Here is a 70,215-nt window from a genome sequence, read left to right on the forward strand (position 1 = left end):
TGTCATTCATCCAACGCTGATAGTGTATGTACACTATCACTGTCAGTCAGTGTAGGAAAGATTTACTCATTGAAATTATACTACAATGTTTATTATGTTGAGGAAAATGAATGATAACACTACAGAATCATTAGAAACTGAAACGGGCAATGAGTGAAAAGAAATTATTTCAGGCATGTCTTAGAAGCAATGGGACTTAATTACGCTAACCCAAGGGCCATGGATAAAATAACAGACAACATCGGAAAATTGATGGTCACGTGTTTTTAATTACTAGGACCAATGGTTTTGCCCATTAAAACAGATTAGTCTTTCCAAGGAAAAATAAAAAAATGTTTTTGCTTGGGGAAGGAAAGTAAGAACTCCAACTAATGCTGCTGGCTAAGCACATTTGGCGACTGGCGAGGGACGGATTGTAGCAGCAGCTGGTAATGGTACCAGTGCCAAATACATCTTGACCCAACTGTCCTCGAAGGCGGTAATTTTGGACTTCTGGAACGGACTAAAGGGCCGAAAGCAAGAACCAATACCTTGTTTAATAAGCAAAAGTCTTGACAGTTTCGGTAAAAAAGAACCAATACCTTGTTTAGACAATTTAAAAATTATATTTTTACCACCTAAACTAAAATTTTCCCTGCTTTTTATAGCCGTCTAAATTAAAACAATTGCACTCAAAAGTCCCAGATCAAACAAAGGAGCAGCAGGAACGGAAAGTATGTTAGAGAGCCAACTCCGCAGCAGTTCATTAGAAATAACAAAGCTTATTTTGTGGTCCGTTACCAGCCAAACTTTTACAGGCTGTACATTTAGGCATCATGAGATTTGCACTCAAGTAGAACATCCAAGCAAAACTGTTCAATTTGGCTAGGCAAAACAACATAGCTGTTCTCTACCAAGTTCATTTACTAGTTTACATTCATGCGTTTACAAATGTACATAGCGAGTACCATAAACTTATCTATGCAAAGCCAATGTAAAATGTTGAAAGCCTAATTTCTATCCTTCACTGAAAATCCAAACCCCAACGAGTATACATACCTTCCACACGCCTCTTCGAAACTTATCTACAAGGTGCTGCGGTCGCAAAGCAACAAGACAATCAAGTATCTCAATCCAGTCAATATGCCAGAGAACTGATGATGCGGCACGTCCAGTGTTGTCTCCCCTTATGCCAGATTTAAGACGTTGCCACGGCTCAAATCGTGCACAAGCGAGAGCTTGAGGGTTGCTTAGTCTGCAAATGTTATTATTTACCCTAAAAGCAATATAGTTTTTTATCTTCTTCTGCTGTAATGCATCCCTCCACCAGAATGATGTATATAATGATGCCGACCACGTGATCCAGTAGTCCTACCGTGCCCTTCCCATGCATGGCCCCTGTTACCCACTCTGCTTCCTGCACTTTGGGTCCAGCTCAGGGGTTGCATACCCAGCCCATTAAGCTCCTCTTCTTCTCTATCATTGTATTCTAAAACAAGCCGTTTGATGTCTTGTTTCTCTTCAAGCTCAGCAGCTTCCTTCTGTTTTGTGCTCTGCACAAGGGTGCAATCTCGAGGAATCGACATCTGTTTTGTTTGTTGCTTGTTACCCCGCTTCACAAGAACCTTTACTTGAACCTCCTTGTTTCCTCCTGCTGCTTCATCTATTGCCTCATCACCACTTTCTCCTTCAGTACTCTTTCCTAAGTGGTCTTTGGTAGGCCCCTCAAAAACATTCATAGGTATCATCATGTTGAGAGTAGGTCGAGCCCGCAACTCAAGTTTTCTTGAATCCAAGCTCTCCTGCATCCGGTAGCAGGTGTTATCTCGCCAGTATATTAGGCACTCAAATCAAACAGAAAGATCGATAGTCATGAAGCAACTAAATCATCTGCCAAAGCAGAGATGCATGAAAATGGGGAAATATAAAGTCGGAAAAAATCGAAAGGGCTGCAGGTGGACAAAAACCAACCACAAAAAATCTATTTCTATTGTATGCTTTGCTGGATTTTAATAACCATGGACAAGACAAATCATACTATTGAGAGTTCAGAAAGACCAAGATAGTAGGAATGTGAACAAGCTCCAAGAACTTGCCTGCATTATAGCACGGAGTTCTCTGTCAAATTCAGCTGCTTCCTGAGGATCCACTTGTGCAGCAATCTGCCTAACATGCACCTCATCTTCTTCATCAGAAGCAGGACCAACTAAGTCATCATAATCCTCATCAGTCTCGCTCTCCTCATCATGATTCCCTTCATCTGAATCTTCTTCATCATGATGACCCATCCGCTCAGGGGTTCCACTACCAGAATCACTGTCTGTCTCTCCAACAATGTCATCATGCAGTTCACCATTTTCCTCAGTACCATTCGCAATGCTTTGTCCATTTAGAGAAATAACACCAGAACTAGTCCTGCTAGGAGATTTTCCAGTCTCTGAATGCTTGTCAATATTTGCCTTCTCGGTTGCAACAACACGCTCATGCTCCTCAAGTTCAACCAAAGCTGCATTAACTTCCTCGACTGACGAATATCGAGTCATGTTCGGGCGTAATTCAGCAAATAGATCCTGGAGATGCAGCAACTTTTAAGCTCACATTTCATGACACATTAAGACAATAAGGAAATTAAGAATAATTTCCAAAACTGAAGCTAAACCTTTCAAAGGAAATGAATTCAAATTAATAATTTATTTGACAAAAAAGGCAGCATGGAAGAAAACTGATAATAATCAGGTGCAGTTTTCTCATCAAAATCTTCAAATATTCCAAAGCATATAGTTAATTAATGTCGATAATTCCAAATGATACACTCTTTTTCCCCCTGTATATACAATTACTTAATAGTACACTAAATAAGGGTTCAGGTTGCACTGTCTCCTTAATTAACCTTTTCCTTTTAGCAACCAAATGTGATTAACATCCACAGGCACAACCCCCCTTTTCTGAATATTACTTATTTTGGGAAGTTGTAATGCCCCTTTCTGTTTCCTTTCCCTTTGTTGTATATGATTTTCTCTCTCAGTGGGCATATACTTTATTTTGGTGCAGTAAGGGAGTCAGTGTGGAGAACTGAGTTCTGGACAAAACATGGTACGTTTAAAAGAAGGTTCCATAAATATCCATTCCGCTTATGACTGCAGATTGCACATTAAACCACAAGGGATTCATCATTTCAATCTCTAGAACATATTCACTTCAAAGGAAGAAGAGGAAGAAAAAAAATAATTTGGTCATAGTATGCACGGTTCTGTCAGATTATCCTGAAACCCTACATTAAAAGCGAGAGAAAACCATTTGCTCTTACTAACTCTTGATTTATTGCATTCCTCCTAAATCGTGCACCTGCTAAATTCTGGACAGGATAAAGCAATACCTCTTCACTTGAAGTTTTGTTGCGCACCTATTTTGAAACAGAAGGCAAGCAATACCGCATACAATCTTCACATCAGAAAAATTACATCACTTCATAAATCAGTATGTTCATTGCCCATTTTACTAAAATGGACTAGATAATTTCTTCTTGAACGTAAAAAAGAGCCAGACAAATGGTTTGTAGTTAATTACTTGGTTAGGGATTTTTATTAATTAAATTTGTAGAGTAGGAAAATTGCTCAACGTATGCAATAGACTTTATATTCTTTGCTGCAATGCAATAAAGTCTAAAGTAAGTTAGAGAAAAAGATCAGAAGAGGATTCCTGCATCTAAATTGAAAAGCTAACCTAATTAATAAATGAGAATACATATCTGCAATACTAACCTGCAAGTCAAATTCAATATCCAGTGGTAATGCACCTTTGCACAGAATGTATCTCTGGAAATGGATTAAGAATCGATCAAGTTTTCTCTTTGATGAACCTCGATCAAAATAATGCCCACAAGTTTCAAGAAGTGTGATGACCATCCTGATGCGAAAGCAGTCCTCTGGTGGATCCAATGTATCTTGCTGTTTGCATAGAGCAAAGGTTGTTAACCAGATTGAAACCTCTAAAAAGGTCTCAACAAAATGGTAAAGCAAGCAGCAAATTGTCTAAACTCCAAAGAAAACCAAAAAATTCATATCCTAGATCATTACCCTTATTTTTCCATGGATGGTATGCCAGCACTTAATGAAATACTCTAAATCTACTGCATTCTGCTTTTAGGCATGCACAAATAAACATATAAAATTAATCCTACCAACTGAAAATTCTGTTCAGTTTAATATCCAAGCAGACAACAAATGCGTTCCCAAACCATAATTTCCACTCCATGACTCATGCAACTAACTATTGGTTTCAATTTGCCCAAAGTTTTGAGAGAGAGAGGTGTGATTACATAAACCTTCCAGAGATCCCCAAGCACAGTCATAACATCAAGGTGCTTAGCGAGCGGGAACAGGACAGAAGACATTGAGGCATAAAAGAACACAATGATATAGGGCAAAGGGACCTAACATTTGGCAACTGAAATAAAATTGCCTTAGCAGCTTCTAGACAAGGTACTAGATGTCACATCATGGTAAGAAAAGTTGCATTTCTGAACACAGGGCATAGCATGGAGTCATTGACGTGGTCAACAATGTGCTAATTCACTCCAAGCAAGCATCTGCCATATATGATTAAATTTTCCGAAACAGATAGTCACCAAACTAGTAACAATCTTACCTCTGCTGTCCCATGACCAAAAACCAGTATCAGGTATAGAGTATCAAAAATAACAGATGAATCCACAAGTTCATAGTTGTACAATTCTCCCAGAAAACGCATGTCGGCAATACGCCTTTGCTGCATCCCATAATCGTTCAACTCTAACCCAAGTCTGATTTCCTCCAAAACCTAGAAGGAAACAAGGTTCCCAGAATCATATCCTCGGACAAACAATAGAACTTTTGGACACATAAACTTCCATCCAGTATTTTATACAGCTATGAACTCAATTGGACAAGCTGACAAAAGTCATTAGCGAATTTTCTCACATAGCACAGAAGTGCAATTTCTTCAAGGTTGTTAAACCAATGTAGTGCCTCCTTTCAAAAATTTAAAGAAGAGTTGCACATAACAAATACTCTAGGGCTGAGAATTTTGTGGGTTCTCTGTTTACTATCTAAGGTGATATTTCAAATTAATATTATCCAGCAAAATCTTTTAATTGCAACCCTTCCCTAAACTCCCAATCCTGTTCCTCTTCCAACCTTCAAAGCCAACACCAGTCTAGCATCTTTTTTAATCCTCCCCAGAAGAATTGTGATAAGAGTTGTATATGTGATTTGGTCTGTGTTTCATTTCTTAATGGGCTTATGTTGGTGGGTTGATTTAGATTTTCTAGTTTGTTTGGTTTGCTGTATTCTATGTTGATGGTTATGAGCTTAGTCTGGCTGTTTGGTTCATTGTGGTCTTTGATAATGGCACCATAGCAGTATTGGACGGTGGTGGTGTTGGTGGTTGAAATTTGTAAAAATCAACATAAACTTTGCAGGGTTATCTATCACCAATGTTCAGCCTACCAAATTATGAGAATTCACTGATGTGCTAATAGTTCTAGCTGGAGCAATATAGTGCAACAATTCATAATTTGAGGTGCAAGTCACAAATCTATAATAGGTCAAGATGTATTTTGCAATTAACCATCAAAATTTACAGTTAGAAGAACAAACCACAACAAACCTCATCAACAACAGCAACAGCAAAGTCATCATGATAACGACTCAAGCCAGCAGTAAGTGATGCAATCAGGTGAATCTGACCAAATTTTCCCTTGTGAACCTTCATAAAACACTTCAAAAGGTAAGGATCACATTCACTCCAAGGTAGTTTCCGAAGTTGTCTCAGCACGCGCTCAATTGAAGATTTATCAAGATCTGAGAAAAGCAATTTCCTGATATACTGCACAGTCCAGTGGAATTCAGATCAGTAAAGGTTATCTACTCTGATAATAAGAAAATAACAATAAACAAATCTGATCAGATAACAAAACATAACAATCAACACATCTAATCAGATATAAGACAATAACAACACACAAGAGAACTTAGATGGCACCTGATGCAGGGGTGGACGAACTTTAGAAACTCGAGCAGATCTTTCTGGTGGCTTACACAAATAATATGCATTCTCCACCAAGGTGCTATGGCGAGGATCCAAATTTTTTACATTCTTCAAACGCATTAATATCTCCAACATGTTAGCCATGCGCAGGGTAGTCTCAGGAGAACGATAAAGGAAACGACCACACGTCTCAAGAAGATTGCACGCAACATCAATGTTGTGATGACTGAAATCATCTAAACAAGCCTGGCCAACACAGAGGTAAAAGCAGCTGTGATAAGAATCAAGTAAGTCCCTTCAATCTAGAGAAATAGTTAGTTGTCAACCTCCAAACTAATTGACACTTCAAACCATGGCAAACATGTCGAGCAAAAAATTGACCATTTCCTTAGAAAACAGGTGGGAAATGAAGCAATGGATAGCATTTTTAGTACATTTGAATAAGAAATGTCAGCAAATAACACAGGCACTCACAAGTGAAAAGCCAGGTTAGGTGCAGTTGACTACTGCAGAAGTGGCTCAGATTTATATCTGTATGGAAGGAATATATAACATTATACACCCTTTTTACCTTTAAGCAGCTGAAAACAAGCCCAGCTGGCGCAATTTTGAATTTGCAGAGTTCTCCAATAAAACGGATATTCCGGATTTTAGTTTCAATGTTCATTTGATCCTGCAAAATAAGAATGGTGCAGAGTATGAATAACATGCACCGTGGCAATCTACAGAGAAGCAAATTCTTAGCTGCTACACCATGCCCCTAAACTACAAAAAGGTTCAATTCCTCAAAGCAGTAAATGTTACTCTGCTAGACCTTCTTATTGATCAAAAAGTTGAATTCTTCCTCCAACAACTGTAAAAGCATAGAAGACACATCCTTCATACATGTTGACAGGGTGGCAACCATGCGAGAATAATATGGCAACAACTCTAGTGATGTCCTGGGCACATTGAACAAAGCCCTGACAAGCTTTTTCCTATTAGACTTCGAATTTAAATAGCAAAATTCCACCTGAAATCAAGCATCAGACACTAATCAAAATGAATCTTTAGTTGCAAAATAAGTTTCATAAACGAGAAGTGATTAACAAGAAAGAAAAATCAAGTGAATGATATTTACAGTCAACTGGTCAATCAAGTCACGGCTCACACAACCAGGGAGTCTCTGCAGCAGCGCATCCAGACTTGTCCCTTCAAGACCTTTAACTTTCTCCTTGTCGCTTTCTCCTTTTCTCTCAGCATCCTTTTCTTTTCCTTTATCTTTTTCAATTTCTTTACTCTTTTCTTTATCCCTTTCATCTTTATCCTTCACTTTCTCACCTTTGTCTTCCTGGGAAGATCCAGAATCCAAAGAAACATCTGCCAGTTCTCGCGTTATCTGACATTGGTCAGCTTCAGCAGCCAAATCCTGAAATATCTTCATGTGAGTAGATAAACCAATATACGAAGTATGCCAATTTTACAAAGCAGATGGATAAATTGCCAAAGTTTTAACCAAGAAAGATCATCACAAACATTGCCCAAGTCTGAAACTAAATAATGGAAATTCACTCGTCATAGATCAATGAGAAAAATTACGGTACAGTGTCCTATGTTCCCTCCTATGCATCTCCATGTAGATACTGCCAAATTATAAAACCTTTGTGCCACCCCATGTTGTCCACATTATCCAAAGTCCATGCTTAAGCAATCTGTATGTCCAGTTTCAAACTAAAATTTGTACCAAAGCAAAAGCGGATTTTGCTTAAAATTTGTACCAAGAGCAAGACATTTTGTCCGCAACAAGAAATCCATTATCTGACACTATCATGCAAGCCTGATGGACAAACTAAAAGGTCAAAAGCCTTCTTACAGTTGATTGGTCTTGCGTCTTAGGAGATTGCTCATTCAATTTTGGTTCTGCTTCTCCCAACAATACAGCTGGAACAAATGCTCTGGAAAAAAATATAAAAATATCCAGATCACTATAGGTTTCAGTTCTAACTTCTCCGTTGGGCAACAATCACAAGAAATCCTGTGTAAATGGTCAACAAATCACCTGAGATCTGGTAAGCACTCATAGAAAGCCTTTGTATCTTCATCGTCCCAGAGAGCTTCAAGGACAGGACTATCTTTACCAGCACTTTGAGATGACAAATCCTCCCCTGAACTCATCCTAGTTGTATGACCATCCTCAGGCATCACAGGAGGTTGCATATCCAATGATTCTGCTAAACTGTTGCCCAAAGTACAACAAGAAAGGCTTACAAAAAAAAAAAAGTACACAATGTAGAACATATCCACAAAGCACAAACCTTGAGAACGCCATGCACAGTATATAATATATGTAAAGAGGCAAGAAATGAAACAATATGCAGGAAACACCATTCATGCTAAATAAATGAATTCAGACCATGAACCAAAAGAGGAAAAAGTTCCTGCTGACTTAAATATTAACAAATCCATAACCTGGGTAAAACTAAACCTTAATGGTAAAAATGAGAGTTTTACGTGAATGTCACAACAAATGAGTAGTTGAGATTGAACTCTATATGCAGATGAGGAAATACTGCTTGGTTGAACTGATCCTTACAAGAGCAGAATAAAGTTAGGATTGGATGCGTATTCTAAAACACCATTGTCATGCTTCACTTCTACATTTATCCACAACTCCAAATCTTTCCAACCATAGAAGCATTAAAAACACAGACAAACAAGTGAACTGGGGACCCACCCAGTTCAAACCAATGGGCTTTGATGTCAGCTATGAATGTCAATAAATTGAATCATTTAAATTTCATTGTCTCTTTTCCATATCCCCCTCAGAAGCTTTCATAGGGCATAAAAATATAAGGGATCACATTGATGGTTGACTGAAATTTGTTTTGCAAACAAGTCCTTGTTTTAAATGTCTTACGTCGTAACTTCTCATAGTAACATCAAGGGATAAAGACAGAAAAGGGAAAAAATACAAGAAGGTTAGGTGATGGATATTTAGTTTTCCTTGATCAAATCAGATACTAAGTTTGTTACTAATATCAGCCAAGATGCAACAATCGGAAATGGTTCATCTCCTAAGCAATTGAAGATATCACAAATGTTCAATATAGGAAGGTTCAATTGAGTTCACAATTGTAACACCTCTATCTTTCATACTGTGGAGGTCTCTGTCATGACAATTCCGAAACATCCAGCTTAGAACTCATTTAGTTCTAGATACATATATACTAAGAAAAAGAACTTGATCCTTTGTCAAGTAAGAAGATCAGTTAGATACTGAATTGTCGGAGGGACTCAGCAGTGTTTATCATTTCGCTTAAGCAAATTAATCATGAGAAAGATCTCTTAACAACTTGAGGAAGATTGGGGATTTTCCACGCTTAGAAAGGTATAGGTTTGACATCAATTTGACATATACAACTCTTGAAATACTATAAGGACAACAAAACTACAAAAAAATTCTCTCCTAATTCCTTGTAGTTTATTCCAATATCTGTTTACCCCTATACATGAACACAAAAATCAAATATAAAATTTCAAAAACATTTCTGGAAAGATAAATCAAGAGTCAAACTTACGCAGAGATGCCACGGTATAGATTGTCATATGATTTTCGCAGTTTTTCGTATGAAGAGGCATTTTCGTCACTAAGTTCACCTTTAGCATTTATGATCTTTGCATTCTCATGCTCCATTTGGCGAAGTGACTACAAATTTGAGGTGAATTCCATCAGTGACAACAAATCATCTGAACTAAAACAACCAGATGCTTCACCCAAGGAAACAGGAAAGCGAAGGCCCTAATGTTCCCCTATATAATTTATATACTGGAGAATGAGGTCCAAGCACAATTGTCAAAATCTGCATTTTAAAGGTAAAGAGTTATTACCACATGCTCTGATTGAAGTAGTTCAACAGCAGCATCATAATATGTTTGAAATGCCTTCCTAAAGAACCTTTTCTGTTCTGCCATCACATTGAGGCTCTTAAAAAACTGCACAAAAGATCAGAAATATCATATAAGGATAGACTTATATACTCAGAATCAAAATAAATGGAAATTGAACCAAATGATAGCGTCCAGATTGCATAACTTGAACAATCATGAGAGAATATTTTCCTATAATTGAATTGCTATTTTAGTTTAAAAATACCAACATCATATGAACACCAGTAACTGAAAACCCCATCTGACAAAACTTATAATCATGTAACAGATTCCATGTATGTATGTCCATGTAAGGAGCACAAGATACCTATTTCCACATTATTCATCACGCTGCAAAAATGGATCACCAACCCCTGTTAAAGAATCCTAACACATATTACTTGACCCTCCCATAAGAATATAGTCTTCATTGCAAATGTAATACAAATAGTAAAATGAATTAAACTAGGTGTCTGTCCAACTTATAATGCAGTAGACAACAGACACAGATTAGAAAAGTCTAATTACCAGCAAACTCTTTAAGTTCTTGATCATCTGAAGCTCATGCAAATCATTTCAAAAGCCATAAAATCTAATGATTATTTTTTACTGAAGTGTCGGTGTAAAGGCATTTTACACTAATAGGCTTGGATGCATGCTACATGTGCAAAAACAGAATCTCAAATTTGAATAAAGGTAGCGTGTCATACATCCAGACCAGGTAAGCGTTAAAAAGGTCCTTACATTGACAGAGTAGAAAAAATAAATCCAAAAGCCAATATGCAAAACTCTGATTACATTAACTTCAAGAGAGGAAAATATGACAGGAAAGTAGCCAAAACTTGCATAGAAACAGGAAAAAAAAAACTGCATGGACAGTAAAATTTGCAAAGACTGATATCCTACGAGTATAAAGAAACAAGCAGATGTTAATTTGGATGTACACATTTAAAAGAAGCAAAAGAGGGCTTTCATTTGTTGAACAGTGAGATAAATATCCATGAGATTGTTGGTGAAACCTTCCATTTGATAGTTAAGAAGAATAAAGAACTGATGCACAATTAATGAAGCACAAGGTCACAGATATATAGTGTCAAAGCAGTCATACCTCTTCAAGAACATCTTGTCCAGTCTGCGGAAGCCCAAGGAGATACCTTCCTTGTCGAGCAAAACTAGCAAGAAGGGACAGATTTGTCTGTGTTGCATCACGGTCCTTCAAATGCTCTAGGCTAGTGAGATCCTTAATAATGTTAACAAAGATGCCACTATCATCTATGACTCCGACAAAGTAAAGCTCCAGTAGAAGTTTTAAAGTACTACGTTTCTTCATGGCCTTCAAATTCCTGTCTGCCTCTGGGTCTTCACCAGATTTACCAGGAAAAAAGGTTTTCATGAGACCTTGAACCAGACTTGGTGAGAAGTCTTTGTATCTCTGATGAAGCAAAGAACAGATCTGTGCAACAAATTGGATCTCAGAGGGGAGGGAAAAGAAGGGGAAAGAACATCTACAGAAGTGCGTATTAGTAACAAGTATTTTTGTCATAGCAAAAAGATAACTCATGGTCCACAACCGGTTGTGTTACTGTAAATAACAAGTCATCAAATAAAAAGCTGTAGCAGAAACCACATAAGAAAACAAGCCAATCTACTAGAAATTCAGAACCAGTGTAACAAAAGGAGAGAAAAAGAATAAGAAGCAAATGATTCCAAAGGCTGCATCTCAGACAGGTCAATAATCAACAAAAAGCAACCAATGCACAATCCAGATATGCCACATATTAACATCATAATAGTGCAAGACTGAAGAACCACTGAACTGTATTACAACCTCAGCAAATACAAGACTACATTGTCTCTCAAACGAATCCTTGCCCTTGGCATAAATGAGTAAAACTACCATATAACTAACATAACCTTGCATCTGCAATTTAAAGCAGTGAAATCTACAAAATTGTAGAACTTCAAGAAGCCAATAAGACTGATAATTTCATTAAAATTAAGTTAGCAAAATATTCAATATTGCAATAGAGTATCTTTAGTATTTCTCAGAAACTCATAACTAAAGGAATGATACACCAACAAACACAATTGCCAGAGAAGGAAAACAGAAAACAGTACAAAGAGCAATTCAATTGAGTTTGTGCCAATGCACATTGGGGATAAGAGAAGGTATTAAACAGGAAATGCACTATGTTAATAACAAGACTAGCGACAGAACTTTTTGATTGTATAGAAGAAGCTATTGTGCTATCCTTCCATCTCAGAACATCTATGCTGATACATGATAGGCCAGCACTGAAGTGTAACGGTAGCCCATTATGAAGCTTAACTTATCAGGATGCATAATTTTAATACAAAAGACACAAGCTCAAAACAAAGTTGGCCAATTTATTGTATGCACAGTCAATTAGATAGGAAGGATAGTCACCTGAACAGCAGCTTGAATGTCTGCAGATCTAAGTTTTGCATCACAAATAGCTGCCACTGCTTCACTGACAAATTTGCTTAAGTTAACACTCCGCAAATCTTCCATCAATCCTTCTCGCTGCTCTTCATTAATTTGCTTAAGTTTTTTAATAACAGCTGTGTTGCGTTTAATGCTGGAATCCAATGTTCTAAGAAAACCTGAGTCTGCAATAAAAAGTCATTCACCCAAAACCCAGGCAAGAGAAATTATATCTTAATTTCAAACATGCTTTGTAAATCATAAATGCTACACCTATAAAAGCATCAGAGAGAAACTACTCACCAGGTCTTTCAGGGTTCATGTTACTCTGACGAAGTGCCATTTTAGCTTCTACAGACTTCTTAAATTCCTCAGAACGAGCAACGGATTCCTGAACCAGATACTGTATGTTAGAAAATAAAAGGAAAGGTTCTTCAATCTTAAAATTGTAGAAATTATCAAGTTTAACATCATTTCTGCCTCTAATAATAGAATGATCCTTGTCATACACTTTAAAAAGAAAAATCCAAGAATTGTTAATTGACTATATCAAGAAATTAGAAGTAAGAAAAGGCTTTAGCACAGTGCCTGCAACTAAAATCAAAATGCATAGAAAGAATAAAGAAACAAAAGACTATCAGATCACCTCATCATCATGTTTTTCATGGTGTTCACCTCCAGAACGAGGTTCATCCTCAGGGTGTTCCATGCTGCTGTTTATAGTTGTACGTAAAAACCTACTAAAAGGAAAAAAAAAACTAACACTTCTTATACTCAAGAGATGATAGAAACAATGAAAAGAAAAGGAGAAAAGGAAAATACAGCAATAAAAGTGAAAACCTCACTTTCATGGTAAACAACAATTTAGATGAAATGATAGTTGAGGAGATAGTTTATCAGTGTACTTTTTTTCTTTTTGCTCCACCCAGAAAAACATATCACGTTGTCCCTTCAACGAAGAGATGTCCCCAACATGCATTGGGACATCAAATACAGCTTATTACAAGTTAAAAAGCGCTCATGATACAAGTTATTCAGCAAGAGTATGAAAGAGAACATATTTCTTTCATTTTCCTTCACCTGCCTCTAAACGTGAACAAAAACATTTCATTCACCTTCATATATTGAAAAAAAGTGACATTTATTATCGAGAATTTTCCAACTTGTACATAGCACTAAATTGCCACTCCACAAAAACTAAATTCCTATCGTTTCCGGAAAAAAAAAAAGAGAAAGCTAATACTAAAACCCTAACCCTCAATGATTTTATGTAGCAGAAAATTTCAACAAAAAACAAAAAGAAAACAGTGCGAAAATTAATCTAAGAAGGAGGAAATTTGGTAACAAACTCAAGGACGAAGAAATGGAGGATGGTACGGTAGGGTTTAGCGATTACCTTCGTTAATCGATCGGAAAATTTCAACAGGGAAATGTGGATTGTCTGAATTTGGCCTAGTGCCAGTGAATTTGTAGGAGTACGATGAAGAAATCGTTGGATTTTGTAGCGAGGAAAAGTGAAAGAAACAAACCCAGAAGTAAGGAGAAAGTCGGAGCGAGTGATCACGAGTTTTGTCAAAACAAGGAAAAGAGAAAAAGCGAGAAATTGCCAGTTGCCACGTTGGCCGTGTACTCTAATGTGCTTAGACAGTAGACACGTTAATTTTTGCACATTCTTCCCTGAAAATTGCAATTTTCAATTTTTTTTTTCCATTTTTAGGTGTGGAGTTAAACTTTTTTTTTTTGGTGAATAGTTGAATTTTTTTTCGGATAAATGTCAGAACCTCCTATTTACTATCGCTTTCATCTTACCAGCCAATCTAATCCAACCCTCTTATGTGGTAAGAATCTAAATTGCTCATGTAATTTTTTTTTTGGGTAAGATTTGAAGATAAATTGTACGAAAAGAGAATATTTTTTTCTTTTTTCTTTCTAATAAGAAAAAGAACACTTGTGATAAAAATCTCTTATAGTCTCTGAACTTTATATATTTTAGATGATATTTGGTTGAATTGGTATGCAAAATTCTTTATAGTTTAAACTAATGAAAAATAGAGAAAATGGAAGATACTTCTTCTTTTGTTACGTATATTTTGTTAAAAAGCAAAATAAATGCAGTGTATAAAAATAGGTGAAGTGTATTGTACATTCTAATTCTATTTTCTAGATTACTTTTAAACAAGCTGAATTTCGCTTATTGGTTAAACTCTCAAGAATTTACATGAAAAAAATAAGAGTAAATTTTATATACATTGATAGTATATACACGGTTGGATGTACGATACATATGTAAAATTTGAGTTTCAAATTCAAATTCGAATTATGTGTCATATATTCAATGGTGAAAGTGTATACACTGTCAGTACGTAGAAAATTAATCCAAAAAATAAACTCCTAAGAATGAGTGAAATGTGGATAAAATACAAAAGGGATGATTTCACAAACCTCCCATGAGGTTTCTAATAATTACATAGAGCTCTCATTAGGTTTTAAAAATTACATATACCTCATCTACTTTTATTGTTTAGGGATAATTTCCGAAACCTCCCTTGAGATTTCTGATAATTTCATTGAACTCCCCTAAGATTTGGAAAATTATACTTACCTCCCTTGATTTGATAGTTTTAGTTACAAAATTTTAAAATAATATTGATTTAGACCATTTTTTAGATGAATACCAAAAAATGCCCTTGTGGAATGAGTTTTAATTTAGAGAAAATGCAATTTTGGTACCCAAACTTTAACACATGAGCAGTTTTAATTCCCAAATTTTGGACAAAAACAAATCTAGTACCCAAATTTTCAACTATTGAGCACATTTAGTACCCTTGACGGATTTGTCCCAAATTACTACCTAAAAAAATTATGTCATAGTCATATGTCTGGCAACTATTGTATAAAAAATGCCAAAAAAATGTAAAATTTTCTTCTGACACTAAGTTATCACGTAAAATATCCTTTTGATACTAGGTACTAAGTTTAAGGACTAATAATTTTATCAATTAAAATATTCTTCTGACACTAAGTACTAAGTTTAAGAACTAATAATTTTATCAAAAGGATATTTTACATTTTTTGGCAATTTTTTATTAATAGTTGCTAGACATGTGACTATCACGTGACTCTTTCACGTAGGAATTTGGAAAAAAACCATCAAGAGTACTAAATGTGCTCAAAAGTTGAAAGTTTGGGTATCAAATTATTTTCGTCCAAAGTTTGAGAACTAAAAATGCTCATCTGTCAAAGTTTGGGTATTAAAACTGCATCTTTTTCTTTAATTTATTTCCCTATACAGTTATAAGATTATTTAGTATAATTATAAGGAAAAAGTGCCAAATTTTTCATGTCCATATTTACTATTTGATAAATAATTATAATAATAAATTTATTACTATGATATGATATTTTTGATGGTATTTTATTATGGATTTAGATTTATAAAATAGAAAAAAATGTTGAAATAATTCATTTAAAGTTTATAAATTTTTGGAGTAGTGGGATTATCATAAATTAGTAGTGCTTTTGGGCCATTTCTTTTTTAGTTATTGTTAATTTTAATACCAAAAAAATAGAAAACAAAGATCAGCAAAAACATTGGATTACATATAAAATTAACTCATCAAAAAATCACTAGTTCAATATTTGGTTATAATTGAAACCTAGAGGCAATAGTAGTAGTTCTACAGTTTTATTGGCGAAAATTTTTTAAAAAGGAATAAGAAGGAAAAAATGAAAAAATAATTTTAAAACTCATTCTAAATATAAGCATACCAAATAAGAGAATTTTATTAAAATATTTAAGGGTAAAATTAGTATTTTAAATGACAAGGGAGGTATATGTAATTTTTCAAATCTCAGGGAAGCTCAGTGAAATTGTTAAAAACCTCAAGGGAGGTTTCTGAAATTATCCCTAAATGTAAAGGTGTTTAAGTGCGACTAATTCCAAAGTAAATTGGTAATTCAGACAACAATTTCGCCTACCGGATCTTGGACTCTTAGTTGAAGTAGGGAAATTAAAGTGGCTATCAAGAAGAAATTGAGGGAAGAAAGGTTAGGCTTGTTTAATAACTCAATTCGACACTTAAATTTAATGAATTTAGATTTTAACACGCACAGATGCATTTAATAACAAAAAATAGAACATTGGCATTAATTAAGTGACACTGAATTTTCTAAACAAATACCATAAAAAGTGATAAATTATTCACTTATTACTTAATGCAATATACACTCAAATGTATCATACTTTTAGTACTTAATAATTCAGTAATTTAACGGATTCAGATTTCGAATTTTAGTTTTTAGATTTCAGTTTTATTGAATGCATTAGTGTTTATGCGATCCACCATATAATTATTGGTTTACGAATGTATATAGGACTTATATACAGTAATTAAGTACTCCTGTCTTTTTGCAGTATTGGCCTTGGATAGATTCATAGGCATATGTCCCTGAAAAGAAAAGAAAAAATACCAGAGAAACATGAAGGAACCTCGAATTGAACGTCACTTCATTTTTAAGCGCTTTCATCAATATTTTTTTTGAGACTTCTCGTGCCATTTCTCCGATTGGCTTGCTTCGAACATTTCCTGGCTATTGATTCAGAGTCACTTTCACCGATAAAATCGACCATTCATTCAATTAGTAGGGTTCTTGATGGTGTCTCTTTTGACATTCATTACTGGGGCAAATATGATTACCACAAGAACAACAGGGAGCATATATGGTACTTTGCAGCACTCTAGCTATATGGCCTAACATTCATCTTTCGTTGTTCCGGCCGGCGGAGTTATTCCCGACTAGGGTTAGATCAACATGCCATGCATGCATGCACTAAAATGCTGCATCTGGGAAGTGGGGTGATGATCCGTGCATTTGCAGTGGATGCAAAGGTACATGCAAGATGTCAAGTTTGACAAAACTGAGAGAGCTATACGTGATAATTTTGGCCTTGACAGCTACATATGCATGGGAGATCAGATCACTAGAAGAAATATGATGAGGCAGAGATGTTGGCCAAAATCATGAGATTCAAAAGATTGATGAACCCTCCATAACTCGCCGGCCGGAAGCCAGATGGGAGTGAGACAGCTGGTTCATCAGCAAATAGCCACAAAAAGTTTAGTCAGTAAGACTATCAATTGGATATCGTTTGATACATTAGTCCATGATCCATCTTACTGTAAAATGTAAACTAGAGATCTTGCTCCAACCAGGGAGATGGTGAATAGGAAGTCTTCACACCGCCGTCCAACTTTCCTTGGATGGATCGACTCCCGTCCAACTTTCCACTGTTCCCGGTACATCTACACAAGTTTCGCGCTACAGCACTGATAGGCATGAAGCACTTGAAAGCCAGCAATATTTCGCGCTAAAACCAAGCAAACATTATATATAGACGGTGGCAGCTCAAGCAAAATCCTTCTCCTTTTCCGCAGCAAAGGACCATTATCTACCTGAGAGAGCTTCTCACTCCATATATACCTGCCTCTAGACGGACCCCCGGAGCATGAACTAAGATTTTCATTCAAGTTGCAACTGAAAAATTAAGTACACCGAGTCCAATTACTCACCGCTCACTGATTTCAAAAATACATGAAACACAGTAGTGTGATAGGTTCAGTGATACAAAAATTAAGTAAATATTGGATATCAGATCCCATTGCTTATCTAGATTTTCTCAAAAAAGATTGATGTTACTTATTTGAGGGCAGCATTTTTTTTTCATTACATATCAATTTGAAGAATTTGATGCTAAAGAGAAATTTGGATCATTACGTTTTATATGGAGAAAAGGGATTTGAAGCATACTTCCTGGTAAGTTAGAATTTCGACAGCCCCGAGCCAAAAAGTTATGGGAACCACAGTTTGATGCAGCCATGCAGGTGGCTTTAACCAAGAAAAAACTTGGGGACAATTCCTGGAAAGCTCCTAAATAACAAAATAAAGAAAGGTGGAGGCATCCATTGAAATATTACGTTGTGTCGTCCAAAAGTCTACTCCCTAAAGTAACAATAAACCCGAATTGTTGAGATCAGCAGAAGTTGTCGGTCCAAGTCATCCATAGATGTTTCCAAGGCCAAGAACAATATGCAAACAGTTTGGAGTAATATTATAATTAAACTTGGAATTTAGTTAGCCGGAAAAGGACATGCAATTTTGGCATAAACGTCTGTTTCTGTTGATTGAGAAGAAAAAAGATGGTCCAATGTTAAAAAAATTAAACATTTTACACTTGGGCATTAATAACCTCCAGCTAGATTTACTTGTAAATTTTGATCTCCTCTAGAAAATTTTCTAGCTTTTGTGCGCAAAGAAAGTTTGCCTGGGTACTTTCTTCTTGTTTTGCAACATAATTCGTGATCCTAGGAGCGTACTTTCTTCTTGTTTTTGCCTGCGTACTATAAGGAAGAAGTGAAGCTCGAATAACATCAATGTGCTATAAAAAGTGAAACCCTTTTTTAATTTATTTTCATAACAAAGAAAAAGGGTTAGAAATCACAGCATTTCTTAATTACTTGATAATCTTGTTGACACAAGATGCTATAAGTTGCGCTTTAGAAATGAAAGATGAGTTTAAGATGCAGGAAGTACAATCATGTCGTGTGTACATCACAATGAAGGTACATTTTTGATAAGTTATGAACTTAATATATTCGTTAATTTACTTAAGTCCTTTTTTTCCGTCAATATACTCTACTTTAGAATGTTATGGACTCGGATTAGGGTTCTAATGAAATTTACGGACTCACAAATATGTTTTAGAAGACTTTTCGCAAAAAAAAGGCCAAAATTTAGCGTTCAACTAGCTCAAATTTAGATCAAGGTTTGATTTTGTTTTGGTTCTTGGGTAAGTAAGAATATGTTAATACTCAAAGGAAAGTAGAACTTACACGGGCAAGTCCAGTAAATCACTATAGTAACACAAAATGCTAATAATAATAAAACCCAAGACCTGCTACACTCCTCCACTGTAGTAGCTACGTAGGAGGCATAGCAAGAGAACAGCTACAGAGACAGTAGCAAACTTTACCTCTATGCTCGGCGACCAGAATGACAGAGTTTACATTGTTGTATCTGCAATAATACTACTAATATTTTAAGGGTAAAAAATAAAAAAGCCCCCTGTGGTAAACCTAATATACAGAAAAGCCCTCCGTGGTTTCAAAATATACAACACGACTCCTCATACTTTGAACTAAATTGTAAAGGTGACGGAATCCGTTAAACTTAACGGAAATGGTCAAAATGACCAAAATACCCTGATATAATTAAGCAAAAGACAGCTCAAAAAAATCATTTGTTTTATTTTCTAAATAGAGGGAATTGAGGGTTAAGGGGTAGAATTGGTAAATTTGATAAAAAATAGGTATAAAAAAATTTTTTTAGGTTCCAATAAGTCATTTCCGTTAAGTTTAACGGATTCCGTCACTTTTACAATTTAGTTCAAAGCATGAGATGTCGTATTGTATATTTTGAAACTATAGGGGGCTTTTCTGTGTATTAGGCTTAACACAGGGGGCTTTTTTGTTTTTAACCCATATTTTAAAGAAGCCAAATATTGTACTACGATGACATTGGCCTTGTGATATGTCACAGTTGTTCAATTTTATAGTATTGTTTTTTTGTTATCTGGGAAAAATTTTCTAGTGTAGTATATCTTTACCTATCTATGTTAGACATATAATATCCTAGGGAAGCATAAAGCATATCCCTGAGACAAACAAAGCGAAAGCGAAACAACCAAGAATTGGACTGTCAAAAGAAATTGTTTGGAAGCCCGCCCCGTACTACTGCATGACATGCATAAACAAGCCCTTTGTCCATTTCTTGTTCCTAGTCTTTAACGTCCTTGGCTTTAGTTACATTTCTTGATGTCAAATTTCATTATTCCAATGTACATTTCACTATATATAGTGTGCGAAACTGCTGGACAGAAGACACCAAGTATACCTCAAAAGAGTTAACCAGGAAAAAGGCCACCCATTGCCAAAGATGTCCTCAAACAACCTGGCGGTGCTCAGTGCTCTCGATGGTGCACGTACCCAGTTGTACCATTTCAAGGCGATCGTGATCGCCGGGATGGGGTTTTTCACCGATGCATATGACCTCTTTTGCATCTCCACCATCTCCAAACTCTTAGGCCGTATATATTACACTGATCTGTCCAGTCCTAAGCCTGGAAAGCTTCCTCATGTAGTGAACAATTGGGTTACTGGAGTGGCCTTAGTTGGTACCCTAACCGGCCAGTTAGTCTTCGGATGGCTGGGAGATAAGCTAGGGCGCAAGAAAGTTTATGGCCTCACTCTCCTTCTCATGGTCGTTTGTGCTATTTGCTCAGGTTTGTCTTTCGGAAGCAGCCATAGAGCTGTCATGGGAACCCTATGTTTCTTCCGCTTCTGGCTGGGTTTTGGCATTGGCGGAGACTACCCTCTTTCAGCTACTATCATGTCTGAATATGCAAACAAGAGAACTCGTGGGGCATTCATTGCTGCAGTGTTTGCTATGCAAGGAGTTGGTATCATTTTCGCAGGCCTCGTTTCAATGATTCTTTCCAAAATTTTCCTCAAATCGTACGGCGGTCCATCATACAAAGCGGACCACAAATTCTCCACTGAACCAGAGGCAGATTACGTATGGCGAATTGTTTTGATGCTAGGGGCTCTTCCCGCAGTTCTCACATTCTACTGGAGAATGAAGATGCCAGAAACAGCTCGTTATACTGCCATCATAGAGGGAAATGCTAAACAAGCTGCTGCAGACATGGGTGGAGTTTTAGACGTTGAGATTCAAGCTGATCAAGACAAGTTAACACAATTCAGGTCTGCCAACGAGTACAAATTGTGGTCAATGGAGTTTTTCCAGCGCCATGGACGTCACCTGATTGGCACGATGACTACGTGGTTCCTTCTAGATATTGCATTTTACAGCCAAAACCTAACACAAAAAGACATTTTTCCTACCATGGGACTTACAAGCGCTGCAGCTGATGTGAGTGCTTTGAAGGAAATGTTTGAGACTTCACGCGCCATGTTCTTAATTGCCCTGCTTGGGACCTTCCCTGGTTATTGGGTCACGGTCGTCTTCATTGACAAAATTGGTCGGTTCTACATCCAGCTCGTAGGGTTCTTAATGATGTCTATTTTCATGCTTATAATTGGACTCAAATATGATTACCTCAACACCAAGGAGCACAAGTGGTACTTTGCAGCTCTGTATGGATTAACATTCTTCTTTGCAAACTTTGGCCCTAATAGCACCACCTTTGTTCTCCCAGCCGAGCTCTTTCCAACCAGGGTGAGATCCACCTGCCATGCCCTCAGTGCAGCATCTGGCAAGGCTGGGGCTATGATCAGTGCTTTTGGAATACAAAACTACACGCAAGATGGCAACGTGCACAAAATTAAGAAAGCCATGATGATTTTGGCCTTCACAAATATGCTTGGATTCTGCTGTACCTTTTTGGTGCCAGAAACAAAAGGTAGGTCACTTGAGGAAATATCAGGTGAGGATGCAGGCGAAAGTGAGGCACAGATGACCGACAAACCACCTAAAAATCGACCAGATGCCTCCTGGGAGTGATCGTTCAATGATGTGAGTTTAGTGGCTGAAACTTCATTCATGATTCAACTGGTGTGCCACTATGAGTAAAATAAATATAGTAATATATAGAGTAGTTGTGAATAATTGGCAAAAGGCGATGTCATCTCAGGTACTGCTTTCCACAGCTCCCACAAATAAGAACCCATAGCGCCCTGATCTTCATGTATGATTATCAATGCAAGCAAGCGTCTTTTTTTTTTTAAGTTTCTTTTCATGAAATTATGAGTCATGAAAGCAAACACATAGATATATAAGCCATAAAAGTCTCTTTTGGCCATAGCTCTGTATAAGTTTCTGTTGTTCAATGTAATCGTTCTTTTACAACAATTGCCTTGTTTCCTCCTTTCTTTCCCCGACCCAAAAAACAGCATAGAACCAAAACAATGATAGAAACATTATTTATCATAATACTGACAATAATAAGATGGGGAAAAAAAAAATCTACAGTCCAGGACAAGGATTCAATGCTTTAAGTCGTAATAAATGATTAAATTCTGTCAATCAGAGGTGAAACGGTCAAAAAATTGTCAAGATTTTAGAACTCATTTTTAATGATGTTTGAGACTTGTGAAGTTCGCATGAAGAGTAATGAGTTAAACACAAACATCGTCATCAACGTCAAGCAGCAAATATCCAGTCATGTAAAGCGATGCTTGAAACATCATAGACGCCACCTAGTAATTTGCACGCATATAATTGTTCTAGAGTTCAGGATCATAAAGCCTATCGCCTGTCATAAATTATGTACCAGATGATGATACAACTAAATTTTTTATGCTGGAGTAAAAGTCGATCATTGGTGGAGAATGATTCAGCTGACAAAGGCAAACAAATAGCTAAACTCAAGATTTATGATAGCACTTGCCATATTTGCTGCAAAACACATTTTCTTAGATTACGCAGCTATTCATCTTATCAGACTGACAAAGTATTGCATTATTCATCTAATGAGCTTCACTGATGAATTCATTGCATTATCATCTCCAAGTGCAATAGTGCTAGAGGTATGGTAGTTTGTACATCTGACAAGCTTTTAAGTCTAGTGGCACGGCTAGATTTGACACATTCATGGCTTGATATGCAATTGAATTTCTGATGCCAGTTGCCTCCAGGCATAAGGATTGGCTCCATGGTTCTGCGATTTAAATGGTAAAATACAGGTAGCTTTGTAAATTATATGTCTAGTTAAAGCATCTCTTTAGCTGTGAGGTTTTGCACAAACCTGAATCAGATGTTGTTTTTGAATTAAAATTCCACAGAACTCACAAATGATTCATTAGAATAAAACCAGAAATGGAACAAAATATATGCAAATACACCAGTAAAACCATTCAACTTCTTAACTAGTTGATAGGTTGCAATTTGATAGTTAATTTTATTATTAATTTTTCCTATTACTTAACCCAATGTGAATTAATTATTAGATTCTACTCACTTTTCGTAATTTACATTTATTTTAGGGAGTAGAACAAAAATGTCACAATAAAGGCCAATTTGACAGTTATCGAGAAAGAGTTCACATAGCAGGCAATCGAGGGCATTTCTGGAATAAGGAGATACAAGTCTTTTTTGGTAATTCGCAGATGGCAGCATTAAAAGGAGGAACGCAGGGCTGAAGTGGGGAGCTTCTTATTCCTCCGGAGTCCTCTCCGCAAGGGAGGGCGCCGCACAAAGCCGCCGCACAGAGGGAGCTGGCTTCCTTCTTAGTTTCTTCCATTTTTATAGTTTAGCTTTTCCTTTGACCGTTGGGTCTCCTTCGTCTTGTAGTGGAGAGCTTTTGACTTTTCTTGGAATATTTTGTGGCTACCTCTACGTGAGTCAGGAGCACTGAAGACTAAATCATCCATTGTTACTTTACTTTGCTTTATTCCTTCGGGTGAATTGCATTGCCCAATTTTCTAATCAATGGCCGCAGCTCCTACTTCAATTTCCTGTGGGTTTAGTTCATCAACTATGAACTAATTTTCCAAATCTAGTCAAGGAGCAACGAAGGCTCTGGTTCGCCTAAAAATTGTGAGATCGATTTAATTTAATTTCTCCCTTTTATTTATTGGTATTCGTGTATTCTCTAATTACTATGCTTATGGTTATTTAATTCGTTGATTGTCTTGGATCCGGATAATTAATTGATTGGGTAATCTATTGTCAATTGGGGCGTTAAATCCGTAATTGTTTAATTACCTCAAAATAGTGACAACTGACACGATTAGATTCGTGTCAGGGGGATACGCAGGCTAATCTAAAATAACCCTGGTAGTGTGTTATTTGGTTAGAATAGGGCTCCTCTAATACGTAAGGCAATTGGGGAATTAAATTCTACGGGCGTACCTAGGATTATTTCTCAATTAGAGCAGTGATTAACGGGCGTACCTTAATCATCGACACAGTAAGGAGGGGTTGACTGTCATCGCTTGTTTGGCAGTTATAACCTATTTATTAGTAAATAATTGGAATTGCCTTTGCTTATCGATGATCAATTGGGTGAACCGTTGCTGAAGTTATTTCTTGGCTAGATCCTTAATTATCACTCATTTGATTTCAGTAATTTGTTATTTAATTTTTAGTAGCTTTTTAGATTTTAGTTGAATTTCTTTGATTGTCACATCCTGCATAAAAACACCCCCTTGTCACTGTGAATTTGAAAAGAAACAATTACTCCCAGTCCCTGTGGATTCGACCCTGCTTACCACTATCTACAGAAATTACTTTTAGTTTGAGCAGGTTTTATTATTGCACAGGCTTCGACAACCTGTCAATTTTTGGCGCCGTTGCCGGGGACTGGTGTCAGATTAATTTGTTTCTTTTTGAGTTCACCTTGTTTTCATTTTTAATTCATTTTTTTTCTCTTATTTTTTTTATGGCTTCTAACACTTCGTATTTTGGTGAAATACTGGATTTTCTTTCCGGAAAATGCGATGTGACTAGTTTTATTGCTGAGTCTGCATATGCAGAGGCAGTAAACTCTATTAAAAAAAGAATGGCTGCTGCAACCTGTAAAATTTGTTATGCCAGGGATCATTCAACAGGTATGTGCCCCGAATATCAAGATAATCAGAGTGTCCCATTCAATAATTACGGAGATTTTTCACCCTGGTCTCAAACGTGGTATGACCCTAATCCATACGGGTATGATCAAGGATGGTGGGAAAACTCCAATTATAATTATTCAACGGGGCCAATGAATTTTCAGCAGTATGAGTCTCAAGAATCGTCATCTATGTCAGGTATGTATCCTGAAGAAATAGTTGAACCAATAGCTACTAACACATACCAATTCCAACAGGAGACACAAATGGAGGATGAGATGATGAAGGATGCAATGAATTATCTGGCAGATCAACTATGTCTATTGACATCCAGAGTGAATCGATTGGCTTCTCAAAGGGAAGAATTGCCCTCGAAAACCATTGTTGATCTAGAAGAAGATGAGAGTGCAATTGTCCGGCCAAATGACATGGAACTGCAAGAGTTTCAAGAAAACGGATTTAAAGATGCAGTTGAAAAGGAAGCTGAAGTGCAAGAAATGAGACTCCAGGATCAACTCATTCAAGTGAACGATTCCAGTGAACAATCTCCAAATGCGGTGACATCTTCTCCACTCCTTAATCAATATTTTCCTGACTCCTATTCTTCAACTCCTGTTACTGAAATTGATTTTATTATACCAGAAAATTTAAAATTTCATGACAGGAATAAGTTAAGAGTGGAGATGGCAAAATATCTTGAACCAATGAATGCGTGTGATGGAGGAGTGAGTGGAGAATGCAGATCATTGTTGACTTGTTTAGCGCCATTTATTAGTCCATGGAAGCCCGTAACTCGTGTGCCCAAGAATTACTCCATCTACGAGGGTTATCAGGACTATATAGAGGATGAAGCATTAAGACGAGCTACAAGATTTTATCCGCCATGAGCAAAACATGATAATGTCTAGCCAAAGACATTAAAGAAAGGCGCTCATTGGGAGGCAACCCAATTATTTCTTTTAATTGTTTGTTTGTTTGATTTCGTGTGATAGTTTAAATGTGTTCTCCTTGAATTCGACTGATTTTGGGTTTCAGTTTTCGTTTTTGCTGATTTATAGGTACCCTTCAGTCATGACGCGCTCGCGTGGTGATGTGTAGGACGCTCACGATCAGAAACTTCTGAAACTTCTGGGAGCTCTCTTGCCCTCATGACGTGCCCGCGTGGTGATGTGTAGGACGCTCACGATCAGAAATTTCTGAAACTTCTGGGAGCTCTCCTGCCCTCTTGACGTGCCCGCGTGGGGACGTGCAGGAAGCTCACGATCAGAAATTCTGAAACTTCTGAGAGCTCTCTTGCCCTTATGACGTGCCCGCGTCACGTTCGCGGGAAAGGTAAGGATTCAAAAAAAAAAAAAAAAGAACAAAGAACAAAGAAAATTTTTCTTATCAACGTAGCTTTAGTTTCCAAAATTCAAAAAAAAAAAAAAAAATTTTAAAAAAATTGATTTCCGTAGAAAAAAAAATTTTCTTTTCCTTCTTTTCTTTCTTTCTTTCTTCTTCTTCTTTCTTCTTTCTTCTTTCTTCCTCCCCTGCTCCCTCTCTGTTGCCCGCCGCCCACTTGCGCCGCAACTCCCATCACGCAGCAGCCTACCGCCGCAGCTCTCCCATCTCTCTTCTCTCTGGTCCACCGCCGCCACTCAGCGGACCTCCACCAGCCCGCATCGCCGCCCGCCAGACAGTGCCGTCCACCACATCGCCTCCACTGTCCGCAACCAGCCGCCGCCCGCGACCCCAGCGCTCCACCAGAGCGCGGCTCTCCGTCGCCAGTCGCGGCCCACCTTGCGCGCTCTACCGCCATCTTCACCTCCATAGCGCGCCGCTCGCTCCTGCTCCACCGTTGACCGCCGCTGTTTTCATCGACACCGCCGCAACCCCTCACGCGATTCCGGCACAACTGACACCCACTACTGTCCCATTTCGTCTGGCTACTACCTACGGTGGAGGTAATTGGAAGTTGCCCCCCCTAATTTCTTCATTTCGTTCGGTTGGCCACCTGGTTAACTGCTGAGGTTTTGTGATTGGGTTGTAATTGTTCAATTTCTGAAATGCTGTCACTGGTATGCCATATTATTGGGGCCCTTGTTACGATTTGACTACATTGGGTGGGCTGGTGTTGTGAAATTTTCTTTTGCTAATTAGGACGGCAGCTCTGCCTGTGTTTTGATTGTTGAAATTCTCAATTGTTGGCATTGATAGTTGTTATTTTGGTTTATCGGTGGCCGGCTAGTGGTAGTGTGTGATTTCTTTTCCACAGTTTACTACACCAGTGGTACTGGTGAGGTAATTGGACCTCAATTGCATACTTCTATTTAGTTGACCAAGTGATCATTGTCCAATCCCTGAGCTGTTATCATTGAAATTAATAATTTTGAGTTGCGACTTTTATTGGCCAACTGGAGCCATTTGTTGGGATTTTGGGTGAGCTGAAATACTGCAACTGTCTAGTGACATTTGGGCGATTTGATTCTGCTTTTGCATGTTGAATTGGAATATCTGGCCGCTTGTTTTACTTGTGAGATTGGTAGCATTTATTAATTATGGAAGACATCCTGGTGATTGGTTAATATTGCTATTTTGGGACCATTGTTTGTGACCTCAGCGGCCGGGGTTCCCAACTGGTGGATTAGTACATACTTGGGGCTATTGCTTTACTACTGCTTTGATCTGCTATAGCATTTGTTGAAATTTCTGGAGATATTTGTTGAAATTTTAGAATGCATTTGTTGAGAGTATGGATGGCCCGAGTTTGCTTGTTGACTGACTGATTTGGGTAGCCCCTGTGCTTATTGACGTGACCTTGCTAGTTTCTAGTTGTTGATAATAATTGCTGGTTGTTAGTTTTGGAGTGCAACTGTTGCTTTGTTGACCATATTTGGGCTTGGGTGGCCCGTGTTTGCTTTTAATTGTTGAGTTGGGGAACACCGGTGACTATGAATGTGCGTTGGTGATTGCTATCTTTGTTGGATATTCTGTCTTTTGTTGTTTGGGGTGATAATTGGCGTCAATGGTGAGTGGCGCCACTTACAAGCACAGGTTCACAACGTAGATGAACGAATGCCGAACATCACCCGCCAAGTGGCAAGGATGTCTCAGAGCTCGGCTTCCTTCCACTGTTCCCTCCTATCCTTTGGCCACTCGTGAGGGAAGTTTCGTTGCCCTCTTCGCTTTAATTGCTTTAATCCCTCCATTGAGGACAATGTAGGATCTAGGTGTGGGGGGGACAGCTATACTAGTTCTTTATTTTTAGTTTGTTATTTGTCCACCTCTCATTCATTTTTTTTTTCTTTTTAGTGATTGGCTCTTAAGTGCATGCCAAGGTTTGATGTTGGATTATTGTCTCTGTTTCTACTATTGCCAATTTTAATAATAAAAGGGTATCAAGTTAATGTGGTTGAATTCAAGAACATCTCTTTGGTGAATATCAATAATTGTTTTACTCTTATAATTTTTGGTTAACTTTCTTAGGCATAGGGAATGATTGTTGGCATTTTTAGTGAATTGGTCCGGTTATTAACTTTAGTTCTCCATGTTTGAAAATGAGGCTAGCTGATGCAAGTTTTCTTTTGGTTCTTGTGTTATATTGACTTTTTGTGATTTTTAGCTATGCATAAACTTGACTGTACTCCGCTATTAGTTACTACTGAGTAACCGGGGATCTGCACCTAAAAGTGTCGATTCTCGCGTCAAAAGGTAGTAATTCCTATGAGTACGTGGTCACGTGGCGATAGAAGCTGAGTAACCGGGCTCCTTCATCTGGCCAATGTTGGAGTTCGCGTCAAAAGGCTCAAATGGCTAGCGACTAAGTCTTTTGTTACTATTGAAAAACAAAAAAAGAATCGCAAAAAAAAAAAAAAAAAAAAGTAGAAAAAACAAGTGAAGGTTGTGTTAGTGTGTAATAAAAGTCAGCTTGCCGAATTATGGATTTAATGTTGAAGATTTTGGTTAATAGTTGGACCATTTACTGATAAATGTTATGCGTCATTCCTTTTTCTTAGATTAGTTAACCTAAAATTAGAGGAGTTTGTGGTTTAGAAGCTAACCGGAGTGATGTTTCTTGGACTTGACCATTGATTCTTGATTATTATTTTTCTTGGTACCTTGGCAATTTGTTGGATAGAGCAATGACCATTATCAAATATTGGTGCTTGTTTACTTTTCTTATGCTTGAGGACAAGCATGGTTTAGGTGTGGGGGAAATTGATAGGTTGCAATTTGATAGTTAATTTTATTATTAATTTTTCCTATTACTTAACCCAATGTGAATTAATTATTAGATTCTACTCACTTTTCGTAATTTACATTTATTTCAGGGAGTAGAACAAAAATGTCACAATAAAGGCCAATTTGACAGTTATCGAGAAAGAGTTCACATAGCAGGCAATCGAGGGCATTTCTGGAATAAGGAGATACAAGTCTTTTTTGGTAATTCGCAGATGGCAGCATTAAAAGGAGGAACGCAGGGCTGAAGTGGGGAGCTTCTTATTCCTCCGGAGTCCTCTCCGCAAGGGAGGGCGCCGCACAAAGCCGCCGCACAGAGGGAGCTGGCTTCCTTCTTAGTTTCTTCCATTTTTATAGTTTAGCTTTTCCTTTGACCGTTGGGTCTCCTTCGTCTTGTAGTGGAGAGCTTTTGACTTTTCTTGGAATATTTTGTGGCTACCTCTACGTGAGTCAGGAGCACTGAAGACTAAATCATCCATTGTTACTTTACTTTGCTTTATTCCTTCGGGTGAATTGCATTGCCCAATTTTCTAATCAATGGCCGCAGCTCCTACTTCAATTTCCTGTGGGTTTAGTTCATCAACTATGAACTAATTTTCCAAATCTAGTCAAGGAGCAACGAAGGCTCTGGTTCGCCTAAAAATTGTGAGATCGATTTAATTTAATTTCTCCCTTTTATTTATTGGTATTCGTGTATTCTCTAATTACTATGCTTATGGTTATTTAATTCGTTGATTGTCTTGGATCCGGATAATTAATTGATTGGGTAATCTATTGTCAATTGGGGCGTTAAATCCGTAATTGTTTAATTACCTCAAAATAGTGACAACTGACACGATTAGATTCGTGTCAGGGGGATACGCAGGCTAATCTAAAATAACCCTGGTAGTGTGTTATTTGGTTAGAATAGGGCTCCTCTAATACGTAAGGCAATTGGGGAATTAAATTCTACGGGCGTACCTAGGATTATTTCTCAATTAGAGCAGTGATTAACGGGCGTACCTTAATCATCGACACAGTAAGGAGGGGTTGACTGTCATCGCTTGTTTGGCAGTTATAACCTATTTATTAGTAAATAATTGGAATTGCCTTTGCTTATCGATGATCAATTGGGTGAACCGTTGCTGAAGTTATTTCTTGGCTAGATCCTTAATTATCACTCATTTGATTTCAGTAATTTGTTATTTAATTTTTAGTAGCTTTTTAGATTTTAGTTGAATTTCTTTGATTGTCACATCCTGCATAAAAACACCCCCTTGTCACTGTGAATTTGAAAAGAAACAATTACTCCCAGTCCCTGTGGATTCGACCCTGCTTACCACTATCTACAGAAATTACTTTTAGTTTGAGCAGGTTTTATTATTGCACAGGCTTCGACAACCTGTCAATTTTTGGCGCCGTTGCCGGGGACTGGTGTCAGATTAATTTGTTTCTTTTTGAGTTCACCTTGTTTTCATTTTTAATTCATTTTTTTTCTCTTATTTTTTTTATGGCTTCTAACACTTCGTATTTTGGTGAAATACTGGATTTTCTTTCCGGAAAATGCGATGTGACTAGTTTTATTGCTGAGTCTGCATATGCAGAGGCAGTAAACTCTATTAAAAAAAGAATGGCTGCTGCAACCTGTAAAATTTGTTATGCCAGGGATCATTCAACAGGTATGTGCCCCGAATATCAAGATAATCAGAGTGTCCCATTCAATAATTACGGAGATTTTTCACCCTGGTCTCAAACGTGGTATGACCCTAATCCATACGGGTATGATCAAGGATGGTGGGAAAACTCCAATTATAATTATTCAACGGGGCCAATGAATTTTCAGCAGTATGAGTCTCAAGAATCGTCATCTATGTCAGGTATGTATCCTGAAGAAATAGTTGAACCAATAGCTACTAACACATACCAATTCCAACAGGAGACACAAATGGAGGATGAGATGATGAAGGATGCAATGAATTATCTGGCAGATCAACTATGTCTATTGACATCCAGAGTGAATCGATTGGCTTCTCAAAGGGAAGAATTGCCCTCGAAAACCATTGTTGATCTAGAAGAAGATGAGAGTGCAATTGTCCGGCCAAATGACATGGAACTGCAAGAGTTTCAAGAAAACGGATTTAAAGATGCAGTTGAAAAGGAAGCTGAAGTGCAAGAAATGAGACTCCAGGATCAACTCATTCAAGTGAACGATTCCAGTGAACAATCTCCAAATGCGGTGACATCTTCTCCACTCCTTAATCAATATTTTCCTGACTCCTATTCTTCAACTCCTGTTACTGAAATTGATTTTATTATACCAGAAAATTTAAAATTTCATGACAGGAATAAGTTAAGAGTGGAGATGGCAAAATATCTTGAACCAATGAATGCGTGTGATGGAGGAGTGAGTGGAGAATGCAGATCATTGTTGACTTGTTTAGCGCCATTTATTAGTCCATGGAAGCCCGTAACTCGTGTGCCCAAGAATTACTCCATCTACGAGGGTTATCAGGACTATATAGAGGATGAAGCATTAAGACGAGCTACAAGATTTTATCCGCCATGAGCAAAACATGATAATGTCTAGCCAAAGACATTAAAGAAAGGCGCTCATTGGGAGGCAACCCAATTATTTCTTTTAATTGTTTGTTTGTTTGATTTCGTGTGATAGTTTAAATGTGTTCTCCTTGAATTCGACTGATTTTGGGTTTCAGTTTTCGTTTTTGCTGATTTATAGGTACCCTTCAGTCATGACGCGCTCGCGTGGTGATGTGTAGGACGCTCACGATCAGAAACTTCTGAAACTTCTGGGAGCTCTCTTGCCCTCATGACGTGCCCGCGTGGTGATGTGTAGGACGCTCACGATCAGAAATTTCTGAAACTTCTGGGAGCTCTCCTGCCCTCTTGACGTGCCCGCGTGGGGACGTGCAGGAAGCTCACGATCAGAAATTCTGAAACTTCTGAGAGCTCTCTTGCCCTTATGACGTGCCCGCGTCACGTTCGCGGGAAAGGTAAGGATTCAAAAAAAAAAAAAAAAGAACAAAGAACAAAGAAAATTTTTCTTATCAACGTAGCTTTAGTTTCCAAAATTCAAAAAAAAAAAAAAAAATTTTAAAAAAATTGATTTCCGTAGAAAAAAAAATTTTCTTTTCCTTCTTTTCTTTCTTTCTTTCTTCTTCTTCTTTCTTCTTTCTTCTTTCTTCCTCCCCTGCTCCCTCTCTGTTGCCCGCCGCCCACTTGCGCCGCAACTCCCATCACGCAGCAGCCTACCGCCGCAGCTCTCCCATCTCTCTTCTCTCTGGTCCACCGCCGCCACTCAGCGGACCTCCACCAGCCCGCATCGCCGCCCGCCAGACAGTGCCGTCCACCACATCGCCTCCACTGTCCGCAACCAGCCGCCGCCCGCGACCCCAGCGCTCCACCAGAGCGCGGCTCTCCGTCGCCAGTCGCGGCCCACCTTGCGCGCTCTACCGCCATCTTCACCTCCATAGCGCGCCGCTCGCTCCTGCTCCACCGTTGACCGCCGCTGTTTTCATCGACACCGCCGCAACCCCTCACGCGATTCCGGCACAACTGACACCCACTACTGTCCCATTTCGTCTGGCTACTACCTACGGTGGAGGTAATTGGAAGTTGCCCCCCCTAATTTCTTCATTTCGTTCGGTTGGCCACCTGGTTAACTGCTGAGGTTTTGTGATTGGGTTGTAATTGTTCAATTTCTGAAATGCTGTCACTGGTATGCCATATTATTGGGGCCCTTGTTACGATTTGACTACATTGGGTGGGCTGGTGTTGTGAAATTTTCTTTTGCTAATTAGGACGGCAGCTCTGCCTGTGTTTTGATTGTTGAAATTCTCAATTGTTGGCATTGATAGTTGTTATTTTGGTTTATCGGTGGCCGGCTAGTGGTAGTGTGTGATTTCTTTTCCACAGTTTACTACACCAGTGGTACTGGTGAGGTAATTGGACCTCAATTGCATACTTCTATTTAGTTGACCAAGTGATCATTGTCCAATCCCTGAGCTGTTATCATTGAAATTAATAATTTTGAGTTGCGACTTTTATTGGCCAACTGGAGCCATTTGTTGGGATTTTGGGTGAGCTGAAATACTGCAACTGTCTAGTGACATTTGGGCGATTTGATTCTGCTTTTGCATGTTGAATTGGAATATCTGGCCGCTTGTTTTACTTGTGAGATTGGTAGCATTTATTAATTATGGAAGACATCCTGGTGATTGGTTAATATTGCTATTTTGGGACCATTGTTTGTGACCTCAGCGGCCGGGGTTCCCAACTGGTGGATTAGTACATACTTGGGGCTATTGCTTTACTACTGCTTTGATCTGCTATAGCATTTGTTGAAATTTCTGGAGATATTTGTTGAAATTTTAGAATGCATTTGTTGAGAGTATGGATGGCCCGAGTTTGCTTGTTGACTGACTGATTTGGGTAGCCCCTGTGCTTATTGACGTGACCTTGCTAGTTTCTAGTTGTTGATAATAATTGCTGGTTGTTAGTTTTGGAGTGCAACTGTTGCTTTGTTGACCATATTTGGGCTTGGGTGGCCCGTGTTTGCTTTTAATTGTTGAGTTGGGGAACACCGGTGACTATGAATGTGCGTTGGTGATTGCTATCTTTGTTGGATATTCTGTCTTTTGTTGTTTGGGGTGATAATTGGCGTCAATGGTGAGTGGCGCCACTTACAAGCACAGGTTCACAACGTAGATGAACGAATGCCGAACATCACCCGCCAAGTGGCAAGGATGTCTCAGAGCTCGGCTTCCTTCCACTGTTCCCTCCTATCCTTTGGCCACTCGTGAGGGAAGTTTCGTTGCCCTCTTCGCTTTAATTGCTTTAATCCCTCCATTGAGGACAATGTAGGATCTAGGTGTGGGGGGGACAGCTATACTAGTTCTTTATTTTTAGTTTGTTATTTGTCCACCTCTCATTCATTTTTTTTTTCTTTTTAGTGATTGGCTCTTAAGTGCATGCCAAGGTTTGATGTTGGATTATTGTCTCTGTTTCTACTATTGCCAATTTTAATAATAAAAGGGTATCAAGTTAATGTGGTTGAATTCAAGAACATCTCTTTGGTGAATATCAATAATTGTTTTACTCTTATAATTTTTGGTTAACTTTCTTAGGCATAGGGAATGATTGTTGGCATTTTTAGTGAATTGGTCCGGTTATTAACTTTAGTTCTCCATGTTTGAAAATGAGGCTAGCTGATGCAAGTTTTCTTTTGGTTCTTGTGTTATATTGACTTTTTGTGATTTTTAGCTATGCATAAACTTGACTGTACTCCGCTATTAGTTACTACTGAGTAACCGGGGATCTGCACCTAAAAGTGTCGATTCTCGCGTCAAAAGGTAGTAATTCCTATGAGTACGTGGTCACGTGGCGATAGAAGCTGAGTAACCGGGCTCCTTCATCTGGCCAATGTTGGAGTTCGCGTCAAAAGGCTCAAATGGCTAGCGACTAAGTCTTTTGTTACTATTGAAAAACAAAAAAAGAATCGCAAAAAAAAAAAAAAAAAAAAGTAGAAAAAACAAGTGAAGGTTGTGTTAGTGTGTAATAAAAGTCAGCTTGCCGAATTATGGATTTAATGTTGAAGATTTTGGTTAATAGTTGGACCATTTACTGATAAATGTTATGCGTCATTCCTTTTTCTTAGATTAGTTAACCTAAAATTAGAGGAGTTTGTGGTTTAGAAGCTAACCGGAGTGATGTTTCTTGGACTTGACCATTGATTCTTGATTATTATTTTTCTTGGTACCTTGGCAATTTGTTGGATAGAGCAATGACCATTATCAAATATTGGTGCTTGTTTACTTTTCTTATGCTTGAGGACAAGCATGGTTTAGGTGTGGGGGAAATTGATAGGTTGCAATTTGATAGTTAATTTTATTATTAATTTTTCCTATTACTTAACCCAATGTGAATTAATTATTAGATTCTACTCACTTTTCGTAATTTACATTTATTTCAGGGAGTAGAACAAAAATGTCACAATAAAGGCCAATTTGACAGTTATCGAAAAAGAGTTCACATAGCAGGCAATCGAGGGCATTTCTGGAATAAGGAGATACAAGTCTTTTTTGGTAATTCGCAGATGGCAGCATTAAAAGGAGGAACGCAGGGCTGAAGTGGGGAGCTTCTTATTCCTCCGGAGTCCTCTCCGCAAGGGAGGGCGCCGCACAAAGCCGCCGCACAGAGGGAGCTGGCTTCCTTCTTAGTTTCTTCCATTTTTATAGTTTAGCTTTTCCTTTGACCGTTGGGTCTCCTTCGTCTTGTAGTGGAGAGCTTTTGACTTTTCTTGGAATATTTTGTGGCTACCTCTACGTGAGTCAGGAGCACTGAAGACTAAATCATCCATTGTTACTTTACTTTGCTTTATTCCTTCGGGTGAATTGCATTGCCCAATTTTCTAATCAATGGCCGCAGCTCCTACTTCAATTTCCTGTGGGTTTAGTTCATCAACTATGAACTAATTTTCCAAATCTAGTCAAGGAGCAACGAAGGCTCTGGTTCGCCTAAAAATTGTGAGATCGATTTAATTTAATTTCTCCCTTTTATTTATTGGTATTCGTGTATTCTCTAATTACTATGCTTATGGTTATTTAATTCGTTGATTGTCTTGGATCCGGATAATTAATTGATTGGGTAATCTATTGTCAATTGGGGCGTTAAATCCGTAATTGTTTAATTACCTCAAAATAGTGACAACTGACACGATTAGATTCGTGTCAGGGGGATACGCAGGCTAATCTAAAATAACCCTGGTAGTGTGTTATTTGGTTAGAATAGGGCTCCTCTAATACGTAAGGCAATTGGGGAATTAAATTCTACGGGCGTACCTAGGATTATTTCTCAATTAGAGCAGTGATTAACGGGCGTACCTTAATCATCGACACAGTAAGGAGGGGTTGACTGTCATCGCTTGTTTGGCAGTTATAACCTATTTATTAGTAAATAATTGGAATTGCCTTTGCTTATCGATGATCAATTGGGTGAACCGTTGCTGAAGTTATTTCTTGGCTAGATCCTTAATTATCACTCATTTGATTTCAGTAATTTGTTATTTAATTTTTAGTAGCTTTTTAGATTTTAGTTGAATTTCTTTGATTGTCACATCCTGCATAAAAACACCCCCTTGTCACTGTGAATTTGAAAAGAAACAATTACTCCCAGTCCCTGTGGATTCGACCCTGCTTACCACTATCTACAGAAATTACTTTTAGTTTGAGCAGGTTTTATTATTGCACAGGCTTCGACAACCTGTCACTAGTCATTTGACAGGTCCCATAATAATTTGCTTTCAGTATAGGAACTAACGATGATGAACAAATAATACACGTACAAGGCAAAGTGGGTTGCTACTTTTTATAAAGGATTGGCATACAGGGGAACTTTCAAAAATAAAAAATAAGGTCTACATGTATCTGTGTCTTTCTCATCTTCTCCATTCGATTGACAAACTCCTGGTGCATAGAGCAAGGAAACGGCAGTCTGCAGAGGCTGTTGGGTTTTAAGGATAAAGCTGCACCAACACCGTCTCCATGAAAGCTGCTAGCAGCACTTTTCATCAGGTTCAATGTCTTAGGGTAATGATCCTTCTTGTTCATCAAACATAATTCTGAAGGGTTTTGGACTGCTTGATCATGTCCATCATTGTGTGCTCTCTTTCTCATTATCTAACAAATCAAAAAAACAGAGAGATTTCGGTAACAGCCAAAAACATAAAGGAATACAGAGACACAGAAAGAACAGGAATAAGGACTTAGAAATGTCAAAGCATGCCACTGTATGTTGCACAGCATTTATTTCATTCAGCAACCGCATGTAAAGAAGAAAGAATATCAGGCTTTATATGGATCCTGGATCTAATGAAGGAAAAGAAAAGTTAAAGAATATTTGCAAAAACAATTTCTAGCAAATTTCTTCTCATCTTAATACAGATCTTAATCTAAAATGGTTTTAATTCATGATAAATAACTAAGATACTTGACTGTAATTGATGTATAAACTTGAATATTCATTTCGTAGTTTTGCTCATAATTTTTTTCTTCTTTTCTTTCCTTGAAAATGTAGAACACAAGAAAATGATTTTCTTTTCCCCTTAGCGTTTACTGTCCTCTTGTCGCCAAATTCTCAGTTTCAAATCAAACTTCAGTGAATCAAAGGAGTTCAGAAAATCACCATTTCTAAGAATTTCTTTTACTTTGCCACGGTGACCTGGATTACCACTCACAATCATCAATTTAAATACCTTGTAGACATGGTAAGGTCAAAACTCTAAGACGAAAACTAGCAGAATGACTTCTTCAAGTATGTATGAACATAACATAAACCAGTTCTTGCAAATCAGAGTGTATTGCAGTACATTCAAAATACTTAAACAGCATATGTTCATATCTATAAAAGCATGTATGGATTGTCAATGTGATACGTGCTTATATATTTATATGTATAGCTGTAGTATCTACAAACATGACTGAAGCAGGTACCTTGAGTTACAATCCTCTGGAGTCTGGACCAAGAATTCACACTTTGCCTAAACACAAAAGTCCTTTGTTGCTATAGCAACTAGAATTGCGTATCTGAGCAAATGAAGATCTAATCCCACAAAAGTATAAGAAACACCTCTGTTGTGTTTCAAGCATTGCTACCTGCACACGTGATGGGAGGAATACATCATTAACTTTGAATGTGTGAACACCGACCTTAGCTGGATATATGCAATCAAATACAGATCCATTCTACTGAATACTTAGGAAAGAAATAGATGGAGGACAATAGGGAAGAAAGCTTACACTGACTTGGATTATGCGTCAACAAATCTTAAGAAATCTAATAACTCATATGAGATGCAGGTGGAAATGTGGAATGAACTGCTCTCTGGACCAAGTAGTCACACTTTGCCTAAACAAAAATGTCCTTTGTTGCTATTGCAACTAAAATTATTTAGCGGAGCGAATGAAGATCTAATCCCACAAAAGTATAAGAAACACCTCTGTGTGTTTCAAGCATTGCTATCTGCACATGTAATAGGAGGAATATATCATTCATTTTGAATGTGTGGCCATTCACGTTAGCTGGATATATACAATCAAATACAGATCCATTCTACTGAATACTAAGGAAAGAAATAAATGGAGGACAATAGGGAAGAAAGCTTACATTCACTTGGATTATGTGTCAACAAATCTTAAGAAATCTAATAATTCATACAAGATGCAGGTGGAAATGTGGAATGAACTGCTGTTTTGCTCCATTAAGACCTCAGTTCCCAGCTGTCAAAGGACCACCAAATTTTCAAACAGTATTTCAAAAAGAACCAGAAAGACATAAAATAGAATCTGCTTAACATAATACCACAGATGGTCAGTAGTTCCCAATTCAGAAACTTAGAAATTACAATTTTTAAAATACTACACAAATATTGCATGTTCAAATAGTCAACCGAATTGCAGAAAATAGAATATCAGCAATAAAGTCTACACTTAAGTTTAATCAATCCAACCACATCATACACCTTGGAAATAACCATGTGCTACATCATGACAAGCTATTACCTTAATCGTGATAAACTCTTCCTGACTGAATAATCTGTGGAATGCCAGGCATCAACTCAACCATTACCAGTAGTCTCCACAAGAACAAGAGCCACCACGAAAATGATGAAATCGGTTAGTATCTCTCAAAATGATTTCTCTGCCCACCAGCTGTGACACAAACTTGAATGCTGTATGGCAATCACCACATACTCTAATGTTTTTCTTGATGCGAATGGTGGACCCATGACGTGTATTGAGGAGAGCAAATGCTAGAGCAAGCTTTTCACTATGGCACTGCAACCTCACTTCCCTCTCCTGTTGGTCCACGTACCAAAGCACATGACTAGTGTCCGGGACATACCCAATTTCTCTAATTTTATCAGCAATCTTCTCCCACATCCTACGAACCTCATTTCTCTGTGGGTGGGAATCATCATTTGCCACAAACATATGGACATTATTCTCAATCTCTAACCAACTACATGCAGGTTCCTTTTTTATGCCACTGTCATTCATCATTTTTCTCACATTCGCAGCATCCCTCAATCTACCAGCAGAGGCATAGATGTTAGACAGCAATATGTGAGGTCCAGAATCATATGGATCAAGTTCAAAAACTCGCTCTGCAGCATAAGCACCCAAATCTATGTTCTTATGCATTCTGCAAGCTCCAAGCAGCGCTTTCCAGATTGCTGCTGTGGGTTTGATTGGCATTTCCTTTATGAACTTTTCAGCATGGCCAAGTTGACCAGCACGACCAAGCAAATCAACCATTGTCACGTAATGTGAGATATCCGGTTCTAATTTCAATTTCTTCATCAATTCAAAGTAGTATAGTCCTTCCTCTAAAAGCCCAGAATGGCTGCAAGCAGTTAGAACACAGAGGAAGGTTACTTCGTTGGGTAAAATTCCCCTGCTACGCATTTCCTCAAAGCATTCTACAGTTTCCCTTCCAAGTCCATGTTGCGCACAAGCAGTAAGCATTGAGTTCCATGAAACTACATCGCGTTTCACCAGCCTATCAAAAACCTTGTGGGCATCCTCAATGCTACCGGCCTTCCCATACATGTCAAGAAGAGTATTCCCAACAAAAGCTATAAGCTTTAACCCTGATTTCACCAAATGCCCGTGTACCCATTTTCCCTGCTCCAAAGCTCCAATACTTGCACAAGCTGCAAAAACACTAGAATACGTGAAATGCGTGGCCTCAAAACCTGCCTTCTTCATCTCCGAAAACAGCCTCACTGCAATCTCAGCCTCACTCTTCCTAGCGTGGCCTGCAATCAAAGCATTCCAACAAACCTCATTCTTGCTCGTCAACCCGTCAAACACCACTTCTGCCTCTTCCATTTGGCCACACTTCGCGTACATATCAACAAGAGCACTCCCAACATACACATCATCACCATGACCGCTTTTTAAGCAAACCGCATGAACTTGCCTGCCCTCCATCTCCCCAACAGCAGTCGCCGCCTTCAACACACTCCCCAAAGTAAATTGATTCGGCACGAATCCATCCCTCAACATCTCCACAAACAAACCCAACGCTTCCTGGGCTCTATCGTTCTGCGAAAACCCAGTAATCACGGCAGTCCAAGAAACCATATCCCTCTCAGCCATTTCATCAAACACCTTGCGCGCCTCAACTGGCGACCCACATTTCGCATACATATTAATTATCGAGTTTTGCACAGCAACATAGTTACGATAACTGGAATTTAGGACATGGGCATGGACGAGCCTTCCTTCCTTCAGCCTCCCCAGCTGGGTACAGCGTTTAAGGAGTTGGTTGTAGAGAGTGGCGTTTGGGTCCGTTGCACCATTATCGATGAGGTCCAGCACGTAGAGACCGCCATTGGGGGTTTTCCAGAGAAGGTCTTTGTCTTGGATTATGCCGCCAAAAGATGCTCCGGTGAATCCTCCGATGTCCTCTTCTAAGTCTAAGGGGGCAGTGGCGGCGGAGCTGGCGAAATGGCGTGAAGAGAAGAGGACTGTTTTGAGTATTGAATCGGAGAAGGGCGGATTTGTTATATACCTTTTCATCTATACCGATGCCGAGTTACGCTGCTATTGTACACTCGGTTTTTCAAGCAGCGGCGTTCTGACAGTTGAAATTTAACGACCAGAAGGGGTATTTTCGCAAAATTCAATTATGAATAATTCGTTTTTTGGCCCAAGCAATGAATAATTCTATTTACTACTATCCAGTATCCACTCCACGAATTAGCTTAAGAGCTATTTTTGTGTCACCTAATCATCCAAGATTGGGCTTAGGAAATTTGTTCACGTAACTACTAGTGGAATATTAATTTTATTACAATCAAGCAAAAAATTTCTATTTAAAATTGAAATTAATTCTTTATTTATTGATAATAAACTGACAAAAAGGAAAAAAAAAATACTTGTTAATTCTTTTGTTATTCATGATTGGCCAATTTCAATGTTGCACGATATGTTAATTGTAAAGTGTAAACTACACAATAGCTCAATTAGTCCTTCATTTTCTTTTTATTTTGGTTGAGCTAAGTAATTTAACATCCTTTTCTACTGTAAATGAGGTATAAAATCTCTTCTATTAAGATGAACTAGAAACTACCCAATATTTCCCTTCCACCTTGAATCATGGATAACCATTTTTACAGCATACATAACAATTAGAATTCAATTTAATATCCTACATATAATTCACATATAATATATCCGTCGAGGAAACGTTTATCTAGTGACTAAAATTGAAATTCAAGAATTTAGAAGTCTTAAATTCGAACCCTCATTCCCCCCTCCCTTCTTAAATCCTACCGCTTTTCCGTTAGAGGGGAAAGAATCCACACACGTCCAGCCTTGTTTTTTTTTTTTTTTTTTTAATTGGAAATCGCGTCCAACCTTGTTTGATTATCTCTAATTTTTCATTGTCAAAATGAGAATAAATTGTAAGTTTGAGGTGCCATTCTGCATGAATCAGAATCAAGAGAATCCCCTTACAAAAGATCAAATGGTGGGGTGGGCTGGACTTGGACCCTATGAAATCGCCATCATTCACACAAAGTTAGTGAACAACAGCCGAGGTAGTCACCGTTCATTAGTAACAACAGCATCCAAAAAGTTCTCATTGGTGCAAATCAAAGAAACTTTTCTCTTCAACTCACAAACTTAAAGCAGTCACAATTAATCAAGTTACACATCCAAGGGACAAGGGGCACGGACGGTTGCACCTGTAACCCCCAACGGTTTTGGTCATTTTCAATAGCGCGTAACTTTGGTTACACACGACGTAACTTTGTTTACACAACGTGTAATTTTAGTACAAAATTTTGCGGGTCCCACAAATAATGTGAAAATCGATGTACAACTTGTTATCTGAATCGCACAAAATTTTTTGGCCAAATCATGACCATTAACTGCTCAGGACCGTCCCTGCCCCATTTCCACATCCAAGCCAACTAGTCGTTTAGTCACTTCTCAATAAAATTCTACATTGATATGACATTCTTCCTCAAGATATGACGACAACTTTGGTAGACAAGATTATCACGGTGGTGCTAATTCTTTTGCTGTTGGTTTCCGGGCTCTAGCACAAGATCAAAGTCATGGCAACCCTGATCTTGAAGCCATTTTGGGTGGTGATCGGGAATCTTCCCAAAATTCAAGATATGATGTTGGGGTACCTCAATACAGGGTTAAGAACACACGCCACGAAGATGTGCCCTCGACTTGAACATAATATACTCGATCTCCAAGATTATCTCCAACATATGTACTATGGTTCTAGGTTTGGAAACTTTCTTTGACGCAGTCTTTTTTCTGCTTTTTGTTTTTTGCCTCTCTTTTATATGCTTCCTTTTCTTTGTTAGGTTTGGTGCTTCCACATTAGACGTTTCAGTTTGGATAGAAGTTTTGGAAATAATACAAAAACTTCTACCATGTAGACGATTGTTGCAGTAGTATTTGCTCTAGTATTTGGATAGTGGTTTATTGGGATAATTGCAGAAACCTCCCCTGACTTTTATAGTAATAGCATTGACCTCCCCTATCAATTTTGAAATAGCACTGACCTCCCCTATCAAAAGTTGGAGGCAATTTAATAGGCAAAAGTGGGTCAATTTACTAAAGTACCCCTGACATGATTTAATTTTACCAAATGAATGTGATGAGTACTTTCATCAAACCAACAAAACATTTGTTAATTAAAATTACACTAAATTAACTATTTCTGCATAGTTTAACTAATTAACTAAATAACTAATAATCTAATTAATTAATAACAAATAATCTAATTAATTAATAACTAATTATCTAATTAACTAATTATCTAATAGTTAATAGTTATTAACTAATCAAACTATTTCTGCATAATTAAACTAATTAACTATTAACTATTAACTAATTAACTAATTATCTAATTAATTAATTAACTAATTAACTAATTTCTGTTTATCTAATTAACTAATCTCTATTTATCTAATTAACTAATTAACTAATTAACTAAAGCTATTGTCTGTCCGAAACTAATAAACTATTTGCATGTTAAACTAATTAACTAATTAGCTGCTTAACTAATTAACTACCTAATTATCTAATTAATTAATTAACTAATTTTTGTTTATCTAATTAACTAATTATCTAATTAACTAAAGTTGTTGTCTATCCGAAACTAACAAACTATTTTCATGTTAAACTAATTAACTGCTTAACTAATTAACTAAAACTGTTGTCTATCCTAAACTAACAAACTATTTGCATGTTAAACTAATTAACTAATTAACTGCTTAACTAATTAACTAACTAATTATCCAATTAATTAATTAACTAATTTTTGTTTATCTAATTAACTAATTATCTAATTATCTAATTAACTAACTAACTAAAGTTGTTGTCTATCCGAAACTAACAAACTATTTGCATGTTAAACTAATTAACTAATTAACTGCTTAACTAATTAACTAAAGTTGTTGTCTGTCCGAAACTAACAAACTATTTGCATGTTAAACGAATTAACTAATTAACTAACTAATTATCTAATTAATTAATTAACTAATTAACTAATTTCTGTTTATCTAATTAACTAATTATCTAATTAACTAATTAACTAAAGCTGTTGTCTATCCGAAACTAACAAACTACTTGCATGTTAAACTAATTAACTAATTATCTAATTAATTATTAACTAATTAACTAATTAATTAATTAATTAACTAATTTCTATTTATCTAATTAACTAATTAACTAAAGCTATTGTCTGTCCGAAACTAACAAACTATTTGCATGTTAAACTAATTAACTAATTAACTGCTTAACTGCTTAACTAATTAACTAATTAATTAACTAACTAATTAACAAGCTATTTGCATGTTAAACTATATGCAGTACGCATTACCTATTTAAAGTATCAGCTCTTTATAGATATTTTACTTTCAAACATTTAATTTATGATAAAAATATCAATGTTTGTAAGTAAAATTCAAAAAGTGTTACAAAAAATATCAATATTCTTACTTTCAAACATTTAATTTATGGCCCTATGCCCCTCCCTTTTGTAAGAATATTACTGTAACACTTTTTGAATTTTACTTACAAACATTGATGTTTTTATCATAAATTAAATGTTTGAAAGTAAAATACCCATAAAGAGCCGATACTTTAAATAGGTAATGCGTACTGCATATAGTTTAACATGCAAATAGTTTGTTAATTAGTTAGTTAATTAATTAGTTAATTAGTTAAGCAGTTAATTAGTTTAACATGCAAATAGTTTGTTAGTTTCGGACAGACAATAGCTTTAGTTAATTAGATAAATAGAAATTAGTTAATTAATTAATTAATTAGTTAATTAGTTAATAATTAATTAGATAATTAGTTAATAGTTAATTAGTTTAACTATTAACTAATTAGATAATTAGTTAAGCAATTGTCAAGCAAATAATAATTGTCAAGCAAGAAGAGGGCAAAATTGGAAGAAATTTCTTATCTCACTTCTACAAAAGCTGTCAGGGAGGTTTCTGCAACAAATTGTTACTGTTCAGGGGAGGTGAATGCAATTTCTAAACCTAGAGGGGAGGTCAGTGCAAATGTCAGAAATCTCAGGAGAGGTTTCTGCAATTATCCCTGGTTTATTTGAGATATTTTACTGTAGCACTTTTTGTGATATGATGTATGTGAAATAAAAAGGTAATTGGGAAAATAAAAAGCTGTATTGGAAATTGTAATGGTGATGTAAGCAAATATATTTGGGGAAATAACCCACTATCCAAACAAATTCAATGTTTGAAGATTGAAACCTTTATGAATTTTTTTTTTGGATATAAACATGCTAGCTATTTGCCAACAATGACCCTAGAGGGCTATATCTATTGTCCTATTATGAGTGTATTATGTGCAGTATATTAGTATATGTATATGTGGATTAGGGACAGGAGTGTAGGATTAATGATTGGACCAATAAACTAACAATAGATATGAAAAATCAAATATTAAGAGAAAGTAGTAACGCGTGTATATCAGAAAATAAAAAAAAATGCACGTTTTATTTTATTCATGTGCACATCTTCATGGGGTGCACTATTTATACGTTAAATATTCATATGAATGTTGAAATGTGTACTTTCAACATTTTGTTGAACGTGTACAATAGATGGTTAGGCGTAAGTAGAGATGACAAATAGGTAAGATGGACAGGATTGAGTAGAAGAATGGACGTAATTCCATATTAGTCGACTAATATGGGTGGGAATAGAATAGGTTAGATCCATTTAGATACCGCCTAAATACCCAACAAATTCTAATATTATAGATCCGTCTGTTATTCAATTGCAAGTGATTAATTCTAGAATTTATTGCTAACAAATCTCAAGCTGCAAAGAATTGCCATGGGGGATGATTGTGGAGCTCCGGGTCAATCTTATGCCAATTTGCTATGATAAGTAATAACTTCTTTATGATTAATATAGCAATAAAACTGTACCAGAGATGTTGCATTGCTATGAACCATGAAGTTAGTGAACCTCAGTTCAGTCTTGAAACGAGACCAATTCTTCATTTCTTTCAGATAACTTCGCAATCGCAGACAATTCTTTGTTAGTGATCGGAGAGAATAGATCCAAACGAGGACCATCCACCCTATGTACTTGAAAGATTCGGGTGCAAAATTTATTACTTACTATTTTATGTCACTGCATAATATTCCATTTGCTCGTAATTTTTACTACTACAAGATTTTGCTTGTAGAATTTGCTACTTTTAAAAATTGAGCGTGTATCACGTGGAGTTTTGTCTGGTATAAACATTTGCGACCTTTATTCTCTTGCAATCATTTCATAGCACATCAACCTTTTTTGTTAATCAGTATAAACGTGACTAACGCACAAACTATCAAATCATAGAACAGTTGGTCGCGCTAATTCATTTCATCGCCTACAACTTTTCTGGAATTGGAATATGGGTTTCTTTTACACCAGAAACTTATTTGGATTCCTACGGTTTGGCCTTTTTTTTTTTTTTTTGGTGGGGTGGGGAGAAAGGAAAGGGATTTTTTTGTTTTTTCATGAATTCTTCTTTTACATATTTTTCAATCACTTTTCTATCTCACACATATTATGTCTTAAAAAGTACTACAATAATTTTCATGTAGAAATCTCAAAGAAAAAAAACAAAAAATGCAGTCTAAACAACATCTTATCGCTGGGGTATTGAGATTTTCTATATCTTTTCTTGGTTTATCTTACCCTTTTTCATAACTTGGCAATTGACTAATATTCTATTGGACAATACCACCTAACATACTACTAATTTTCTCTTCATTTTAAGAGTATTTAAGAAAGAAAATGCGTTGTAAAGCAAATGACTAGTGAACTTAATGAATGAAATAAATCTAACAGCAATATCATACGAGGCTTTGTGTGTATTCTAACAAATTCATACCAATATTACAGCTTATTTGGATTAGAAACGGGAAAAAAATAGTGGTTTTAGATTCTGTTTAATAACTCAATTCAGCCCCTAAATTTAATGGATTCAAATCTTAATATATTCAGACCGTTTGATAATCAAAAATTAAACATTTGAATTAATTAAGTGGCACTGAATTTATTAAGCAAAACTTGCTTCAAAAATTAAGAGATAAGTTATTTACTTATCACTGAATGTAATGTGCATTCAAATGTATTAGATTTAATACTTGACAATTCAATAACTTAATGGATTCAAATTTCAGATTTCAGACTTCAATTTTCAAATATCAATTTTATCAAATGCACTTTTAGTTCTGTACGAATTTCATTTTATACGACAATTCTATTTTGCCATTAAATATCCAAAATTATAAGGTTCTAAAAACACAAGGCACCAAATTAAATGACCTATAATTAAATATAGGATATGCAGTAGTTGGAGTTTGGTAAATATATAGAGGATCAAATATGCTACATTTGAAGCATACAGGATGAAATTGATATGCTAAACTTCAAATGCAAAGAATCGTAAAGAAGCTAGTCCAAAAGACAAGGGACTAAAATTGTGATCCTCATTTATCGCTTTAAATAATACAAGATCATTCTTAAATCTAGTTCAATCCAAGGGATGCTCGAGCTTCACCATAGTGGGCATGGAATCAGAATATGTTTATTGTAAAGTCTAGTTCACATTTCTGAATCCTTTTTGACTCAAGAAACTTCTTCTTTATCAATAATCACAATGCCACTGACTCTACCTGCAACCTTTCCTTCATCTACACTTATAAATTCACCTCCCTCTTCTCTTCTTCACCAACAAAATTAAACAAGTACAGATTTCTTGATAATTAATCCCTCCCATCCCTCAGTACTTCCCACCTCAAAAATTTTTCTATAAAGTAATGGAAGTTGAATATGGCAAGACGTTGTTGGAAAACCGAAACGCGAGGCTTCCTCCAGAGAGAGGGCAGATCAAATGTATGATAATCCAGGGGTTGGTGAAAAAAGTGGCGACTGTCACGAGAGGAAAAAGAGAAGGTGGCTACTGAAGTTCTGCTACGAAGATGTTATCTCCTGCTTCTTTTTTTTTTTTTTTGAGATCATATAGAGAGCTCATGATGTTAAAGTCTTGAAATCACAATTAAATCTCTTGATTTTCTCTTGTCTTTTTCTCTTTTGATTACATGTGGGGTGCCTCAATTTTTCTTATACCGTATTAGTTAATTTGCAGCAGTATGCATTTTTCATAAAGCATTCAACGAAAGTTGATTAGTTTTATTTTTGTTTGATAAAGATAAGAGGAAATTGAGCAATATCCCCTATTCTCATATATTCCTTAAAAGTAAGTTAAAAATTAATACTACAAAGTATGTAATTCTTTCTTTTTATTTATTTATCTCTGGGTGTCAAAAACGCATGGCAATGCAGACTAACATCATGAAATGAAATTTCAAAACAAAAGCAATAATGATTCTCCTATTAATCAACTTACACGTTAATTAGATGATCGTGAGATCTCTCGTTCCACTTTCAAATTCCCTCATTTATTATTCCTTTGTAAAGTTTAAAATCTCCCATTAAATAAAGAACAAGAAAAACAAAATATAAAGGCTATGCCAATTGCCGTGATGCTAGAGCACAAATCAAGTTGATTAATTAATGGGAGATACCGAACTGGGAATTCCTCAATGTACGAGATCGGCTAGGTCTTCAATCACATCATTAAGTATCTCGTTATTGTTTAATCTTCTCCAACTTTTTATTCAATCAGGAATTCAAGTCACAATGATCTAACTCTTAAGCGAAATCATAAAACATGTTTACAGTGTTGTTAAGTAAAATGACATCGTTTTAAGTTGGATAGAAACCTGAACAAGAGAGTTTGGACACAGTGGGTATCCGGGATTCGACGGATTATATTTCCGAATCCGACTATTCCCACTACACTTGGGCCTCCACCTCCCAGAAGACACAATACGATAATAGGGATCGAATCGCGATCATCCGATGCCATGACCCGAAGAGGCTCCCAGCACCAGCCGAGCCAACCCTAGGGGATCCATCTTTCTACTTAATTATTAACTACTTGTACCTTATATAAGTTTGAATCTTAAACTAATACCAACGCAGTTCCGGGAAATCATCCATTCTGCGTCCGTCTAGAAATTGTCGACCGGTTTGCTTAATTAGCACGATTCAAGAGCCACGAAAAAAAGTATAAAATTTACATGATTGAGCTTTAACTTTTTGATCTACCAATATGCTAATTTAAATGTTCCGACAGTGTTTGTGATTGCTGAAAACATATATAAAGAATAGTGAGAAATAGGATTTTCTAAAAGAACTAACTACATGATTGAATAAGAAAAGTAACCCAAATAGAATATATCCATTTTTTAATGGCAAAAGTTAAATGCACGTTCAGGAAGGCAATAAATTTTGGTGCTGGAAACTTTCAATTAAGTAAGGTCCCTTGATCAATATGAGATAAAATAAAGCCAAAACTTCATACAGAGAACTCAATTGAATACGTTGCGTTATTCATCACTTGATGCATGGACTAAATTAATCTACGAATTAAAACAACAAAATAGTTCTTCTTAATAGTCTATTATTTCTCATGGTTGATGCATGTACTAAATCTTTTAAACCGAAACAATAAAAAATGCTTCTATTTACTAATCTATATATATTATTCATCAGGGGAAGCTTTATCGATTCCCTTTGTTTGAACAGAAACACCATTGTCTGAAACCTTTTGACTAAGAAAAATTCTTGTGTTGATTAAAGCTCCCATACTATATCCCCATATTCTCAAACCTGCACCAAACATAACTACCTCCGGAGTTGCATGTCTGGTGCTAGCTGTATGTATATATAAAACTATAAAACTGATTCTCTTGTCAGTTTTTTCACCAACACAATCATCTACTACTACAAGATTCTTCAGAACCTATTCTCTTCTCTCGTTAATCACCCCACCAAAAAGTAAAACAGAACCCCCCCCCCCCCCCCCCCAAAGAATTTGATTTCTTTCCTTAAGGGTGTAATCAATTAATATCGTGCAAGAGACAAAGTTGAGAAAATATATGGATACCTGGGTGATGGAAGGTGAAGGAAGTGACGAGTCAGAGAAACCCAAAACGAAGCTTCCTCCGGAGAGAGGACAGATCAAAGCAAGGATATTTAGAGGATTGGTGAAGAAAGTGGTGGCTGTCGCAAGGATGGGAAGAAACGAAGGTAGCAATAGAAGTTCAGCATCGATATCACCTCCTGCTAGCTCCTACAATTCAGATGCCCGTTCAGAATATTAATGCTTGGATTGCTTGTTTCCGTCAGAAAATATTGTCGTTTTCTATGATCACATTTCCCTATCACCTTTTTCCCTCACATATATCAAATCGCTACAGTAATTTTTCCATGAAAAATGATGGAAAATGCAATCCAAACACAACTTTTGACTTTATTATCTCTTTCACCCTTTTCGGTTTTTTTTTTTGAAGGGAGTTCATCACCCTATGGTAAATGTTTGAATTTTTTTTAATATATTTACACAGTCGATGAATGCTTTCGTATGGATAGGTCTTTCCCCTGTATGTACCGTGACCTTGATGGCTTGAAGAAGTATTTTTATTTGTTTCTGCTAACCCAATCTAGGGTAACGTTATACTTTGCAGATGTGGTCGTTGTTTTTTTTTTTTTTTTGGCTGTTCAACCAACTTAGTACTTAATTTTTTCCCCTCGAACCTATGAGGAAAAGCTAAAGGATTGGCTCTACTTTGTACCCCTAAAGTTAGATAAAAATTTGGGGAAATCCAATCTTGTAGATCTAGCTATCCAAATTTTGTTACGTTTTCAATACTTGAATTGGTAAGGTGATGTATTGAATTTTGAACCATTAGATCTACATAGACCGGATCTGTCCAAGTGTTTGATCTAAACTTATATTACTTTTTTAATTTCCATCTTCAACTTCAATTTTGAAAATTTTGCACCCTAAATTCTCATATTTGGACACTTTGTATCCTAAACTATTGAGATTGCTGCATTTAAGTCCAATGAATAACAATAATGTTAGCAAAATTAAAGGCGTAGAGAGCATTACAAATTAATAATAATGTACTGCAAGTTGTCAAAAGAAACCAAGGTAATTGCAACTAGAACAGAACAAAACATTGTCATGCTAACAAAATTCACAAATTCGAAAGAAAGAATTTTCTTTTGAATACAACTAACATTAATTAACGTTCATGCGTGCATGTGATAACTTGTAAAATCATTGGATATAAAGCAATTTATTCACCATTAATTAAGCAGCATCATTATGTAAGAGAAAAAGAGAATTAAGGATGTTGTAGGATTCCTACGGGTTATGTCAGATTAAATATTTGTGAATTTTGTTAGGCAAAGCAATACTCTAAATTAATCAATCGATTTTCTCTCAACGATTTTGCTAGCCTAATAGTTTTCAATTAATAAACATGGCGGTTGAGGTTGCTGAAGATGGAGCCTTAGGTCTCTGATTCGAACCTTGTTGCCAGCAAGTCGTGGAGGGTAGGGAATAGTCTGCGGGATCCACTCCCTGCGGGACACCTAAAAAAAAAACATGGGGCATAAACTAATAAGGATCCATATTTCACCATAATATTTTTATTTCTCCTTCCTTTTCCCTAAAATCTGTTCTTTTACAGTAAAATACATCTAAGTTTTAGGTTCATGAAGCAGACACAAAATTTCTTCAATTCCTCTGCATGATCACCTCATTCAAGATACTAAAAGCTCTACCAAAACGACATCCATAAATTCGGGTGGCCACATAAATTCAACCGTAACCTTATAGGAGAACAGGTCAATAACATTGTGGGTTATAAGTTATAACCAAATGCGTGGGCGATTAAGGGAATTCAACCTTCTGCTTTGAGTTCAATGAGGCTATTGACCTTTTCTTATTACGCATCATAATCATCAAATAGAAAGTCACAAATTACTTAATTAAGCAGACCCATAAAAAAGGATGTCCCTGGTTTGAGAGACAAATTCCTGGTTAATGTGCTTGTGAGACAAATTCTTCGTTTCAATTCAAGGGGATTTAAACTTGGTTTGAGAGTCGAACCAAAATCTCATGATCAATTAGTTAATATTGGGTCTTGAGGACTTGATTCTTCTTCAATTATGGTTCAACAAATACATGAGGAATGAATTAAGTGTATAGTTTACTTCAAAATTTTGAAAATATGGCCTATAGGAATGAATTAAGTGTATAGTTTACATTAGGTTATTTGAAGCAGCGACTAAAGAAATCAACAATGCATAAACAGAAGATTAAGGGGTTACATGATCCAACATTTTGACTTATTATACTATATATTTATAGTTGGTTGGGTAGGTTTGAAATTGAATGCCTTGCATCTTCTATATCACTCTAATCTTTCAATTATCTGGAGTATGTCCTGTCTCTTAATCTGTAAGAAATTTGCTTAGCCTTGTACTAACTACGTAGATTGAAAAATAACGATAGATACTTTTTGTTTTCAAGCAACAAGGATAGATTAGGATAGACGTGCAAGTGTGAACTCCAATTTCAAAGGGTCCATTGATTGAATCAGTTTTTATGTATCTGGTTATCCATCACCCTTCTGCCACACAATCATACAGACGCAATCATTTTTCATGTCTTTCCTATTACTCATAATTTCCTTGATTTTTTTTTTTTTTGGGGTGTGAACACAAAATTTGGTCCAAACAATTTATCCTCCGACAACTACGTCAACTGAACCTAGCTGGATTGGACCACAGCGTCGTGGTTTAAGACAAACAACCATAGCAAGCCGGTCAAATTGGCACCAAGTTGGATGTTACCTCAAATTTTCAATTTTCACGAAACAAATATTCCAAAAGGGATAAAAGAAAAACGGCGATCTAATTGGCCAAAATGGAAATTTACACCGAAAATAAGAAGAAAAATGAGAAGGTAACATAAACAAAAATAGATGGCCATAGGGATGGCAGCGGGTCGGGTACCTTTAAAAATCTCTTTTACCAAACTCTAATTCACGTATTTAAATCTGGCACCAAATCCTACCGGATAACCTTGTGGGTTTGGCTCTCATTACCAATCCCTCTCATTTCGAATTCAGATTACCTCTGAATAATTCAAAATTAGAGAGTCACCTTTTTGTCAAACTAAAATCAATGCACATCTTGTTAAATCAACAAGCCATTCTTAGATGGGCAGTATTAGGACATTCTTAATTATAATTCAATTAAGGTGGATATCTAGTTAAAAAATGTCTTTTTTTTTTTTGAGTTAGAAGCAAATAGCAGGGAGAGAGACTCTGATCAAGTACACATGGTATCGAATTTTACCCTACCACTGTCATCCCTTCACAGGCAGCATAAGGACATCCGTAATTATAATCCAATTAAGGGGGTATTTAGTTAAAAAAAAATTGTCATTTCCTTATATTAGAAGCAAATCGCGAGAGAGAGAGCAGACAACGTTTGACAAAATCTGAGAAGAGTCTGAGCCAACCACAACATCACTGAAGAAAAAGTTAAAAAAGAGAAGTACTAGAAGGCAAACGTAACAGGAGGGCATTGAGAAATTAGTATTTGTTTAATTGCGTTCACACCTGGTGGAATTCATGGTAAAACTCCAAATATTTTTAAGCTTATCCGCTTATATATATATACGTACGAGAAGAAGAGGAGCACTAGACACCAGAGACACCAGGTAGATCCATCCCAAGTCACGCCCTCACCACGCAGAGCGACTACCCTCCTTCCTTCTTCCACGTATCTTCTTCTTGACTTCTTCACTGTCATTTGACACTACGATCATTCAAATTTACAACTTCATTACTGTCAAGGTTGGCTCAGTCGCCAAACAAAACCAAGATCTTCAGCATTCCACCTATATTATAAAGCTAAAGACCACCCTCTTTTACGTAAAGCTTCAATTTTTCTTCATCTGTGGTACTGTGAGGATTCAACATTTTCTCAATTTGTGATTAATAGCCCAAAACTCTGCCCTGAAAGTTCCCTACTAATTCCATCTTGCACCAGCTTCTCAGGTGAAATGGAGAATGAAGGAGCTAAAGACGTGAAACAATGCAACAAGCTGGAGAAACAACAGGTTGCTCATCCGCCTAAGAGGGGCCAGATCAAGGCCAAAATAGTCGGGGACTTGGCCGAGTCCGTCAGCAACATGTCCAAGGCATTGCGTTTATTTCACTCCCGAGATAGCAAGGGTGATCATGACAAGACCTCTGCTTCAGCCTCTGCTAGCTCATCACCACCACCAAATTTCACTGATTCAGCACGTTGAATTTCTCATCGTGCCGGGATTTTATTGTTATTGACGAGGCGCTTATATATGACTTCTGGTCACTAGCTAACCCACAGATTTCTGGATTGTTGCGATTTGTTTTTGGTAGGAAGGATCATTCTCCCTTAATGATCCGTTAATCTTGTTTTCGAGCTGATTAATATAGGGTAACATAATTTTTTATAGGAGCAAATTATCTAGATAGCCACTGAACTTTTTGAATAGTTGAGTTTTAGCCATTCAACTATTAATAGAGTGTTTTATTTTTTTCATTGAACTATTAAATGTATAAATTTTGGGTCATTTCGTCTGATTCCATTATTAACTCTGGCAGATCTAAGCACGATTTTATGAGATATTAGATCTGTCAGAGTTAACGATGGAATGATCCAAAATTTATATATTTAATAGTTTAATGTAAAAAAAATTCTATTAATAATTGAATGGTTAAAACTCAATCTTTTAAAAAGTTCAGTGGCTATCTGTATAATTTGCTCTATTTCATAGCTATCCATGTAGTGTCTTTTTTTCAAAGGTGTAAAGTTGGTGCCGTTGGTTGATTATGATTCTTCTTGATTTCTCATTGCAGATTTGGCCACTTCCTTTTTATTTCATTACATTTTTTTAGAATTTTTTTTTTTTTGGGTCCTAAATATAAGTACCCTGTAAGCAGCTAATGTTCATGGGCATGTTTTGTCCGTGACAATAATCAGAGTTGAAACTATCCAAAATTTAAAGATATTTTTGCATGGTCACTACTTATAAATGTATTAGTGATTCTAAGTTCTCGTTGGACCGCTTGCTTTCAACTGATAACTAGTTTTGAGTATGGTCAAACCTTATTCCTACTGTCATCACAATGATGAATGATCAAATCAAATTCAGCCCAAATTCTTGACAGAAGATAAATAACAAGTACCGAAGAGCAAAACGTAAACGGCCTTCAATTTCACTTTTAGTTATCTTTCCTTTTCATTTGAGAGTTTTGAGAGTCTTGATCCGCGTTTAAAGACAATGCAAAACTTCAACCAGTTTTTGTGCCCAGCTGATAGTGGAAAGTTCAATTTGGACTGAAGTCGAAAGTTGCGCAAAGCTTTTTCTTTTTTTTTTTTCTTATTTTTTGGTGGTCTAAACCCACTTTTTTTATATTGAAATTTTTTTAGTGTGAATCGGAGATTTCGAATTTAAGATCTCTCACTTACACTCCCTCCTCTCGTAACATCGACACATTCCTCTCCTAAGGTTTAAATCCGCTTATCTAAATGTTGTTGATCCAAAAGAAAAGGCTTTCTTGGCCCATGAGGACTTGGCTCGAACTGCATGCATGTGCTTTTTGATTGCAGGCCCATTTAAGTTGATCCTACAGTTAGAAGAAATTAGAGTTAACCAATCAAATCCCAGAAATGAGGTTCAGATTTCAACCGCCAATTCAACTGTCGTCATCAGGACATCATCTCCTTCCACTTCCAACTCCTCCGCCATTTTTGTCATCATCACCATCTCTCTCCACCTGCTCAATCTCCCATCACCACCGGTTAATGTTCTCCACATTTTTACTGCTTGGTACTACTACTCCTATGACTCTGGAGAAAACAGCTGTGAATTTGTTGTCGTTTTGGAATTGTCACAGCAGCAGCAGCAGATGCACAAGTTCATTTGGAATAGCGTTTGATATAGATGGAGTCATCCTCCGCGGCCAAAACCCCATTGGAAATTCTCCCGCCGCTCTTAAAAGATTGTATCATGATTATTCTGGTAAAACAAAATTGCCTTCTACTTTCTTACTTCTTCCCCGTCTTTTTTGAATTAGTTTTCTTGAATTTTCTTTCAATTCTGCTTTTGGAACTATTAGCTTTATACATTTTGCTTACAGTCCAAAGTGCCATCGAATATTACGGAATTTTGACAATTTGTGGAAAGAGAGCCCATTTTTTTATTTATGTGGAAAAATATATCTTCTCATTTGAGGTGGCCTTTTCTCTCCTCTATCATCTCCCCAGAATGCATATCAACTTTCTTTTTACACTGCTTAAAAACAATCAAATCATACAAAATTTGGATTTTTTTTTTGAAAAATTCCATGTCACATCAGTCATGATGAAGACTAGTACCTGTTTTGCTTCCCACCGTTTTTATGCTAATGCTTTAATGATGTAATGAAGCTGATAACTGCTTCTATTTCAGGGAACTTGAAGATCCCCTTTCTGTTTCTCACAAATGGTGAGTATTTTGGGATTCTTTTTCTTTTTCTTTTTTTTTATTTAACCTGAGCATTCAGCTGTTTTAGATAAGTGTGGATGTAAGATGATAGGAACAAATTTGAAGCGATTCTTCAAGTTAAAAGCTCTCCACAAAGAGGAACCATAAGATGAAATATCTGACTTCAATGCAATAATGTCAAAGTAGTTCTGAGTACTCATGATTGATGTGCATAATGAATTTTCCTGTAATGACACACAGTCTTTTACATGGTGCTGCATAAGTGTCAATTGGGTAAATGATCCATTTATTTGGCTTTGTAGGAGGTGGCACCCCAGAGTCTAGAAGAGCCTTTGAGATGAGTCAACTCCTAGGCGTCAAAATTTTACCATCTCAAGTAATCTTTGAACAATTTTCCGCTGTCACCATGGATTAGATGTTTATTTTTCTATTCATTTTGCATGATGTTGTGAATTGGAAGTCATTATAGTGTCAAAGTGGGGCAAGCTCCCTGTTCAGTTTTGTACCTTGCGGATTTACAATGTATAGATGAATAATTTACTTTTTCATTTTAAATTGATTAAGCTTATATGAAGTGGTAATATTAATTGCTCTCATGACTGTCTTTCTCTTCTGCTCCTTTTTGGCATGTTCATATATCCATGCATTTTTTTCTGGTTTTCTTGGTGAAATCCACTTTTTTCGCCATGGAAAAGCTTTCTATATTGACATTCGATACAGGTTGTACAGGGGCATTCATGTTTTAGAAGCTTGCTGAAAAGGTAGATATGTAATTCACTGAGCTTCACTTCGTTTAGCTTTCCCGCACATTCCCTTCATTTGTATCTCGCATTCTCCTATTTTTCCAGGTTCAAAAATGATTTCATTGTTGCAACTGGAAAAGGGGAACCTGAACTGGTGATGTCTGAGTATGGTTTCAGGAAAGTTGTAGCATCATATTTCAACATGATGCTTTCGTATTTTAGTATCCAATGCAGTCCGGATTTTTTTATATCGGCTCAATTAAATTGGTCTATAATTTGAAAATATGTCCAGAAATGTTATCTCACTGGACGACTATGCATCATACTTTGATAACATTGATCCTGTAGCTCAGTACAAAAGCTGGAAGGTTAAGCAGGAATCAAATATGCTACCATTTTCAATGAAGTCAATTCAAGATGTTTCCCTCGACAGAGTAAAGGCTGCATTTATTGTTAGTGATCCTGTTGACTGGGGGAGAGATATTCAGGTGTATGATCAATTTTCTTTCTAGATATGGATTGCATGTGTACCTTTTGCCCCTCGGCTACTTATAACTGTAATTGTATGAGCAGATTATATTTTAACTTGATTTCTATTGCAGTGAATTGATAGATATGACTGCATTATCATGTTAAATTTTCTGCTAGAGCCTACGCTACTAACTATATAATCATGCAATGAATAGTTTTGAGTTTGTACCAAGCAATGAATCATGACTGGAAGTGTAAATATGGTCATAATAACAAGTACCAGTGACACTTAAGCTGAGGAATTTAATGCCTCCAGAATGGTTTTTGTTCAATATGATTGCAAAGGATAGCTTGGCCACACCAGAGTAGTAATGGCCCCAGCTTCAATCCATTGCAAGGATTACAAGGCTATCTTTGCTATTAGCTGCTTAAATCACCTAATGATCTTATGTGGTGATGAAGATGGAAAAGGAAGAAAAAAGAGATGACAGAAGTTCTAATCTAGTCAGGAAGGGAACATCAAGGCAAGAAACAAAGCATGGATACTTCAGACACCAAAAATTTTCTTGTAATTTCTTTCCAGTGACAAGTCATAAGCCTTGCTTTCGCTTTGTCTTTTTCCTGTCGAATACTGCATTGCTCACTTATGCCAACGGATACGTTAAAATATAGACAAAATAAGATGTGATGCAACTATAGCTAAACACGGCTAGTTTTGAGATACACGAGTCTTTGTTCTTTACCTTTACATTGGTTATTCTTTCTTCAATCTTTTCCTGTAGTCGCTGTTTTCCTTGTTTGATGTTTCTCATAAGTAGCAAAAATTTGAGTCGTTACTCCTTGTGGGTCTACTAATTGATGCATTAGGTCCTTTGTGACATTTTATCCTCTCGAGGTCTTCTTGGAGGGGAGGAAGAACATCAGCCACCGCTATTTTTTGCTGCTGATGATCTTCAATATCAGGTAACTGATTGCCTTCATGTGATGTTTGCTTTTAGTTATGTTCGAAAGGTTACTCCTGTCGCTGTAGATAGTCTTTCCTTTCACTAAGGAGATACTGATAATGCATTAATCTAGGACAGGCTGCATTTCCTTCCGAGCGTCTTGGCATAGGTGCATTCAGAATTGCCCTTGAAAGTGTCTTCAACAGGTGAGCGTAGAGAACCTGCTGTCAAGTAGTAGTAGTTTTTAAGTACTTGTCCAGAGAACCTGAAGACATCCTCACCAATGCAATTTGGATCAGAATTTCTTTTTTTTTTTTCATTATATGATACGAAAACTCATTAAGTACGTGTTCCGTGCAGAATTCACGACATGCCGCTGGAGTGTACAGTTTTTGGGAAGCCAAATCCATTTGTTTTTAGGAATGCTGAAGCTATATTAAGGCATATTTGGGCATTCTCATGTCATGGTAATGCCATTAGGCCGGAAGATGAAGACTCGTCGTCACATTCTTTTACGACCCTCTATATGATTGGTGACAATCCTTTAGTAGACATCAAAGGGGCATTACAGGTTTGTTTCTGTAACAGTACTCTCTAATCTCAGCTATGCAAAAATTGATGTTTGAAATCAAGTGACATTGGTCTCTCTTCTCAGTTCTTTTCTTTACCCTTTGAATTCTCAGGCAGGACATCCTTGGTTTTCAATTTTGACTAGAACAGGTGTATTTAGGCAAACGGAAAATCATGCTGAATATCCAGCTGATGTGGTAAGTCTGATGATGATACATTCAATAGATGATGAGCTAAATCGTTTTGCTGGCTTTTGGAACAGACTGTTACGGGACACTTGACACGAAAATTAACATCTACAATCATTATTTTGATATGATGAACTACAATGTGCAAAAACTCTTGTTTTGGTACACTAGTCAATAAGGATAAAGATTGAGTGCCTGAATTATACAACCTCAATTATAATTTACCAGCTTAATGGCCCCAGAGATCTTCCAATAAACCCTGAATATTCATCTGAAGTTCAGCTTACCTTTTGCTGTTTATCCTTTTTGGTTTCTTTGACAACATTAAGAATACATCCACCATGAACCAAATTGGTGAACTGTTTCGTTCAAAAGATAAGCAAATACTTCAACTGTGACCCAGTCATTCTCCTGTGCAGTTGCCGACTATGTGTGAATTTTGATTGATTGGCTACACAGGTGGTTGATACAGTGGCAGAGGCGGTTGATTTCATTTTGGAAAGAGAGAGTGCTCCTTAGTTGGAAGCCAAAGTTTGATACTTTGCCCAATCCATATTCTTCAGCACGTTCTTTACCTTCCAGTTCAGTGCAGCAGACTTTGCATTCACGATTATCAATTCAGACCACAAACTATTCTCCACTCAGTCCCTGTGGAATACTTGCAATTGAATTTTGATACCATAAGCAGTTGTCGTACACTTCTGCTCACAGTTCAGCTCATGGGAACTAAGCTGTGCTGTGCACCAGCATTTTGATCCGATAACTTTGTGTTTTTACTGTTTTCTGTCATACGTATCTATATATGGTCTCTCCAGGATGCGAAAATAATCTGTGCAAGTCAATTCTTGCAGTCAATAACGACACTTGTAGTTGTAGGACGTTTTCAGCAAAGGCAAACCAATAAAATTTCAGAACGAAAGTAGTTTTTTATCTCTTAAGTTAAATAGCTTCAGAAATATGAAGTTTATTCAAGATATAATTGCAGGAACAAAAAGAATTTAAAATTTCCCGAGTCTTAGATGTAACTATTATTTTCTAAAAATTTAGGAGAAAATAATATTAGTACTTTTCGTGCCTTCTTTTGCATTAGATGAAGTTTAAGAAGTAATTGAGGTTTTTTGAGAAGCGCTAATATCACTAATATCATTTTCCAAATTGACTTGAACAGGATTGGATCAATTTCAAGAAACAAGTTTTGAAAAGTTAAGGAAATTGTGCTAAAGTTGGATGAATAGGACAGTACTAATTCATATAAAAGTTTGGGGTAAATCATGAAAAATGGTAAGAATTGATTCGTTAAACGCAGCCGTTTCAGGCCCCTACCTCCAACCAAAAGAAAGGATAAGGTGAACGAACAATCTCAGACCCGAAACATTACTGGAGCGCTTCAGCAACAAAAAGGCCACAAATCCCTCTGGAAATGGAGGCCAATCTCTTCACCTTACCTTCTTCCAGACCCCCAACACCCACCCTCCCATCCAATTCCCACAAGGTTTCTCTAAAATCCCACTTCAGAAACCCCTTCCTCACCACGCACCACCACCACTGCCGCCGCCCAAAGTTCGCACCTTTAACGATCCGCTCAGCCATCAGCAGAACCAAGAAAGAAGAAACTGTTGAATCAGTCAAACTACAGCTTCAAGGTTGCTATCTCATCGCTGGCATTGGCTATAAAGGCTTCACCGTCAAACAATTTCAAGAACTTAGAAGGCAACTCCCAGAATCCTCGAAACTTCTCGTTGCTAAAAACACTCTTGTTTATAAAGCCATTGAAGGTACTCAGTGGGAAGCACTGAAGCCATGCATGAAGGGAATGAATGCCTGGTTATTTGTCCATAGTGAAGAAATCCCAACTGCAATAAAGCCTTACAGGGAGTTTCAGAGGGAGAAAAAGTTGGAAGGGAATGATTTTACTGGGGCTGTTTTTGAAGGGAAGTTTTATGGGCCTGAGGAGTTTAAGGCCTTGGAATCTTTGCCATCAAGAGCTGAAATTTATGCTAAGATTCTGGGATCGCTCAAGGGTCCTGCATCTGCTGTTGTTGGAACTTTGCAGGCCCCTGCTAGGAATTTGGTTATGACGCTACAGGCTTATGTGAAGAAGTTGGAGGAGGAGGGTGGCAGTTGAGGAGAATAGTTGGTTGCTCTTCTTGTTTTGCTATTGGCTGTAATGCCTGCCCTGTAAGTTTTGTTAATTAGACTTCATTTTTTCATCAAATTCAAGTGGGAAAGCTTGTAGTTTATATCTCTTCTGACACAACTTGATGAAGATTTTTATAGGCTGATTATCCTGAATTTGTTTCTTTGGTTTTTGACTAGAGTGATACTCTTTAATCAGGTTCATCTAGAGTGTCATTTTTGGGAGAAACTTTTGTTCCAGATGAGTAGTTTCAACTGTTGTGACAATGTCGTTGATGATTCTGAATGAGATGCAACCTTAGTGAGGTTTGGATATGTCGACTAGGTATGTAGGTGGGTGATCATATATTTCTGTCGTAAAATTGACTCATTACTAATTGATTAATCTCCAAATAATGATGCTGTGGGACAAGAATATCGTGTGGTAAAAAGCTGGGGTGTTGTTATTTAATGATTTAATGATTGCTTTGGTCCTTTAATCTGAGTCAGACATAGCTATGCGTTATGTGATACTAATGAATTGCAGCGTCGGAATTGTTTTTGAGAATCGCATCTTAGTAGAGTTGTTAATTTGATGTAATTTTTATAAATTATGAAGGGCTGCATTTGATTGAAGGTTTCTTGGCATACAAATACTTTAGAGCCTTCAGGGGTAACAATTAGGTTTCTAACTGACAACCAGACTCCCTTCAAGCTGATTCTCTTAATTTGTATGGGTTCCAGCAACATTTGAGGATATCAAACCATTACCCCATTTTCATATGATTTCAATGCATGAGAGTTTCTGTATTACATGAAGAGTCCCTAATTATGCAGCAAGTATTAGGAACCGCAGAAAAATTATGATCAGGTTATAACCAAGTCCAGATTCTGTGACTGAGAGAGAGTTGCCAAAGCTAGTGATAGGCAATTTGGATATGCCTACTACAACCTGACTTAATACTTGAGCCACCTCATCCCTCACTTCCTGTCTTGCTTTCTGCTCCATCATGGGCAACCCTCCTTCCCCCCAAAATTACACAAATTTTCTGATCAAACATCTTTGAGACATGGTATTCTGAGACATGATTTATTGTTACTTTCTTGAGTCATTCTTACTATTGACTTGCCATTGATGTAGAGGAAATGTTGTTTGTGTTGCTGGCGATGTACCTTGACCGCCACACACTCTGCTGAATTTCATTTTTAGCTTAGAAGCATCTTCCAAGATGAACAGAAGCTTCTTGTATCAATCAACTCGGTATCCAGTTTTTTCTTAATCAGGAAACTTGAAGCTCAGGTTCATTTGGGGATTGGTATGTTTCATCTCCATTGGGGAGATAGTGTATGGGAACCACAAGACATTGAGAGTGGGTACTGGTATTTTATTCTCAGACAAGTACATTTTCTCAAAGGATTCTAGTAGCATAACAAACTCTGTAACTTTCCCTCAATCTTGTATCGCTTGGTACTCTTTGAGTATTTGCGAAAGTGTCTAAACAATCACCCCGAAGTGTTTAAAAATGAGGGGGTGGTAATACCTAATAAAATACAGGAATTATCTGGGATCTCATAATTTAGTATCAACCCCAGAACACGTACCAAACACGGGCAATTGGACTCGTACCTCCAACTTTCTTGAAGAAAATTGATACCTGTAATCACTTTCAGATTTTAGTCTAATCTTTTACTGATTCTTAGTGAGCGAGCAATCTGTCAGTTACATATTGATGTAATTGCTTGTGATATATTGCAAACGCTATATAATTTGTTTATATTATGTGAAACCTGAATCAAGAGATACCGAATAAAGTCTGAATATAGTTGATGTATGCACTCACAACGTAAAATTGAAAAGTTGCAAGTCCTACCAACATATTACATCATACAGCAAAAGTCACAACTTCCCCTCTTTTCTGTGTACCTGAAAGTCATGTCAATAGCATTCCTAAAACCTCTTCAGAAGAGATATGGCGCCTTACAAGCACAAAATACAACCAAGGCCACATTGCATTTGTTAACTTCTTCAGGCACTGAACAGAAAATCGTCCTTTTAGATGCCTGTCCTTCTTATAGCTACGTGCTTGAAAAATGCCCCATATAAGAAGCCTCGAGGGACGGCATTGAATAACCTCTTTAACTCATGAAGTAATCCATCTACATTCTGATGGCTATCATTCTATACCCTCAGATTCTCTGTGTGGTCGTCTACTTTCTTTTTGCGTGCTATGGGTATTGGAGGAGGAGAAGGAGAGAAAACCTCAATTCCCTTTAACTGGCCGGTTATTGGCATGATGCCAGACCTGTTCCTAAATGTACACCGCACCCAGGATTATATAACCGAGATTTTGCAAGAAAGTGGAGGCACATTTGAGTTTAAAGGTCCTTGGTTTGCAAATATGGATATGCTGGTCACCAGCGATTCTGCTAACGTCAACTACATATTGAGTAAAAACTTCTCAAACTTTCAAAAGGGTCCTGAGTTTGAAAAGATGTTTGACATTCTAGGAGAGGGGATCTTCAATGCTGAATGCGAATCTTGGGACAGCCAAAGGAAAACAATCATGCCACTAATTAATCACCAGGGATTCCAGAAGTTTGTGGGAATAACTAGCTGGAACAAGTTGGAGAAAGGGCTGATCCCTGTCCTGGAGCATGCGGCCAAGTCAGGTATGGAGGTGGACTTGCAACAACTATTTGCCAAGTTTACCTTTGACACCACTTGCATATTAGTATTGGGTCATGATCCTGCTTCACTCGGTATTGACTTGCCAGAAAGTCCATTAGGAAATACCTTAGCTGATGCCGAGGAAGCAGTCTTTTACAGACATGTGGTACCCAGAACTTGCTGGAAGATTCAGAGGTGGCTTCAAATTGGTGCGGAAAAGAAGTTAACTAAAGCTCGGGAGAACCTTCATCAATTTTTAGCTACCAACATCTCATCTAAGTCTGAAAACTTGGAAGATATAAACCAAACTGCGATTTTGCAAGATGGAGGAGGCCTTGACTTGTTAGCAAGGTACATGAAAGCAGCCAGAGTTCTCAAAGAAGAGAATAGAACATCTGATAATAGTGTCTCAAAAAATTTGGAGAGACGCTTTACTCACTTTAATCTTTGCGGGTAAAGATACCATTGGTGCAGGTCTCACTTGGTTCTTTTGGCTCCCTGCTTCAAATCCTATTGAAGAAAATATGGTTTGAAAAGAGATACTGAGTAACTTACAGGTAAAAGAAGGAAGGTGGCAGTTTTCCAACCTAGAAGAGATGAAGAAACTGGTTTATCTGCACGGCGCATTATGTGAATCACTTCGCCTGTTCCCTCCGGTTGCAATGCAGCACAGAGCTCCAGTCAAGCCTGATATTCTTCCAAGCAGTCACCGCATGAATCCTAATACCAAGACGCTGTTGTCTTTCTATGAGATGGGCAGGATGGAAACAATCTGGGGCAAATACTGCTTGGAATTCAAACCACATATGGATTTCAGAGCAAGTAGGCATTACACATGAACCATCTTTCAAGTTTACAGCATTCAATGCAGGACCTAGGAGTTGCAAGGGCAAGGAAATTTCTTTCATCCAAATGAAAATTGTTGCAGTAGCCCTTCTCTGTCGTTTCCACTTTCAAATCTTGGAAGGACATCAAACTGTTCCAGGTAATTCTGTGATACTTCATATGAGACATGGACTGAAATTGAAGGTTTCCACAAGAAGCGTTTGATAGCCCATATAGAATTGGCATATTTACTGTTTTTGGGCAAAAGAGACGATGTTCCTAGAACTAATGCTATAGTGCCTTGTATGTTTCTCTTTTAGTGTTATACTTCTATGAAAAACTACATCACTGCAAGAGGAACAGGACCCTTGCTATATCCAGAACCACAAACAAATATCAAATACATGAGAAAGAGATAGAGTTAGTAGAACATGCTATTCTTTAGCTAAAGAAAATTATGGAAATTGATGATTAAGACATTAAATGAAGAAGAGTCAAGGTCTCAGTTACCAAAACAATCTAACTTCATATAATTATGTTAACAATCTAAGTCAGCTCCTTCGTACAAACCAGCCCCTTACTCATTAAATGGGTTAAAGAAGTAAAAGGATGATAGAAGTCCCCAAGTAAAGCTTCCAAGCTTCTGCATGACTGTTTTAAGTTCACAACTTTGCAGCTAAAGGCCTCCAAAAAGGTCTTGGTTTATGAATATGGGAATTATCAAAGGAACAAACTTACCAATAAAACCTGTACAAAAATCCAGTAGTTAGAAAGAAATCTAGATCAACAAAAGCACCCAGAAGGATGATTTAGCTTTTAAGCATTTAAGGCACCAGCACGTAAGATACCAGACATCAAAAGTTACATCAGAAATTAGATTAGTGCATATTGTTCGAACATATATGCTATTTTACACGTATTTTCCCAGGATGGTCTCAACCACTCCCTGAGCTATTGGATGGTAGCAATCTCGAGCTTCTGAGAACACCCTCTTCGCAAAAATTTTCTCTTCATCCTTTCCAGCACCTTGAACAAGAGCAGTATAAAGTGGGCGAAGGTACTTCATCCTCCCAACTTCTTTTAGAGTTTTCTCCACCTCACCAAAATAGTCTCTGCACTTGGATGCAATCGCCAGCTGAAGAAAAGCAACCTTGACCTCATAGTCTTTTGATTCTGAAAGCCTATAGCGAGCATCCAAAGCTAAAGCCTGTGCAACAACCGCAAATTGAAAGACAAAACCAACTTTACAATCTTAATTCTTCATCACAAAATGCTGTTATTTCTCACCTGAAACTATCAATTAAGCATATCCTTTTAACTCATAAAGCCAAGGCTTTGGTGTTATGTATCTTGATAAGAAGGGCAGAAACAAAGCATTGGGAAGTACCAAATAGCATAAAGGAACCAAACTGTAGCCAAAGAAATAGATAAATGCTTATTTAGAGTCAATTGGACACTTTCTCAAGTTGAACAGATACACTAACGCCACAAAGAGGCCTATTCTTCACAAGAGCAATAACTTCATCCTCTTAACCGCTTGTATCAAGCTCTCCTAAAAGCTACCGCATCTTTGAATGGTAGCAGTGAAAAACTACAGCTAATTGAGAGAAAACTCTACTTGTAGTTCATCTCTTTCCAGATGTACAAATGTAAGATTCAAGATCTTTTTTAGGCCAGAATTAAGCCGTAAGTCATCTCAAACCTGTCAACATCTAATTTCTTTCAAGGCTAGAAAAGTTGAGAACCAATTTGAACATATTAAATTAGTTGATCAATCAAAAATATAGAAAGATCTGTTGAGCTTGGAGGTCAATCAAAGGATTGTCATTTATCAACAACAGTAAGAAACAAATTTTTCTAACGTCTGAGAAAATGTAGCAACCAATTTAAATCTGCTTCTGCTTATCCAAGCCCAAAAGCAATTAACAAAGTCAATAATTTCAACAGACTCCAAACTCAGAAACACATGGTGGAATTGAAGGATCAAATGATACCTACCAGTTCTTTTATACATTCCATACAACACAAGGCTAGCATACACAAAAAGTTGAAAGATACAAAACATTAAGATATCTCCATGAGGATCAAATGATACCTACCAGTTTTTTAATACATTCCATACAACAAAAGGCTAGTATAAACAAAAAGTTAAAGGATACAAAACATTAAGATATCCCCATGAGACCAACAAAGCAATTGAAAAGTATTAAGGCTCATCCTGTATGCTATTTATTAACTACCAGGAATGATTTCCAAGTAAATGAAACATAGATAAGTAAAAGAAAAGATACAAAGACAGGTCTAGGAAACAACAATAAAAAATAATTACCACAGATTTTCTATTCCAAAAGAACTTACTTGTGAAGCTTCAACATATTTAGGCAGGTTCTCAAGGTAAAGCTCCCACTCTTGTCCATGCCAGTCGGCAACTTCATCCTCCCTCGGCATCCTGCCTAGTTTAAACTCATTAGCCAGTGACACAATCTTTGTATAGATACTGGAAACTGGCTCCATGGCGTCAGGTGGGATGCCAATACCTTCTGTCCATAGTTTTAAATCAATCTGATTCTCAATTCCAGGTACGTTAGCTTTTAAGAAATTGAGAAACGTGTCTGTATCAATAGATTGGAACTTGAAGGTTGCAATGTACTTTTTGATGAATTCATCAAATGCAGGTCTTCCAATCTGAATTTGGGAAAACAAAAATCTATTAAACTGCTAATAACTTCAGATGAAGTCCCTCTTATTAATTAAAGTAAATAGATTGGCAGTGGTAATATTTTCCACGTGAAGAAAGAAATTAGACTGATAAAAAGAAACATCCGTTAGTCAACAATTAACAGCCTTGAAGGCATAGGGAAAAACTGGCATATACACCTGTCTCTCAATACGCCACAAAAACTGGAAACCTTTCTCATATGGAATCTCAGAATATATTTCATCTGGATCCACACCTTCTTGGTTCGTTTTCAGCTTTGTAAACTCCATGTTATCCTTGAATCTCTCAACTGCATCGACAAGCCCCTTCCAACCAATTCCAATATTCAGTGCAGCTCTGTCTTCCCCCTGCACAGCTTCCACTATTCGCCGCTCCGCGTAAGTGGTAAAACCCTATAAACATGTAAATTTTGTGATGAATTAAATCTATGCAAAATTCAAGCAAGTACAAGAAATCCTTTGCCTGTCCACTTCTTTCATATAGAAGCATCCAACATGACAAGGACAATCATTGTTCTACTCCTAACTACAAAAAGAAAATCCATATACAATACAGATACACATTAATGCACATAAAAGTGACTTTCTCAACTACAGAATTGTGTAGTTCCAGGGGAAAACCTTCAAGAAGCAGCTTAAAAAATAGATAGGATCCTTTAATAATTTACTCCATGAGAGTTCAATACCATCACTTATAGTACATCTTTTCAAGGCATTAAAAGGTGAGAGCTATTTTATTTTGGTTTAAGTCATTCTAGTACTCCTACTAAAGATGTCCACTACCCCCCTGTACCATTTCTGCTACATTAACAATTCTTCCACCGATCTACACAGCCATCAGAAATGAATTACAACCAACTCCAGTTGGAGGAGGTACAAGACCTAAAGAGGGCACCAACCTAATCTTTCATAGTCAGATAACTCAAGAAAGAACATCAATTTAGCAAAGACTTGCAAAAGAAATACAGAAAACATTCGTGGTGATTTTGTTCTTGTTGATATGTAATATTACCGTCATAAGTCTCTTGTAAAAAACAAAGTATTAATCAATTTAACTGCAAATTCCTCATTCAACAGTTAATTTAAGATCATCCACAAGGATGCCACCAATTCCTTGTAATCACAGGCTTTGTGGAAATTCAATAGGAAACTGTGACAAACCACACTTTCATAGCCCTAACAAAAAACAACACTGATAAGAGCAGTTTAAGGTTGTAAACCATTTGCTGAAATCAAAAATAGAACACGATAATCTAGATTATATCTGTTAACTTATCCGTGGAATTACTACCATTTCAGGAAATATCTCTGCTGACTCACATCACAACATAAGCAAGGCCTCAATCAATTGTTCCTTAGTCTATATTCTAAAGATTAGATACCTCATTCAACCAGAAATGTTCATTGGTCTTGTTAGTAATCAAGTTTCCCGTCCAGCTATGAGCAAGTTCATGAGCCACCACCTGCGCCCCAGTGGCATCACCCTTGATGACAGTGGGTGTCAAGAACACCATCCGCGGATTCTCCATCCCACCATAAGGAAAACTCGGGGGCAGCACCAACAAATCGAACCTCTCCCAGTCATAAGGCCCAAAAAGTTTCTCCCCAACCCTGATCATATCCTCTGTCCCAGCAAACTCCCTAGCAGCAGCATCCAACACTGCTGGAGCCGCCTCCGAATACACCCTCGAGCGTGGTCCCACATCCCTGAACCCCAACTCTCCAACAGCAAAAGCAAACAAATAAGGCGGTATAGGCTGCTCCATCAAAAAATCGTCCACAACCCTATCATCCCCACACCAGAGAGAATCATCACAAGCTCCCCTAGCCTCACCAGACCCGACAACAGGGGCCCGCCTATCAACATGTCTCGCGGACATAACAGCGAACAGTTGGCGGGGGATATTCAACTTAGCATCATAACGAATGCGGGCAGCAGGGGTATCCTGGCAAGGGAAAATAGACCTAGCATGGATGGACTGGCACTGGGTATAAACAAAAGGAAAGGCTTTATTAAATGTTTGCGGGGGCGAAAGCCACTGAAGGGCTGAGCTAGAAGCTGAGGTTTTGGAGATGATGATGACTTGGGAGTGATTGGAGAGGGTGATGATGAGGGACTGGCCGAAAACAGGATGAGGGATTGGTGGGGTGAGGGTAAAGGGGAGTGGGGTGAGGGTGGTGGGATCAAGAACTGAGGTTATGGAGAGGGAGCGGGTGTCAAGCGTGAAAGGGCCAGAGTGGGTGGTAGGGAGGGAGATGAGGGTGGAGGCGAGGATGGTGGATGATGGGAAGTCAAAGTAGAGAGAAAGGGAGATGTGGGTTGTGAGGGGGTGAGTCGAGTCTGTGAAGGAGTGAGGATCAACGGGTGCCATGGGAGAAGAAGGGGGAATTGAGAAGAATTTATCGACTGAGACTGAGGGCTCTGCGGAGGCTGTTGGGGGTGGCGGGCCGGCAGTTTTGTCGGTGGAAAGGTTGCGGAGAATCTGACAGAGGAATAATGGGAGTGAGGTTGTCCTGTTGCTGCGTCTGCTCTGCTGGCGTTGGAGTGGAGCACTGAATAGGGTTTTAAATTTGGAGGGAGAGGGGAAGAGGTGAATAAAGGTCAAAAGCATAGATTTTCAGCGTCGGGCTGTACGATGTTGGTGACTTTCCTTCGTGGGGCTGTACTTGTCTTTGTGTTGGTGGCCCTGGCAGTGGCCGGCAGCAATAAGGATAACAAAAACCTAAATAAATGAAGAATAATGC

At 37.3% G+C, this 70,215-nt stretch overlaps 7 protein-coding genes and 2 long non-coding RNA genes across 16 annotated transcripts; 5 read left to right on the plus strand and 4 right to left on the minus strand.

The window, feature by feature from the left end:
- Positions 1-718: 718 nt before the first annotated feature.
- On the minus strand, positions 719-13,893 carry LOC113710303 (regulator of nonsense transcripts UPF2-like). 2 transcript variants are annotated; one of them, XM_027233230.2, is made up of 18 exons: positions 13,755-13,893; positions 13,005-13,098; positions 12,662-12,749; positions 12,341-12,543; positions 11,021-11,365; positions 9,874-9,978; positions 9,564-9,691; positions 8,045-8,221; positions 7,859-7,940; positions 7,127-7,414; positions 6,821-7,018; positions 6,578-6,679; positions 6,001-6,252; positions 5,626-5,844; positions 4,627-4,797; positions 3,741-3,926; positions 2,076-2,549; positions 719-1,781 (listed from the first exon to the last, which is right to left on the minus strand). In XM_027233230.2, exons 2-18 carry the CDS (start codon positions 13,065-13,067, stop codon positions 1,275-1,277), a joined length of 3,588 nt encoding a protein of 1,195 aa, XP_027089031.1. In that variant the 5' UTR covers positions 13,068-13,098; positions 13,755-13,893; the 3' UTR covers positions 719-1,274. The 2 variants fall into 2 exon arrangements, with proteins under 2 accessions (XP_027089031.1, XP_027089032.1); XM_027233231.2 differs by having other exon boundaries at positions 836-1,781; positions 13,005-13,095; positions 13,755-13,891.
- Positions 13,894-17,367: 3,474 nt separating this feature from the next.
- LOC140014525 (uncharacterized) lies at positions 17,368-18,288 on the minus strand. The gene is made up of 2 exons (XR_011821291.1): positions 18,167-18,288; positions 17,368-17,893 (listed from the first exon to the last, which is right to left on the minus strand). It is a non-coding gene; the product is annotated as an uncharacterized lncRNA (long non-coding RNA).
- Positions 18,289-20,312: 2,024 nt separating this feature from the next.
- On the plus strand, positions 20,313-22,285 carry LOC113710656 (low affinity inorganic phosphate transporter 4-like). Its single transcript, XM_027233775.2, has one exon. The coding sequence runs from the start codon at positions 20,351-20,353 to the stop codon at positions 21,935-21,937; it is 1,587 nt and encodes a 528-aa protein (XP_027089576.1). The 5' UTR covers positions 20,313-20,350; the 3' UTR covers positions 21,938-22,285.
- Positions 22,286-36,538: 14,253 nt separating this feature from the next.
- LOC113709449 (pentatricopeptide repeat-containing protein At3g24000, mitochondrial-like) lies at positions 36,539-40,925 on the minus strand. 2 transcript variants are annotated; one of them, XM_027232210.2, is made up of 5 exons: positions 38,757-40,925; positions 38,362-38,474; positions 37,995-38,217; positions 37,689-37,850; positions 36,539-36,875 (listed from the first exon to the last, which is right to left on the minus strand). In XM_027232210.2, the coding sequence occupies exon 1, from the start codon at positions 40,779-40,781 to the stop codon at positions 38,820-38,822; it is 1,962 nt and encodes a 653-aa protein (XP_027088011.1). In that variant the 5' UTR covers positions 40,782-40,925; the 3' UTR covers positions 36,539-36,875; positions 37,689-37,850; positions 37,995-38,217; positions 38,362-38,474; positions 38,757-38,819. The 2 variants fall into 2 exon arrangements, with proteins under 2 accessions (XP_027088011.1, XP_071922414.1); XM_072066313.1 differs by lacking the exons at positions 36,539-36,875; positions 37,995-38,217; positions 38,362-38,474 and having other exon boundaries at positions 37,789-37,850.
- Positions 40,926-53,411: 12,486 nt separating this feature from the next.
- LOC140014825 (uncharacterized) lies at positions 53,412-54,596 on the plus strand. The gene is made up of 2 exons (XR_011821525.1): positions 53,412-53,656; positions 53,747-54,596. It is a non-coding gene; the product is annotated as an uncharacterized lncRNA (long non-coding RNA).
- A 797-nt stretch (positions 54,597-55,393) lies between these two features.
- Positions 55,394-59,933, plus strand: LOC113709296 (mitochondrial hydrolase YKR070W). Of its 5 annotated transcripts, none has more exons than XM_072066439.1 (12): positions 55,394-55,542; positions 55,639-55,763; positions 56,193-56,228; positions 56,531-56,604; positions 56,949-56,989; positions 57,077-57,145; positions 57,261-57,459; positions 58,310-58,405; positions 58,525-58,592; positions 58,747-58,957; positions 59,070-59,153; positions 59,604-59,933. In XM_072066439.1, exons 1-12 carry the CDS (start codon positions 55,412-55,414, stop codon positions 59,661-59,663), a joined length of 1,194 nt encoding a protein of 397 aa, XP_071922540.1. In that variant the 5' UTR covers positions 55,394-55,411; the 3' UTR covers positions 59,664-59,933. The 5 variants fall into 5 exon arrangements, with proteins under 5 accessions (XP_071922540.1, XP_071922542.1, XP_071922539.1 ...); XM_072066441.1 differs by having other exon boundaries at positions 55,642-55,763; XM_072066438.1 differs by having other exon boundaries at positions 55,394-55,763; positions 59,564-59,933.
- Positions 59,934-60,500: 567 nt separating this feature from the next.
- Positions 60,501-67,422, plus strand: LOC113710200 (large ribosomal subunit protein uL10c-like). Of its 2 annotated transcripts, none has more exons than XM_072066412.1 (2): positions 60,501-61,322; positions 63,451-67,422. In XM_072066412.1, exon 1 carries the CDS (start codon positions 60,565-60,567, stop codon positions 61,267-61,269), a length of 705 nt encoding a protein of 234 aa, XP_071922513.1. In that variant the 5' UTR covers positions 60,501-60,564; the 3' UTR covers positions 61,270-61,322; positions 63,451-67,422. The 2 variants fall into 2 exon arrangements, with proteins under 2 accessions (XP_071922513.1, XP_071922514.1); XM_072066413.1 differs by lacking the exon at positions 63,451-67,422 and adding an exon at positions 61,480-61,595.
- LOC113710199 (alkane hydroxylase MAH1-like) lies at positions 63,488-64,384 on the plus strand. Its single transcript, XM_072065819.1, has one exon. It carries the CDS (start codon positions 63,488-63,490, stop codon positions 64,382-64,384), a length of 897 nt encoding a protein of 298 aa, XP_071921920.1.
- LOC113710198 (leucine aminopeptidase) lies at positions 65,536-70,169 on the minus strand. Its single transcript, XM_027233069.2, has 4 exons — positions 68,853-70,169; positions 67,630-67,863; positions 67,111-67,437; positions 65,536-65,959 (listed from the first exon to the last, which is right to left on the minus strand). The coding sequence occupies exons 1-4, from the start codon at positions 70,080-70,082 to the stop codon at positions 65,663-65,665; spliced, it is 2,088 nt and encodes a 695-aa protein (XP_027088870.1). The 5' UTR covers positions 70,083-70,169; the 3' UTR covers positions 65,536-65,662.
- Positions 70,170-70,215: the final 46 nt, after the last annotated feature.

This window comes from Coffea arabica, chromosome 9e, assembly GCF_036785885.1.
Source record: "Coffea arabica cultivar ET-39 chromosome 9e, Coffea Arabica ET-39 HiFi, whole genome shotgun sequence".
Classification (NCBI taxonomy): domain Eukaryota; kingdom Viridiplantae; phylum Streptophyta; class Magnoliopsida; order Gentianales; family Rubiaceae; genus Coffea; species Coffea arabica.

Excerpts from the sequence above, each read along its gene's own strand:
- LOC113710303 (XM_027233230.2), bottom strand. The coding sequence starts at position 13,067 with ATGGAACACCCTGAGGATGAACCTCGTTCTGGAGGTGAACACCATGAA. Across the intron at positions 7,941-8,044 it reads GAGTGCTTACCAGATCTCAG|AGCATTTGTTCCAGCTGTAT; the intron begins GTGATTTGTTGA and ends ATTTTTTTCCAG. Across the intron at positions 1,782-2,075 it reads AACTCCGTGCTATAATGCAG|GAGAGCTTGGATTCAAGAAA; the intron begins GCAAGTTCTTGG and ends TACCGGATGCAG.
- LOC113710656 (XM_027233775.2), top strand. The coding sequence starts at position 20,351 with ATGTCCTCAAACAACCTGGCGGTGCTCAGTGCTCTCGATGGTGCACGT.
- LOC113709449 (XM_027232210.2), bottom strand. The coding sequence starts at position 40,781 with ATGAAAAGGTATATAACAAATCCGCCCTTCTCCGATTCAATACTCAAA.
- LOC113709296 (XM_072066437.1), top strand. The coding sequence starts at position 55,412 with ATGAGGTTCAGATTTCAACCGCCAATTCAACTGTCGTCATCAGGACAT. Across the intron at positions 56,990-57,076 it reads TTTAGAAGCTTGCTGAAAAG|GTTCAAAAATGATTTCATTG; the intron begins GTAGATATGTAA and ends CTATTTTTCCAG. Across the intron at positions 59,154-59,603 it reads CTGAATATCCAGCTGATGTG|GTGGTTGATACAGTGGCAGA; the intron begins GTAAGTCTGATG and ends TTGGCTACACAG.
- LOC113710200 (XM_072066412.1), top strand. The coding sequence starts at position 60,565 with ATGGAGGCCAATCTCTTCACCTTACCTTCTTCCAGACCCCCAACACCC.
- LOC113710199 (XM_072065819.1), top strand. The coding sequence starts at position 63,488 with ATGGGTATTGGAGGAGGAGAAGGAGAGAAAACCTCAATTCCCTTTAAC.
- LOC113710198 (XM_027233069.2), bottom strand. The coding sequence starts at position 70,082 with ATGCTTTTGACCTTTATTCACCTCTTCCCCTCTCCCTCCAAATTTAAA. Across the intron at positions 67,864-68,852 it reads AACATTTCTGGTTGAATGAG|GGTTTTACCACTTACGCGGA; the intron begins GTATCTAATCTT and ends ACATGTTTATAG. Across the intron at positions 67,438-67,629 it reads TGTGGCGTATTGAGAGACAG|ATTGGAAGACCTGCATTTGA; the intron begins GTGTATATGCCA and ends TCCCAAATTCAG.